Consider the following 72089-nt stretch of genomic DNA (forward strand, 5'->3'; position numbering starts at 1 on the left):
GCAAATGTTTTGTTCTTCAGCCAAACATTCCAAACTTGTTGTTTAGGCTGTTAACCTCAAGGAGCCTATTGCCACAAGATTAGCGCCATCCGATCTCTCGTTAAATCATCAATACGTGCTAAAATCACCCACAGAGCTGATCTCAATTGCAATCATTAATGGCTTTCATATTACTGCTTCCGAAAGCTAATGTCAGTGTTAACTGTCAGGGCAGGATTCAATCCATATCTCAGAAGTATCGCGATAAGATTCGCATTATAGCTCAATTTAAATGTAAAGGAAGTGTTCCCGTGTTTGCAGAGACTGCATTCATGGTAAACGATGCGTATGTCGGCTCAATCGGAAATTACCTTTTAACGCGGATCTTCCACGATTCTTTGGATTGTATCCAGCCCTTAGTCCTACTTTCAACCAAAATAATGTTGTGGTCAATAATAATAGCAGATGGACTGAGAGCATTGTGTGGTAGAAGTACTGTTTTATGCTCCTTGACCCTTGCACTTATTGATTATCATTAATCACTGTGGTTAAAGGTGTGTTATGAGTCACATTTACATAATCGTTTATGGCATGAACTGCTCTTCCACATGCTTGCATAAAAATATATAGACAAATGGGGCTGGTGACCTTTCAGGTCAGGGTTCATCGGTGTGTCTAGTGGGTAATCAATCCCCGGTGGACAGTCCTTCACTGAGGTGATATATTTGGAGAGTTAATGAGGCCTATGATAGACTGGTCATAATTATTTAATGCGGGGTGGAGAATGGTGTTCTCTGCTGTATATATACACTGCTCAAAAAAATAAAGGGAACACTAAAATAACACATCTGAATGAATTAAATATTCTTATTAAATACTTTTTTCTTTACATAGTTGAATGTACTGACAACAAAAATCACACAAAAAGGATCAATGGAAATCAAATTTATCAACCCACGGAGGTCTGGATTTGGAGTCACACTCAAAATTAAAGTGGTGAACCACACTACAGGCTGATCCAACTTCAATGTAAAGTCCTTAAAACAAGTCAAAATGAGGCTCAGGAGTGTGTGTGGCCTCCACGTGCCTGTATGACCTCCCTACAACCCCTGGGCATGCTCCTGATGAGGTGGTGGATGGTCTCCTGAGGGATCCCCTCCCAGACCTGGACTAAAGCATCCGCCAACTCCTGGACAGTCTGTGGTGCAACGTGGCGTTGGTGGATGGAGCGAGACAAGATGTCCCAGATGTGCTCAATTGGATTCAGGTCTGGGGAACGGGCGGGCCAGTCCATAGCATCAATGCCTTGCTCTTGCAGGAACTGCTGACACACTCCAGCCACATGAGGTCTAGCATTGTCTTGCATTAGGAGGAACCCAGGGCCAACCACACCAGCATATGGTCTCACAAGGGGTCTGAGGATCTCATCTCGGTACCTAATGGCAGTCAGGCTACCTCTGGCGAGCACATGGAGGGCTGTGCGGCCCCCCAAAGAAATGCCACCCCACACCATGACTGACCCACCGCCAAACCGGTCATGCTGAAGGATGTTGCAGGCAGCCTAACGTTCTCCACGGCGTCTCCAGACTGTCACGTCTGTCACATGTGCTCAGTGTGAACCTGCTTTCATCTATGAAGAGCACAGGGCGCCAGTGGCGAATTTGCCAATCTTGGTGTTCTCTGGCAAATGCCAAACATCCTGCACGGTGTTGGGCTGTAAGCACAACCCCCACCTGTGGACGTCGGGCCTTCATACCACCCACATGGAGTCTGTTTCTGACCGTTTGAGCAGACACATGCACATGTGGCCTGCTGGAGGTCATTTTGCAGGGCTCTGGCAGTGCTCCTCCTGCTCCTCCTTGCACAAAGGCGGAGGTAGCGGTCCTGCTGCTGGGTTGTTGCCCTCCTACGGCCTCCTCCACGTCTCCTGATGTACTGCCTGTCTCCTGGTAGCGCCTCCATGCTCTGGACACTATGCTGACAGACACAGCAAACCTTCTTGCCACATCTCGCATTGATGTGCCATCCTGGATGAGCTGCACTACCTGAGCCACTTGTGTGGGTTGTAGACTCCGTCTCATGTTACCACTAGAGTGAAAGCACCACCAGCATTCAAAAGTGACCAAAACATCAGCCAGGAAGCATAGGAACTGAGAAGTGGTCTGTGGTCCCCACCTGCAGAACCACTCCTTTATTGGGGGTGTCTTGCTAAATGCCTATAATTTCCACCTGTTGTCTATTCCATTTGCACAACAGCATGTGAAATTTATTGTCAATCAGTGTTGCTTCCTAAGTGGACAGTTTGATTTCACAGAAGTGTGATTGACTTGGAGTTACATTGTGTTGTTTAAGTGTTCCCTTAATTCTTTTGAGCAGTATATATATATATGTCACCCTGACCTGTAGTATCATCTGTAATGATAACTATTTGGCCCTATAAGGAAGCCCAATAAAGGTGTGAGTAAAGAAAAGGGCCAGATTTACTACACTGACAAGGAAGTGTAATAAAGGTTGGCTACTTTGAAGAATCTCAAATGTAAAATATTTAGATTTGTTTAACAATTTTTTGTCACGATCGCTCTAATGATTGGACCAAGGTGCAGCGTGGTAGGCGTACATATTCCTTTAATAAATTAACACCGAACAAAAACAACAAACTACCAAACAAACCGTGAAGCTACTGGTATATACACAGGCAACTAATTGTAGACAAGATCCCACAAATCACAAATGAGGAAATAGCTACCTAAATATGATCCCCAATCGAAGACAACGATAAACAGCTGCCTCTGATTGGGAACTAAATCGGGCCACCATAGAAATACAATTCACCTAGATGACCCACCCTAGTCACTATCACGCCCCGACCAACATAGAGAATAAACAGCTTTCTATGGTCAGGGTGTAAAATTTTTGGTTACTACATGATTCCATATGTGTTTTTTCATAGTTTTGATGACTTCACTATTATTCTACAATGTAGAAAATAGTAAAACCATGGAATGAGTAGGTGTGTCCAAACTTTAGACTGGTACTGTATATATATTTGTTCAATTTCGTGATATCCAATTGGTAGTTACAGTCTTGTGCCATCGCTGCAACTCCTGTACGGACTCGGGAGAGGCGAAGATCGAGAGCTGTGCGTCCTTCCGAAACACGACCCCGCCAAACCGCACTCCTTCTTGACACAATGCTTGCTTAACCCGGAAGCTAGCTGCACCAATATGTCGGAGGAAGCACTATACACCGGGCAACCGGGTCAGCATGCACTGCGCTCAGCCCGCACAGGAGTCACTAGAGCGTGATGGGACAAGGACAACCCAGCTGGCCAAACCCTCCGCGAACCCAGATGACACTGGGCAAATTGTATGCCTCTTCATGGGTCTCCTGGTCGCAGCCAGCTGCGACACAGCCTGGGACAAATGTTAAAACTCTTATAAAAAGGTCCATTAATTATAATCAAATCAAAATAATCAAATTTCCTGTTGCAGCATGATTATTTCCCTGGCTCAAATTGACATCTTATATCTGTACCTCTCAACACAATATCTTGTCCTGACACACACTGTCACGGGATTCTTCTGTTGAAGGAGAGGCGGACCAAAACGCAGCGTGGTTATTGTGATACATCTTTAATGATAAATGAACAATATACAAAACAAGAAATGTGAAAAACAGCCCTATCTGGTGTAACAAACACAGAGACAGGAACAATCACCCACAAACCCCAACACCAAACGGGCTACCTAAATATGGTTCCCAATCAGAGACAATGACTAACACCTGCCTCTGATTGAGAACCATATCAGGCCAAACACAGAAACAGACAAACTAGACACACAACATAGAATGCCCACTCAGATCACACCCTGACCAAACAAAACATAGAAACATACAAAGCAAACTATGGTCAGGGTGTGACACACACGGTCTACCATAATTCAGTGTATGAAAGAAGAGCAAGTGAAAAAGAAACCTACGAGTTATTTTTTCTTCTTCCTACTAAGACCCCTAGACACTACACCATTTAAGGTGCTTTCTAAAGTTGTGCACAAATTTGTACATCCCTGTTAGTGAGAATTTCTCCTTTGTCAAGATAATCCATCCACCTGACAGGTGTAGCATATCATGAAGTTGAATAAACAGCATGATCATTACACAGGTGCATCTTATGCTGGAGATAATGAAAGGCCACACTAAAATGGGCAGTTTTGTCACACAAGACAATGCCACAGATGTCTCAAGTTGAGGGTGAATGCAATTGGCATGCTGACTGAAGGAATGTCTGCTAGAGATGTTTGCAAGATAATTTAAGGATAATTTCTCTACCATAAGCCACATCCAACATCATTTTAGAGAATTTGGCAGTATGTCCAACCGGCCTCACAAACGCGGACCATGTGTAAGCATGCCAGCCTAGGACCTCCACATCCGGCTTCTTCACCTGCGGGATCGTCTGAGGAAACTGGATTTTCACAACTGAATAATTTTTGCACAAAATGTCAGAAACCATCTCAGGGAAGCTCATCTGCTGGTATGCTGGAGGAGCGTGCTCTTCACGGATAAATCCATGTGCAAATACAGTGCATTCGGAATATTCAGACCCCTTCAGTTTTTCCACATTTTGTTACTTTACAGCCTTATTCTAAAATGGATAAAATAAATGTTTTTCCTCATCAATCTACACACAGGAGTCCATAATGACAAAGTGAAAACAGGTTCCTTCTAACGGGACAACGAGCCTAAGCACACAGCCAATACAAAGCAGGAGTGGCTTCGGGACAAGTCTCAATGTCTTTGAGTGGATTGAACATCTCTGGAGACACCTGAAAAAAGCTGTGCAGTGACGCTCACCATTCAACCTGACAGAGCTTGAGAGGATCTGCACAGAAGAATGGGAGAAACTCCCCAAATACAGGTGTGCCAAGCTTGTACCATCATATCCAAGAAGACTCGAGGCTGTAATCGCTGCCAAAGGTGCTTCAACAAAGTAAAAAATATATATTTAATACATTTGCAAACATTTCTATATTTCTAAAGCTGTTTTTTGCTTTGTCATTATGGGGTATTGTGTGTAGATTGAAGAAGATTTATTTTTAAGAATAAGTCTGTAACGTAACAAAAGTTGGAAAGATTAAAGGGGTCTGAATACTTTCCAAATGCACTATGTACATATTTTCTAAAGGTCTCTCTTGATCAAAACATCTGCCCGCTCCTCTGTGAACGTCACACAGAGCTCTAGCTTGGATTCGCGAACTCGTTAGGAACTCACCTTTTATCTCATATTAATCTTGTCCATCTGAAGCTGTGACATAGGGTTCAGCCAGGAGTTGATGTACAGTCGGAAGAGAAAATTAAATGGTAGGAGGGACATCCCAGTTTCAAAATGAGAACTCATTCTCAACTGGCCTACCTGGTTAAATAAAGGTGAAAAAAAAAGTTTCAGTTTTCACATCCTACGTCACACAGGCAGACAAAATATACTATAAAAGCCAGGGCTTTTGCTCAATACAAGCCACTTCGATCTACAGTGTCCACAGATCGTTCAGAACCGGTACCAGAACCACACCGATCCCTAAACAGGTACTTTAAATCTAATAGGATTATTAACAAACACTTAATCAGGCTATCGTCTACAACATTGCAGATGTCAACGGAGGATTGATTACTTCGCAAGTTAGCAAGCCAGCGAGGCAAGGTAAATATCACAAATAGAGCTAGATAAAGCCAGAAGTATAATATACTTGTTGAACATAGCTATAGCCACCAGTCTTGCATGTTTTCATGGTCATCAGTCACTCACTGTTAAGTCTGTCAAGGTCGTGACATCAGCATTAACAATCATTGCTACAGAGCTTGTTATTGCGAGGATGCGAGAGCATCACTCAAACCTGTCAATTGCATGTAAACAAGAAATCTCTATAGATTGAGAGAGAGAAGTGAGAAAGACAGAGAGACACCGTAAGACACAGAGACACAGAGAGAGAGGGAGAGGGGAGCGAGGCAGTAAGAGAAAGAGATTTTATTTTATTAGGATCCTCATTAGCGCACGCCATAACGACAACTAGTCTTCCTGGGGTCCGACTGGCAACTAAAAAGAGATTACAGACAAATTACATTACAATTGACATTTAAAGGCATTTAACATGAACTACATGACCAAAAGTATGTGGACACCTGCTCGTCGAACATTCCAAAATCATGTGCATTAAAAACAACTTCTTAGGGATAGTCATCCCATCAGCGGGACACCTGTCAACAATTTCCGGTGAAATCGTAGAGAGCGCGCAATTCAAATAAATAATCTTAATATTAACATTTATGAACATACAAGTATCTTATGTCGGTTAAAATCTAAAATTCTTGTTAATCTAACTGCATTGTTCGATATACAATAGCCTTTACAGCGAAAGCGATTCTTTGAGGACGGCGCCCCACATCAACATATTATTCAACCAGATTAAATAAATCACTTTCTTTTGAAGATCTTACTCTGTTTGCAATCCCAAGAGTCCCAGCTACAACATGAATGGTCGTTTTGTTAGATAAAATCCTTCTTTATATCCCAAAAAGTCAGTTTAGTTGGTGCCATCGATTTCAGTAATCCACTAGTTCAACATGCAGACAAAGGAATCCAAAAAGCTACTGCTAAACTTTGTTCAAACAAGACAAACTACATTTCCATTTAATCCTCAGATACTCTAAAATGTATATAAACTATAATATTTCATACGGAAGGAAGTATGTTCAAAAGAACATTCTCTTCATCGCGTGCCGACAGACTGATTTTCCACTGTGACTCTGTACCAAAACTCCAAATTCTTCCTCGTTTTGGAAGAAACAAGCCTGAAACCTTGAACAGACTGTTGACATCTAGTGGAAGCCATAGGAATTGCAATCTGGGAGTTATAATTGCATAGAACCCATAGCTTTCCATTATAAGAGCCTGGGACCCCCCTGTTTGGTTTTTCTTTGGATTTTTGCCTGCCTGCTTGTGTTATAATCTCATACATTACTTTAACATTTCTACAAACTTCAAAGTGTTTCCCATCCAATGCTACCAATAATATGCATATCCTGGCTTCTGGACCTGAATAACAGGCAGTTTACTTTGGGCACGTCAGTCAGGCGGAACTTAAGAAAAATAGACCCTAGCCCTAAGAATTAAAAAAAAAAAAAAATTTCAACCCACTACAACACACTCAACCACATTTCTTAATTAATTAATCCGTATGTACATTCACTCGTTATATGCTGATGCAGCACTATACATTGTAAAGTCAACAGCATACATAACTTCTTTCGCTTTTTGAATTACTGAGGGTAAATGATCAGCAAAGATTGAGTAGAGGAGTTGGGAGACGGACAGAGTATTAAAGAGATACAGACGATGCAAAAGGGAAACATGAACACAATTCTCTTGACCGAGGGTAAAATTCACTATCTAGAGCAGGGGTATTCAATGTTATCCAATGAGGTCCGGAGCCTGCTGGTTTTCTTTTCTACCTGATAATGAATTGCACCCACCTGGTGTGCCAAGTCTAAATCAGTCCCTGGGAACAATTAAAACAAGCATTGGAACTGGCTACTAGGCCCAGTCAGGTTTGAGGGATCTAGGGTGTCCAATCCAAAACACACCTTTTGACCAATGATTAAAATGTTATGTTAATTGAGTAGATAATCCTCTAAAAAAATATTATCTCTATCATAATCTGTTCAAAAGTTATTGGAGCTTTTACCCTTGTAGAATGGCCAGAATTAGGGTGATTAACCTCTCTAGGGTATGTGGGACGCTAGCGTCCCATCTGGCCAACATCCAGTGAGGTTGCAGAGCGCCACATTAAATTACAGAAATGCTCATTATATGCATCATTAAAATTCAGAAAACAAAACATATTTTACATAGGTTTAAAGATGAACTTCTTGTTAAACCAACCACAGTGTCATATTTATAAAATGCTTTTCGGCAAAAGCATACCTAGCCCAGAACATAGCCCAGTTGACAAATTATTACACACAGTAACCAGCCAAGCAGAAGCGTTACAAAACTCAGAAATAGAGAAAATGAATCCCTTACCTTTGATGATCTTCATATGGTGGCAATCAGAAGACATTCATTTACTCAATAAATGTTACTTTTGTTCGATGAAGTCTCTTTATATCCAAAAACCTCCGTTTTGTTAGCAAGTTTTTTTTTCAGTAATCCACAGGCTCAAACTCAGTCAAAACAATCAGACAAATTTAAAAAAAATAAAAATTGTATCCGTAAAGTTCATAGAAACATGTCAAACGATGTTTATATTCAATCCTCAGGTTGTTTTTTAGCCTAAATGATCTATAATATTTGAACCGGACAATAACGTCGTCAATATAAAAGGTAAACAAGAAATGCAGATGCGCCTGATAAAGCTCTGCGACACGTTAGGGTCCACTTGTTCAGACTGGTCTTACTCCCTCATTTATAAGAATACAAGCCTGAAACGATTTCTAAAGACTGTTGACATCTAGTGGAAGGCATAGGAACAGCAAATGGAGTCCTAAGTCAATGGATACTGTAAAGGCATTGAATAGAAAACTACAACCTCCCCCAAAAAAACTACTTCCTAATGGATTTTCACCTGCTAAATCAGTTCTGTTATACTCACAGACACTATTTTAACAGTTTTGGAAACTTTAGAGTGTTTTCTATCCAAATGTACCAGTTATATGGATATCATATCTTCTGGGTCCGAGTAGCAGGTTGTTTAATTTGGGCATGCTTTTCATCCAAAATTCCGAATGCTGTCCCCTACCCTAGAGAGGTTTTAAATCAATGGCCAGAATAAGAGGCCAGAATAAAAAGAGGTAGAAAAAAAGCTAAAAATTGCATTGCGTCAGCTAGGCTGGATTTGTGCAAGAATGAACTGATACCTGATAGGCTAATTTTCCAGTTGAACTCGTTATCTTCTCGAATCCGCAGGAGTTTTTTTTCCGCAAGTGATGTTAGAATGTTCTCTCCATTCCAGAATGTGATTGTTATGTAACGGCACATTTAATCCGCAATGCCATCAAACCAAGGCCTGTTTTTATTTATAGGCTGTTTCAAATGATTTTCTAACAAGTTTTCATTTTCTAAGAACAGTTTGAATTGAGTTGTGTTCCGCCTCCTCATTCATTCACATAAAAGTAGTCCTTTTTTACTTTTGCGGACAATACATCTTTTTTTTTTACATTTCTGACCCGGACAAAATTGCCCAAGCACTTCCCAATTGTTTGTGCAGTTCAAGTCTGCAGACAATTGCGCATCTCCCATCAGAACGGGATCTGCACATACGTGTTCACATTTTCCGTCTGTTGCCCGCATCGCAGTCATTGTTGTTTTCATTACTAATAATAACTTTGGAAATGGGTGAGTTTCTATCAAAGTAAGTGCCTTATTACGTTATAATAGTTTCTGTATGTCGTGTTACGTTGTTTCTACTGTAGCTCACTGTATGTATGGGGCATAATATATTTGTGTATATTCCTTATAACCGCAGACACGCGAGGTAACGTTACTATTTTCATAACCTTTATGGTGTTATATTCAATTGTGCTTATGTAGCAAGCTCCATTCTTCTATTAGCTCTGTAAAACAATGCTAATTGCATCAGAGATGTATTAGCTTGTGTTGTAAGGCCAGGGTAGCTTCAAAATACAACTCCCAAGTGGTGCAACTGTCTAAGGCACAGCGTCTCAGTGCTAGAGGCGTCACTACAGACACCCTGGTTCAAATCCAGGCTGTGTTTCTATCAAAGTAAGTGCCTTGTTATGCTATAAAAGCTTCTATATATGAACTGTATGTCCAATTACAAAAAATACCTTGTTCAGAAATCACCTCCTCAGTTAAATGCCAATAAACAATGTTGCCATTGAGGGCAGCAGTGTCGATCAAATGGAAAAAAATATTCTTATAACACTTGGTCATTTTCCGAGTGCATTCCACAAAGCTGTTTATCATGTCCACCTTATCCACTGCCCCCATCTTGAGGCTATTGTCAAGCACGCAGTCTGGTTTGATTTCTCTCTCTCCCGTCAGGTGGTCCACCTTCCCTGTGGCCGACATGCTTGCTGTATGGACAGTGGAGGGGGCATGGACTTCTTGTTTGTCATGCCACTTTACTGCCAGCTGTTGACTGTTCTCCTTGAACTCCACCTCCCCTCTCTGCATCTTCCTGCATCCGAATGCTGGCATCTCCTTCCTGTTCGACCTGACTGTGCTGTTGGAGAGCAGATGCTGGAAGAGTGTGGGACTGCTTTAACAATTGTCCACATACATAGTGTGTCCTTTGGTGAGATGAGGTGCCAGCATGGTCATCACCATGGACCCGGACACCCCAATCCCCTCAATGTTGGATGTCAGTGGTGGACCCTGTGTACGCTATAATGTCCTGGTCTTCATGTCGCACATGACAAAGAACTTGGCCGCAAACCTGTGCCTTTTTTGGAGGGAATATTTTGACGTAAAGCCAGCCTACCTTTCCATAACATCAGGGACTCATCAATGCATAGGTCCTTGTATGGCACAAATACCCGACCAAATGCTGACGTCAGGCTGCTAAGGTTGACGAAATGCAGGCATCACAGCAGAACAAGGAAGCGGTCTTGGGAAAAGAGGGTGGCAAACATAGGATCTGTGCTCCAGTATTCTCTTAGGGAGTTCTTCTTTACTATCCCCATGAGAAGGACTGTCACCAGGAAGGTATACATTTCACTAATTGCGGTTGTCACCCATTTAGCGAGTCCCCCCACCCCCTACTCCTGGCTCTCTCTTCTCCTGTAGCTCCAAGGCATAGTGATTGGTGTCCTCTACTATGTCTCCCACCATCTCCTCTGCCAGAAACAACTTGAAGCACTATGCCTCAGATGGAAATGACTAGGGGCGTTGCACTCCAGACTGGGACTCATCAAACAGCAGGGTCAGGTGGGGTGAAATGGCTGGCAGCCTTCCAGCTACCACAGAACTTCTGTACTTCATCCACTGTCGGTCTGCCTCCATAACCACCAGTATCTTCAAAGGGACCTGGACTTTGTCAGTGGACAAAGAGTCCTCAGATTCAGGGTTCTCAATGGCTACACGTTTGGGGGGGCAGCTCCTCACTGTCAGAATCTGATTCCTGACTTTCAAACTCATTGTCAGAATTAAAAAAATCTCCAGAATTTCCACATTTGTGAGTTGTCTCCTTTTGAAAGACATTCAAATGCTACAGCTTCTCACTAGCTACATATATTAACATACATAAACAACAACACTGAATGGCTCAGAGTGAGAGGTTATGTGATTGACTGTCATCACGTGCCACTTGTATCAATAAATCAATATCAGAAAATTCCGAGTGGTAATTATTTATATATTTACTGTTTGATTCACGTTTTCAAGTTCTATTGACAAATCATGCATTCCGATTTTTGCATAGATTGTAATGGGCACATATTGTGTGTGTAAAATACTTTTTTGAAGGTTGTACTGATTATGATGTGTGGAGCCATGTTTGTTGACATACAATGCATTCTGGGTCTGTCGGACCAAAGATGTTATAACAAAATGAGGTGAGTAAGGGTTCACTCATTTTTTGAGATCTTCCAGAAGTGAATGGTGGGATGTGAAATATGTTAGACAACACACCCCCTTCAACATCAAAATTTGATTTGATTTGATTTGCCATACATACTATAAACAGACCAAATAATCTTGTCTTCTCATATTAGCTTTAGTTTCTGTGAGGAAAAAAAGCATGCCACTGCTCAGAAACTACCCATCTTCAAATTACTTTCGATTTCTATAAAGTGTTTTACTCAATTATTTCGATCAATGGTGAGCTCACCCGTGATGTGATTTAATTATAATAGTAATCGCTATTAGCTAATTCATATTGTTGTTTATGTCAGCCGAGAGTTATAAAAATTACTGCTTGTGTTAAGTCAATCTTTCCTCAGTTAGCGCTAGGACAAATGTGGCCCCCCCAAAAATGGTTTGAATGATTGTGTTATGCTGTAGATACTTATGTGAATGTCTGAACATTGCATCCAAAAATAAACTGCTCACATTCTGGACATATCTTTGTAAGGACTATGTTTGTGCAAAATGTTTCTGAAAAAACAGTGTGGCCAGCTCAAATGCTGATTGTTGCATCACTCGAAACTGGCCATTCTAAATAAGCGTTCTAATCACACTGGTTTGTTCGTACTCTCCAGGGGTCAACTGTAGAAGGATCACACCCGTGTGTTGGTACGTGTGAAAAGGCTAGTATTCATAGCTGACTTTTGAAAAGGCCTTTGATCAAGTACGACTGGAGTTTACATATAAATGCCTGGAATACTTCAATTTTGTGGAATGTCTTTGAAAATGAGGTAAATTATGTATAGTAACCCTAGGTGTAAAATAGTAAATAATGGCAACTTCTCAGAAAGTATTATACTGTCAAGAGGAGTAAAACAAGGTTGTCCGCTATCAGCATTTTAATTTATTATTGCCATTGAAATGTTAGCTGTTAAAATCAGATCCAACAATAATATTAAGGTGTTAGAAATCCAGGGATTACGCTGATGATTCATGTTTCTTTTAAATCCACAATTTGGACCCCTCCACAATCTCAGAGGATCTAGATACTTTTTCTAACCTCTGGATTAAAATCAAATTATGATATGTATTGGATCACAAAAAAAAATAACTTTTACATTACTGTGTAGTTTACCAATAAAATGGTGTGACGGGGATGTGGACGGTATACAGTTGAAGTCGGAAATGTACATACACATTAGGCAAATACATTTAAACTCAGTTTGTCACAAGTCCTGATATTTAATTATAGTAAAAATTCCCTGTTTTAGGTCAGTTAGGAGCACCCCTATCTTGTCACAACACAACTGATTGGCTCAAACGCATGAACTTCTTGGTGACAGGGGGCATTATTTTCATGTCCGGATGAAATGCATGCCCAAATTCAACTGCCTGCTACTCATCCCCAGAAGATAAGATGTGCATACTATTAGTATATGTTGATAGAAAACACTCTGAAGTTTATAAAACTGTTTGAATCATGTCTGTGAGTATAACAGAACTTATTTAGCAGGCGAAACCCCGAGGACAAACCATTCAGATTTCTTTTTTTTGAGGTCACTCTTTTCATTGGTTTTCATTGGGAATCCAGGTTTCTAAGGGACAGTTCCTATCGCTTCCACTGGATGTCATCAGTCTTTAGAAATTGGTTGAGGTTATTCCTTTGTGTAATGAAGAAGTACGGCCATCTTGAACGAGGGTCACTTGAAGTGCACTATTAGATAGAGGCGCGTGACCAGAAAGCTAGCTACAGTTTGTTTACTTCCTGTATTGATCACAGATCATCCCATCTTCAATGTTATCGATTATTTACGTAAAAAAATACCTAAAGTTGTATTACAAAAGTTGTTTGAAATGTTTTGGCAAAGTTTACAGGTAACTTATGAGATATTTTGTAGTCCTGTTGCTCAAGTTGGAACAGTGTTTTTCTGGATAAAACGCGCCATATAAATTGACATTTTGGATATATAGACGGAATTAATCGAACAAAAGGACCATTTGTGATGTTTATGGGAGATATTGGAGTGCCAACAAAAGAAACTTGTCAAAGGTAAGACATTAATTATATTTTTATTAATGTGTTTTGTGTCGCGCCTGCAGGGTTGAAATATGGTTTCTCTCTTTGTTTACGGAGGTGGTATCCTCAGATAATAGCATCGTTTGCTTTTTTCCCTCTGGTTTTTGGCCAGGTGGGACTCTAGCCACATATCCCAGAGAGGTTAGACTTATCTCAGAAATTGCAGCCCAAATAAATGCTTCACCGAGTTCAAGTAACAGACACATCTCAACATCAACTGTTCAGAGGAGACTGCGTGAATCAGGCCTTCATGGTCGAATTGCTACAAAGAAACCACTACAAAAGTATACCAATAAGAATAAGACACTTGCTTGGGCCAAGAAACATGAGCAATGGACATTAGACCGGTTTGAAATCTGTCCTTTGTTCTGATGAGTCCAAATTTGAGATTTTTGGTTCTCACTGCTGTGTTTTTGTGAGATGCAGTGTAGGTGAACAGATGATCTCCACATGTGTGGTTCCCACCATGTAGCATGAAGGAAGAGGTGTGATACCCAATACACCTCCAGGCTGTATAAAGGCTATTTGACCAAGAGGGAGAGTGATGGAGTGCTGCATCAGATGACCTGGCCTCCACAATCACCCGACCTCAACCCAATAGAGATGGTTTGGGATGAGTTGGACCACAGAGTGAAGGAAAAGCAGCCAACAAGTGCTCAGCACATGTGGGAACTCCTTCAAGACTTTTGGAAAAGCATTCCATTGATTTTTTTAAACACTTTTTTGGTTACAACATGATTCTTTGGTTAAGCATATTTGATTTCATAGTTTTGATGCCTTCACTATTATTCTACAATGTAGAAAATATTACAAATAAAGAAAAACTTTGAATGAGTAGGTGTGTCCAAACTTTTGACGGGTACTGTATCTGAACATCGACTGTACATCAATCACTTGCTTCACATACTGTATGCACAAATTGTCACTATTATCTTGGAATGTATGGGGGACCCATCTCAAAGCTGCATCATTATGTTAAATAATAGAAGAGCCGGCACGACCGCCTGGGCTGTTAATGGTTCTGAGCTGAAAGCACACAGCTGCAAGGCATTCTGGGATTGATGAGGTGCGTGGATACCTGTGAAAAGTTTAGTGACATGGTAACAAAGCGATTCTGCTTATGCAGCACATCTGAAGGTTACTAAACTCTTGGTATGTGTGTGTGTGTGTGTGTGTGTGTGTGTGTGTGTGTGTGTGTGTGTGTGTGTGTGTGTGTAGTGTGGACAAAGTGATAGTCACTTAGGAGAGAGGGAATCACTCTGGTGGAAGTGGTCTGACAGTTTGTGTTAGCAATCCTACCCTTGAGAAAATGAATTTGGTTATTGGTTGGTCCAATTTAGCCAGCTAGCCCAGTAGCTAACTGGCTAAACCAGCATGGCATTGATCCACTTAGGATGGACAGAGAGATGCACACGAGATGCCTGTCACTTCTTTATTCCATTGTAGTTTAAGGAATTGCTACTTTTATAAACCTCTGGGTTCACAGAAAACAATGAATTGGTCCTCTACAACAGACACACAGTGCCAGGATACTTCACAGAGAGATATAGCTTTCTCCCAAGGATGGTAAACTGCAAATTGTCCAATAGAAACTCAGTGAATGTAGTATTCAGTATTCATAGAGGTAGAGGTACACATAAAAGCTTTATTATCCTGGCTCATCTTCATATCATACTTCGCAAATTTGTAACATATTTGTCACATTAGTTCTTAGTTATTTTGTTATGTCTTTGTTTTAGTATGGTCAGGGCGTGAGTTGGGTGGGTAGTCTGTTCCTTTTTCGATGTTGTGGTTTTGTGTTTGGCCTGGTATGGTTCTCAATCAGAGGCAGGTGTCGTTCGTTGTCTCTGATTGAGAATCATACTTAGGTAGCCTTTTCCCACCTGTGTTTTGTGGGTGATTATTTTTGTCACGCCCTGGTCGAAGTATTTTGTGTTTATCTTCATGTATTGGGTCAGGCCAGAGTGTGGCATGGGGTTTTTGTATTGTGGTGTGTTTTGTCTTGGGGTTTTGGTGTTGGTATTGGGATTGTAGCTTAGTGGGGTATCTAGCAAAGTCTATGGCTGTCTGGAGTGGTTCTCAATCAGAGGCAGGTGTTTATCGTTGTCTCTGATTGGGAACCATATTTAGGCAGCCATATTCTTTGAGTTTGTCGTGGGTGATTGTCCTTAGTGTCCTCTGTGTTAGTTTGCACCAGTTTAGGCTGTTTCGGTTTTCACATTACGTTTATTGTTTTTGTAAAGTTCGTGTTTGTTTATTATTAAATAAACATGGATTGCAATAGCCACGCTGCATTTTGGTCCGATCCTTGCTACACCTCCTCGTCCGAGGAGGAGATACAAGAAAGCCGTTACAATTTTCTGTTCTGTGTTTTTCTTCACCGTTCAGGACTGTTCATTTTGTCGTTTTATTGTTTTTGTTCAGTGTTCAGTATTCTTATTAAAACAATATGGATACTTACCACGCTGTGCATTGGTCCTCCTCTTCTTCCACCCACGACGAGCGTTACAATATTGTATGAATTGCAATTGGAAACATATTGTACGAATTGCAAATCATAACATATCATACGAAATGGATGATGGACATCCACAAATGAATACATACCATATGAAACGTAATCTACAGTGGAAGTCGGAAGTTTACATACACTTAGGTTGGAGTCATTAAAACTAGTTTTTCAACCACTCCACAAAATTGCTTACAAACTATAGTTTTGGCTACTTTGTGCATGACACAAGTAATTTTTCCAACCATTGATAGACTGTTTAGGTTCACGTTACGTTTGTTGTTTTGTTCGTTTTTTCTTCTTCATTAAATAAGTATCTAACTTACCACGCTGCATTTTGGTCCGACTCTCTTTCAACGGAAGAAAGCCGTAACAGTACCCATGTATGTATTTCAAGGCCTACATTCAAACTCAGTGCCTCTTCGCTCAACATTTAGGGAAAATCAAAATAAATTGTAGACCTCCACAAGTCTGGTTCATCCTTGGGAGCAATTTCCAAACGCCTGAAGGTACCGCGTTCATCTGTATAAACAATAGTACGCAAGTATAAACACCATGGGACCACGCAGCTGTCATACAGGAAGGAGACAAATTCTGTCTCCTAGAGATGAACGTACTTTTGTGCGAAAAGTGCAAATCAATCCCAGAACAAGAGCAAAGGACTGTGTGAAGTTGCTGGAGGAAACGGGTACAAAAGTATCTATATCCACAGTAAAATAAGTCCTGTATCGACATAACCTGAAAGGCCGCTCAGCAAGGAAGAAGCCACTGCTCCAAAACCACCATAAAAAAGCCAGACTACTGTTTGCAACTCTACATGGGGACAAAGATTGTACTTTTTGGAGAAATGTACTCTAGTCTGATGAAACAAAAATAGAACTGTTTGGCCATTATGACCACCATTTCAGAAAATAGATGACATCATGAGGTAGGACAATTATGTGGATATATTGAAGCAACATCTCAAGACATCAGTCAGGAAGTTAAAATTTGGTCACAAATGGGTCTTCCAAATGGACAACAACCCCAAGCAAACTTCCAAAGTTGTGGAAAAATGGCTTAAGGACAACAAAGTCAAGGTATTGGAGCGAGCAAGGAGCTCTAAAAACCGGACTCAGTTACACGAGCTCAGGAATGGGCCAACATTCACCCAACTTATTGTGGGAAGCTTGTAGAAGGCCACCCGGAACATTTGACGCAAGTTAAACAATTTAAAGGCAATGCTACCAAATACTAATTGAGTGTATGTAAACTTCTGACCCACTGGAAATGTGATGAAAGAAATAAAAGCTGAAATAAATCACTCTACTATTATTCTGACATTTCACATTCTTAAAATAAAGTGGTGATCCTAACTGACCTAAGACAGGGAATTTTTACTAGGATTAAATGTCAGGAATTGTGAAAAACTGCGTTAAATGTATTTGGCTAAGGTGTATGTAAACTTCCGACGTCAACTGTATATGTTCATACTTATCAGGGAGAATGGGAACCAGGTGTGCGTAACGAGACAATCCGGGTTTGGTGGTAATCAATCCAGCTCAGTGACACCTAGAAGGCCATAGACCTCCAGAGCTTGTGAACGGAATGAGCAGCAGTACCGGGGAGATCCGTGACAGTGTCAACCACACACATGACTCTATCCATCACACTCAGGATGTGTGTGCATTATTTTTTTATATTTTTTTATTTATGTCATATTGATGGTGATTTCCTGTTTACTGTGGGTGTTTGGCTGTGTAACTGTCCTCAGTGTATAAATCATGCTTTCTCTATTCTGGCGCCAGATTGTCATTAGGCTCTACCCTGCCTCACCCATCCACTACACACAAACGCCCACACACAGTCTGGGAGACATATGGTGTCACAATGCTCCACCAAATGCTCCAATAGGTTTAACTTGGATCCAAGGCCTAGTGGTGCACTTTGACCTCCCTACTGTGTGCGTCCGCTTTTGGAGCAACTACCCCTACACCCACCCACCGGATTAAACTAACTGGACTGCTGAACAGAAAAGGACAGGTTAGAAGCAGAGCCAATCAGAGTGTGAAATCCACTAGCTACCCTAGTCACTCCAAACCATTATAGCATCATACAGCAGTATACTGTTGTACTTAACCAATAAAAGCCATACACCGGTAGGTGGCTTTGTAACTAATCCTCTGGCCCATCATGAAATGGAATGATGGAAATAATCATAAATAATGGATTTCTCCCTTCCAAGTTCTGCTAAGTTATCCAATCAGCTTGCTCTTCATTACAGATAAGCAAAACCTGGTGAGCCTTTTCAATCATCAATGGAAATAACTTCTATAAGATGTTTATGGCACATTTCTGATTGGCATTATGGAATTTAAATTTTTTAACTACTATACTCACCAATGATAGAGTAGACCACAAATGAATATGGTGTGGATAATGTTGTTCAGAAACTAAAATCCTGCAATATGAATATTCATAACAATTAGAATTTGGGAGACATACCTCAGTTTCCCCTCAGTCATTAGTGAAATGTAATAGAACATGTTGTATGATGCTGACTAAGGCTAAAACAGTCCCAATTAAAGCCTCCCTGCATCTCCACTTCAGCATGAATTACCCATGATGTCCATCAGAGGGTCACACCCCCAGGCAGAGGGGCAGATGGGAAGAGAGAATTATGTCAGCGCCCGATAGGTCGACAGTTGGAGGAAGAATGGCACTTGGTCTGCTGATGAATGTTCTTATAGTATACAATAGACGGTTGGTATGAGACTTTGGCCCAGTCGAGAGACAAGGCCATATGATAAAGTGAGACTCCCATCTCTGGCTATGTGTGTTGCCAGTACAGTAATCACTGTTTAATGCTATCTGTGTTCTGGTATGTGATTAATGCAGCAATCAGGCACAGTATGCTATCTTGAGAGGACCACCACCTTGTACTATGCACACACTATATTGGTATAGAGCCAGTGTATGGGGATGTTATGTAGTGTAGTTTAGTTGTGTTGTGCTGCTGTGTATCTTAGGAAGGCAAGACCTTGAGTGTGGAGCGAAGCGGCTGGGACTAGAGAAGGGAGTAGTTGTGAGAAATAATGTCATTAGATCCCTGCCACTGTAGACACAGAGGTAATGTGGAGACATGGGTTGGATATTGAGATGAGCTGTGGGGAGCTGACACATTTCATAATTCTCCTCACTTTAGATTAAGTGTTGTCTTCTATACGCAAATGAGCTGTGGGCCCACACAAACTAAGAGGCAGAAAGATACAGTAGAATATGGGTTGGGCCTTCGCAAATGCAATTGCCACTGACTGATTTGATTTGTGGTAGTAAACGTCCGCCATCCATCCAACCAACCATCTAGTAGCTAAATTCAGTGGACAACTCAACGTATGTACACCACCGATCAAAAGTTTTAGAACACCTACTCATTCAAGGGTTTTTCTTTATTTTTACTGTTTTCTACATTGTAGAATAATAGTGAAGACATCAATACTTTGCAATAACACATATGGAATCATGTAGTAAACAAAAAAGTATTTTATATATATATTTTATTTTTGAGATTCTTCAAATAGCCACCCTTTGCCTTGATGACAGCTTTGCATGATCATTACACATGTGTACCTGGGGACAATAAAAGGCCACTCTAAAATGTGCAGTTGTCACACAACACAATGCCACAGATGTCTCACATTTTGAAGGAGCGTGCAATCTGCATGTTGACTGCATGAATGTCCACCAGAGCTGTATCCAGTTAATCAAATGTTAATTTCTCTACCATAAGCTGCCTCCAACGTCATTTTACAGAATTTGGAAGTACGTCCAACTGGCCTCACAATCGCAGACCACGTGTAACCACGCCAGTCTAGGACCTCCACATGTGGCTTCTTCACCTGTGGGATCATCTGAGACCAGCTACCAGCAAATCTGATGAAACTGTGGGTTTGCACAACCATCAGAAACGTCTCAGGGAATGTGCATGCTCATCGTCCTCACCAGGGTTTTGATCTGACTGCAGTTGGGCGTCCTAACCAACTTCAATGGGCAAATGCTCACCTTTGATGGCCACTTGCACGCTGGAGAAGTGTCCTCTTCATGGATTAATTCTGGTTTCAACTGTACCGGGCAGGTGGCAGAAAGCGTGTGTACTGCAGCGTTGTGTCGGTGGGAGGTTTGCTGATGTCAAGGTTGTGAACAGAGTTCATCATGGTGGCGGTGGGGTTATGGTATGGGCAGGCATAAGCTACAGACAACAAACACAATTTGATTTTATCGATGTCAATTTGAATGCACAGAGATCCCATGAGGAGATCCTGAGGCCCTTTGACGTGCCATTCATCTGTTGCCATCATCTCATGTTTCAGTATGATAGCGCACGGCCCCATGTCGCAAGGATCTGTACACAATTCGTGGAAGCTCAAAATGTCCCAGTTCTTCTATGGCCTGCATACTCACCAGACATGTCACCTATTGAACATGTTTGGGATGCTCTGGATAAACAAGTACGACAGCGTGTTCCAGTTCCCGCCAATATCCAGCAACTTCGCACAGCCATGGAAGAGGAGTGGGACAACATTACACAGGCCACAATCAACAGCCTGATCAACCGTAGTATGCGAAGGAGATGTGTCACGCTGCATTTGGCAAATGGTGGTCACACCAGATACTGTCTGGTATTCTGATCCACGCCCCTACCTTTTTAAAAAGGTATCTGTGACCAAACAGATGCATATCTGTATTCCCCGTCATATAAAATCCATAGTTTAGGGCCTAATGATTTCCCTATGTGAATTGTAACTCAGTAAAATCTTTGAAATTGATGCATGTTGCGTTTCTATTTTTATACAGTGTATTATCTGCTATCTACCGTTCAATCGAGTACAGAATGACAGAGACAGAATACAATATGGAATTTTACTGAATAGTTTTGGGTAGCCTCATCACTGAAGAATGCTCCTCAGAGCCAGATGCTGATGACAGACTGGCATCGAACTGGTTTCACCACCATTGTATTTGTCACATGCGCCGAATACAACAGGTGTAGACCTTACCGTGAAATGCTTACTTACAAGACCTTACCAACAATGCAGTTTTAAGAAAATGATTTACTGAATAATCTAAAGTATATAAAAAAGGGCAATAATAACAATAACGAGGATATATACATGGGTACCGGTACCGAATCATGTGTGGGGTTACCGGTTAGTCGAGGTGATTGAGGGAATATGTACGTGTGGGTAGGGGTAAATAGATGATAGATAATAAACAATGAGTAACAGAAGCGTAAAAAGAAGGGTGGGGGTGTCAATGCAAAAAGTCCAGGTAGCCATTTAATTAGCTGTTCAGCAGTCTTATGGCTTAAGGCTAGGCGTCCCGCTAGCGGGACAACTTCTGGTGAAGCTGGAGGGCGCGCAATTCAAATAAATAATCATAAAAATTATGGATATTAAACATTTATGTACATACAAGTGTCTTATATCGGTTAAAAGCTTAAATTCGTGTTCATCTAACTGCACTGTCCGATTTACAGTAGGCTTTACAGCGAAAGCATAACATGCGACTGTTTGAGGACGGCGCCCCACATAAAAATATTTTTCCACTGGCACAGGTTTCATAAATTCACAAATAGCGATAAAAAATGTTCACTTACTTTAAAAAAATCTTCCTCTGATTTGTCATCCAAAGGGTCCCAGCTACAACATGTAGTGTCATCTTATTAGATAAAATCCATGTTTATATCCCAAAAAGTCAGTTTAGTTGGCGCCATCGATTTGAGTAATCCACTCGATCAACATGCAGAGAAAGGAATCCAAAAAGCTACCGCTAAACTTTGTTAAAACAAGTCAAAATAACCTAAAATGTAATTAAACTATAATATTTCCTACAGAAAGAAGTATGTTCAATAGGAAAACAATATTAGCAGCTGTGTGTTCTCTTCATCTCATGCTGATTTCCAAGTCTGTGTTCCTGTATCAAAACTCATTCTTCCTCGTTTGGGAAGAAACAGGCCTGAAACCTTGACAAAGACTGCTGACATCCAATGGAAGCCATAGGAATTGCATACTTGGAGCTAGATGACATTTTTCACTTCAGTTCAATTGGAAAGGCATTGGCTCTCAAAAAAACATTCTGGTTGGTTTTTCTTTGGATTTTCTCCCTCCATATCTATTGTGTTATAGTCCCTACATTATTTTAATATTTCTATAAACTTCAGATTGTTTTCTTTCCAATGGTACCATTTATATGCATATCCTGGCTTCAGGGCCTAAGCAACTGGCAGTTTACTCTGGGCATGTCAGTCAGGCAGAAAATGAGAAAAATAGACCCTATACTGAATAAGTTTTAAGGGTAGAAGCTGTTAAGAAGCTTTTTGGACCTAGACTTGGAGCTCCGGTACCGCTTCCCGTGCGGTAGCAGGGAGACAGTCTATGACTAGGGTGGCTGGAGTCTTTGGCAATTTCTAGTGCCTTCCTCTGACAGCGCCTGCTATAGAGGTCCTGAATGGCAGGAAGCTTGGCCCCAGGGATGTACTGGGCTGTACACAATACCCTTTGTAACGCCTTGTCGGAAGCCAAACAGTTGCCATACCAGGTGGTGTAACCAGTCAGGATGCTCTCGATGGTGCAGCTGTGGAACTTTGAGGATCTGAGCACTCATGCCAAATCTTTCAGTCTCCTGATTGGGAATAGGTGTTGTTCTGCCCTCTTCACGACTGTCTTTGTGTGTTAGGACCATGGTCGTTTGATTGTGATGTCATAACTCTCCTGTGACGATCTGAAGGATCAGGTTACAGTGGGTCCGCTCTACAGCGTGCTCTCACTCATAGGGGGGAGAGCGGGAAGTCGGCTGTTTTATGGCAGTCATAAAATACGCTGCCTCTATGTTCTGTAGTGTTCATGATTGGAATGTAAACTGTGGAACACAGAAACCCTTGGACATCAACAGTTTGAATAATTAAACAATATTTATATTTTTGAGAATGTGGGAGTGGTCCGTGGAGGACAGGAAACACACAACTATATCTCTCAAAGTGTAAATTTCCCAGCTGTCAGGTTTACATCTAAATATTGTGTAAAATATGTAATTACATATGGAACTATTTGTGAAAAGATTAAATGTGATGTTAGCTTTCTAAATGAGAGTATGGATTTTCATATAAAGTTTAACCAGTCAGTGGCCACACCCCCGTGAGCCCAGATATCACATTAGGCATCATAGAAAAAGGGGCGGTTCTACAGAGTATAAAACCCACTTCCTACAAAATGTACATTGGCAGAGAACACCGGGACGGAGTCCCCACGTTGGAATGGCTACGATTCTATAGGACATCAGACCAGAAAATATGGAGCTGATGCTACATGTTGAAATGGTTAAGAACTACAACTCCATAGGCCACGGAGACCATACAGCGTGTAGCGTTGGCTACACGGCTGGAAATGGTTAAACTCAGACTATCGCTCACGACAGAATAAGAGCAAATCTTAGACGTATTTATACTAGTCTGCAGCTGGAAATTAAGTCTGGTACGAGAATACAAACAACCGCGGAAGCATCTATTTTATGCAATGAACATCTGTACGCCTGACGTGTCCATTACAACAGACACTCTCCAGAGCCACTGAGAAAGCGACAACTATGAAAGACATTGTGACTTCTGAGGAAGTTAACCAGAGACTCTGATGAACTGACTCTTCAGCAGACGGACCGGCGATTCCAACAGAAAAGACAACTGCGACATACGGGCGTAAATATATACATTGCAATTATTTTCGAATGAGCGGCCGTTCATGTGCAAAGGATTAGCATTTCAATGAATATAATTATCATCTGAGTGTAGTGAATCCATTTTGTCTCTCCCGCTCTTTATCCGTCCCCACCCCTTTCCATTGTCTACCAAGCCGTCATACCGGTTTAGCAATAACTATATTGTTTGTTCATGTATGTCTGTGATTTGATTAGTTAGTTAGTATTCATGATTCATGATTTAGGCTAGGGTTCGCGCAGATGCCCAAGGGTTTGCAACGTTCAGTAATGAGAACTGATGAGGTAATAATAATACATTAATACAAGACTGTACTCGATAAGATATAAAAATATCTGAAGTCGATTTTGAAATAGAAACTCTATAAATATTTTCCCTGACTTCCTAGTTAAAGTTTAATCACGTAACAATAATGACAGAGAATTTATTTGATAAAATAACAGTCTGCACATTTAATGATAGTCACAGACACAACAGTGATGTGGACACAAAGGAAATTAAAGCTCTCAACCTGCTGCACTATGGCCCGTCAGGAAGTCCAGGATCCAGTTGCAGAGGGAGGTGTTTAGTCCCAGGGTCTTTAGCTTAGTCATGAGCTTTAAGGACACTATGGTGTTGAGCGCTGAGCTGTAGTCAAAAACTGCATTCTCACATAGGTGTTCCTTTAGTCTAGGTGGGAAAGGGCAGTGTTGAGTGCAATAGAGATTGAGTCATTTGTGAATATGTTGGGGTGTAATGCAAATTGGAGTGGATCTAGGGTTTCTGGGATGATGGTGTTGGTGTGAGCCTTTCAAAGCACTTCATGGCCACAAACATGAGTGCTACGTGTCGGTAATCATTTGGGCAGGTATCCTTGGTGTTGTTGGGCACAGGGACTAAGATGGTCTGCTTGAAACATGTAGGTTTTACAGAATAAACTACGGTTTGCAGCTGCACATGGGGACAAAGATTGAACTTTTTGGAGAAATGTCCTCTGGTCTGACATAACAAAAATAGAACTGTTTGGTCATAATGACCATCGTTATGTTTTGAGGAAAAAGGGGGAGGCTTGCAAGAACACCATCCCAACCATGAAGCACAGGGGTGGCAATTCATTTTGTAGGGTTGCTTTGCTGCAGGAGGGACTGGTGCATTTCACAAAATAGATGGCATCATGATGTAGGAAAATTTTTGATATATTGAAGTAACATCTCAAGACATCAGTCAGGAAGTTAAAGCTTGGTCGCAAATGGGTCTTCCAAATGGACAATGACCCCAAGCATATTTCCAAAGTTGTGACAAAATGGCTTAAGGACAACAAAGTCTTGGTATTGGAGTGTGCATCATAAAGCCCTGACCCCAATACTATAGAACATTTGTGGGCAGAGCTGAAAAAGCATGTGGGAGTAAGGAGGCCTACAAACCTGACTCAGTAACACCAGCATTGTCAGGAGGAATGAACCAAAATTCCCTCAACTTATTGTGGGAAGCTTGTGGAAGGCTACCCGAAACGCTTGACCCAAGTTAAACAATTTAAAGGCAATGCTACTCAATACTAATTGTGTGTATTTAAACTTCTGACCCACTGGGAATGTGGTGAAAGAAGTAAAAGCTGAAATAAATCATTCTCTCTGCTCTGATTCTGACATTTCACATTCTTAAAATAAAGTGGTAATCCTAATTGACGAAAGACAGGGAATTTTTACTAGGATTAAATGTCAGGAATTGTGAAAAACTGAGTTTAAATGTATTTGGCTAAGGTGTATGTAAACGTCTGACTTCAACTGCATATATAGTGTCTAATGTGTATATTATATTACAGGACGCATTTGAAAAAGAGACCTACGTCTCAAAATGTTTTCCCTGTTCAAAATAAAGTTCAATGAAAGTAATATATATATATATATTTACCTGCTATGCGTATGAGTGAGATGGGAAACGATGTGTATTATTTGACTTTACTAGATGAATGGAAAGTAAAGATCTATTCAGACCAGCCGTACTGATTGAACTTTCATAAACTATGCTGATCAAAAATATAAACGCAACATGTAACAATTTCAAAGCTTTCACCTGATTACAGTCCATATTATGAAATAAGTCGATTGAAATAAATGAATTAGGCTCTAATCTTTGGATTTCACATGACTGGGCAGTGGTGCAGCCATGGGTGGCCCTGGTAGGGCATAGGCCCACCCACTGGGGTGCCAAGTCCAGGCAATTAGAATGGGTTTTCCCCACAAAAGGGATTTATTAGAGACAAAAATAATCCTCAGCTCTGGTGGCCAATTGCCAATTGCACACTCCCTAAATACTTACTAAATACTTAAGACATCTTTGGCATTGTGTTGTGTGACAAAACTGCACATGTTAAAGTAGCCTTTTATTGTCCCCAGCACAAGGTGCACCTGTGTAATTATTATGCTCATTAATCACCTTCTTGATATGCCACACCTGTCAGGTGGATGGATTATTTGGGAAAGCAGAAATGCTCACTAACAGAGATATAAATTGTGTGCACAACATTTTTGTGCCTATGAATAATTTCGGGGATTTTTTTTTTGCTTATGAAACATTGGACCAACACTTTACATGTTGTGTTCATATTTTTGTTCCATGTACATTATATCCTATAAGGTCATTATTGTCACTTTGATTGGGCTTTCAGGAGCTCATCAGCCAATTTAAATAGAATGAAGGAGAAATATAACATATGCTCTTTAGAGCCATGCTCAGACAAGACAGTGTAGCCCTGTGAAGAGGAGAGGTGAAAGTCTATTACCACTAGCTACAGCCAGAGGGGGAGAATATGACAGCACCTGTCTCCTCTCCTCTCAGACTTCTTGACCTGTTCTGGGAGAACACAGCCTGGCAAATGTCACATCTCTTCATCCAAACCCCCACACCCCTCTCCCCCAGTGGATGGCCCAGACTGGTGAGACGTGCTGGGGGAGATGAGGTGGCGAGAGCTCTGGATGCCTCTGGAGAAGAGGGGGACCTTGTTGTCAGTACTTAGAGTAGAATGAGAGTCTGTATTTAGCATTACTGAAAGGCAGTGTTTGAGTGCTTCACATTTTAGCTGTGTGCTTTACTTTTTCTGTCTGATCATTGTTGACTGTATCAACTGAATTTCGACCTTCAGCTACACCTCGAATCACATCGGTTGATGCACTACCTCCTTCAGGAGATCAGCCCACTCATTGTCATTACATTTTTTCTTCTGTTAACCACACTGAATGGAGTCCACAGAGAACCAAAGGTATGTTAATCTAGCCCCACCTTGACAACATCCGGTGAAATTGCAGAGTGCAAAATTCGAAATACAAAAATCATAATATTTATCATACAAGTGCCTTACATCGTTTAAAAGCTTCACTTCTTGTTAATCCAGCCACTTTGTCAGATTTTGAAAAGTCTTTACGGCGATAGCATACCATGCGATTATTAGAGAACAGCGCCCCGCATACACCAGCATTAAAAACATTGTCCAAACCAGCAGAGGCGTCACAGAAATCAGAAATAGCGATAGAATAAATCACTTACCTTTGAAGATCGTCCTCTGTTTGCAATCCCAAGGGTCCCAGCTGAACAGCAAATGGTCGTTTTGTTCAATAAAGTCCTTCTTTATATCCCAAAAAAGTCAGTTTAGTTGGAGCATTTGATTCAGTAATCCACCCATTCAACACGCAGACAAAGAAATCCCAAAGGTTACCAATAAACTTCATCCAAACAAGTCAAACTACATCTAATCAATTCTCAGGTACCCTAATATGTAAATAAATGATACAATTTAAGACGGAATGTAGTATGTTCAATAGCGGAGATAAATAACAAAGTGCGCGCCCTCATCCATGCGCGCCACAAGACTACAGTCCAAAATGAGAGCCGTCTTGAAAAACTACAACTACTAACTCATTTTTCAAAAAGCAAGCCTGAAACACTTTCTAAAGACTGTTGACATCTAGTGGAAGCCATAGGAACTGCAATCTGGGAGGACTTCCTTTGAAAATCCCATAGACAAGCATTTGAATGGGTGGTGACAACAACAACAAAAAATGATCCTCGGGTTTTTGCCTGCCATATAAGTTCTGTTATACTCACAGACATTATTTTAATAGTTTTAGAAACTTGTTTTAAAAAGTGTTTTCTATCCAATGCTAGCAATTATATGCATATCCTAGCTTCTGGGCCTGAGTAACAGGCAGTTTATTTTGGGCACGTCAGTCATCTGAACTTCCGAATACTACCCCCTAGCCTTAAGAAATTTTAATAACCCTTTTAAATGTTTTAAATAACCCTTTTATATATTTTATATTTGAGATACTTCAAAGTAGACACCCTTTGCCTTGATGAAACTTCCAGAAGAACAACCATCTCTGCATCACTCCACCAATCAGGCCATTATGGTAGAGTGGCCAGATGGAAGCCACTCATTAAAAGGCACATGACAGCTCACTTGGAGTTTGTCAAAGGCACCTAAAGGACTCTTAGACCATGAGAAACAAGATTCTCTTGCCTGATGAAACCACGATTAAACTCTTTGGCCTGAATGCCAAGAATCACGTCTGGAGGAAACCTGGCACCATCCCTACGGGCTGTTTTGTTCCATTTGCTTCCATTTAAGAAACATTTTAACAGAATCGGTGGAATGAATACACCCCTGATTACCCCCAAACACTGTTCACTTTCATAGCAGTCACAAACAAAGAGCATAATCTCTTTGTTCGTTGTATAATTTAATCTCGCATCTAAGCGCTATTTTGTGACCAGGCAAAAAAGCCTTTCCAAGCTAAACCTTCATATCATAACTACTAACCGCTATACACAGTCTACTGTACATCGTTGTCAGCATATTAGCTAAGATCATAGTCAACATAGCGACTAGAACAAACACGTTAGTTAATACGCTAAAATCAAGCACTACAGTGTACAGCAAGCAGTTTAGCAGTTTCACCGATGGGCCTCGGTAGCAATAAATTAATAAAACTAAAAGCTTACCTTGACTTGGAAGAGTTCCAGTATTGAATAGCCAATGGATGCACATTCTAGCCCGGCAATTGCGAGGAGCTGGAATAGAGTGCACCGGGCTATGAATGCGAACTGGAGATCACTGCGTAACACGGTATCTGACCAGTCACATGCTCCCCACTTTAAGCACAAGGAGTTGGCTCAGGTCTCCAACCTGACTCAGCCAAACTCTCCGTGTGCCCCCTCCCAAAATATTGTTTTGGGGTTGCCTCTCGTGCTTGCCTCGTTTGTATAATTCATCGTAATGTCGCTGTTCCGCTTTCGCTGTCTTGATTTCTTCCTTCCGACTGCGATTACTCCCCCGCCTGCGTCCAGGGTCCTGATCCATCCAGAATTTATTCCCAGGTCCATTCCTCCTGAACACGCTGCTTGGTCCTTTGTTGGTGGGATATTCTGTCACTTTCGTTATAAAGATGAGACCAAGGCACAACGTGAGTAGCGTTCCACATGTTTTTAATTAAACCAAAACTCAGCAAAACAAACAAGCACAAACGAACCGTGAAGCTATACGAATAGTGCAGACAGGCAACTAAACATAGAACAAGATCCCACAAACACCAAAGGGAAATGGCTACCTAAATTTGATCTCCAATCAGAGACAACGATAAACAGCTGTCTCTGATTGGGAACCATATCAGGCCAACATAGAATTACAAAAACCCCTAGACCTACAAAACCCTAGACATACAAAAACCCTAGACATACAAAACCCCTAGACATACAAAACCCCGAGGGAATATACAAACCCTAGACAATACAAAACTAGCGTACCCACCCTAGTCACACACTGACCTAACCAAAATATAAAGAAAACAGAGATATATCAGGTCAGGGCGTGACATTTGGACAATGTTTTTTATGCTGGTGTATGCGGGGCGCTGTCCTCAGATATTCGCTATTTGTGATTTTGTGACGCCTGTGCTGGTTGAAAAAATAGTTTGGTGTGGGGCGCTGCCCTCAGATAATCGCATGATATGCTTTCACCTTAAAGCCTTTTTAAAATCTGACAATGCGGTTGGAATAACAAGAAGTTAGGATTTTAAATTATGTATTTTCATGAACGTTTAATATTACTATTTTTTTATTTTGAATTTCGTGCTCTGCAATTTCACTGGATGTTGTCGTAGGTGTCCTGCTAGCGGTTTTAAGTGCATGAGGGTGATAGTTTGTAGTGTGATTTCCTTTACAGTCCCCTGAGGTACTTGAGGTACTGAGGTAACCGTATTATAATCCAGGGGAACAAATTTCACTGGGACCGGGGATGGGGGGTGATGTCCCCCCCACAATCTGAATTTGCATTTTTGTCCCCCCCAGTTTTATCATTGCAATGTGATTCAAAAAGAGGCACTATGTGGATGCCTCCAAGTGGTCGGGTAGATGTTTGAAGAGTTCAGCCAGCTGTATTCAGGACCGCGTGGACAGAGAGCGTTCTGACAGGCTGTGTGAAGTCAAAGCTTCTAGAAGGCTGGCTGAACCAGCACGGGAGAGTTGAGCATAGTTCAGTGTTTATGTGTTGCGCTCTTTCACCGAGTTGTAAAAGCAAGCAGAGCAGAAACTGGCTACTATTTAGTTGACTGATGTAGCTGGCAAGGTAACTGATGTTTAACTCAACAGAAAAAAAACATTGGAAAACGAAACCATTGGTCAAACGATTAAGTATTGTTATTCTGACATTTTTTCAGTGCAATGTAAAGTTATTGATCTGTCAGTTTCCCCAGCTAATTCCCTATTTTTCTCACTGACACGGTAATAAACAGCTCTAACGTTATAGGCTTCACTGTCATGGTGGACAGTGACAGTAGAGGTCTGCGTTGGACCGCCCACACGTTGGCTTTCTGTCCGACTCCACCCGCAACAACAAGAACTGGTCCCAAACCTAACCGCAGTCCCGCAATAGTATTTTAGGCGTATGTGACGCAGCTAATTTGCCAGCCATGGTCCCAGCAATATCAAATGCAATATCAAATGCGCAAAAATAACTTAACAAATAGGTTCAATTACAGAGATTCTCACGTGGCCCTTATATTGCATTACTGGGCTATATCAGCCAATATCCTAGATGTAGTTTGAAGAGAATAAAGTTGGAGCAACTTGCACTTTCTCTTGAGCTATTTTATAGCCTACATTTAAGAGTGGGAAGATTTTCAGATGAAGAAACAGGGGCTATCAATATTTAGTCCTATTTCTAGGCAATGTAGTAAACTATAGCTTAATCATAGGCCTATTTATGAAGTACATTTCCTTGTAAAGATAACTGCCACGTGCTTCTCCGCCCCTGCATAGGCTATAGCCTACTCTATCTTCTTCAGGATTGGTGGGTCCCCTGCGGGATGTTTGGGTAAACATAGGCTAATGCGATTAGCATGAGTATATAAGTAACATGAACATTTCCCAGGACAGACATATCTCAAATCAAATCAAATCAAATTTATTTGTCACATACACATGGTTAGCAGATGTTAATGCAAGTGTAGCGAAATGCTTGTGCTTCTAGTTCCGACAATGCAGTAATAACCAACGAGTAATCTAACTAACAATTCCAAAACTACCACCTTATACACAAGTGTAAAGGGATAAAGACTATGTACATAAAGATATATGAATGAGTGATGGTACAGAGCGGCATAGGCAAGATGCAGTAGATGGTATCGAGTACAGTATATACATATGAGATGAGTATGTAAACAAAGTGGCATAGTTTAAAGTGGTTAGTGATACATGTATTACATAAAGATGCAGTAGATGATATAGAGTACAGTATATACGTAGACATATGAGATGAATAATGTAGGATATGTAAACATTATATTAAGTAGCATTGTTTAAAGTGGCTAGTGATATATTTTACATCAATTCCCATCAATTCCCGATATTAAAGTGGCTGGAGTTGAGTCAGTGTGTTGGCAGCAGCCACTCAATGTTAGTGGTGGCTGTTTAACAGTCTGATGGCCTTGAGATAGAAGCTGTTTTTCAGTCTCTCGGTCCCAGCTTTGATGCACCTGTACTGACCTCGCCTTCTGGATGATAGCGGGGTGAACAGGCAGTGGCTCGGGTGGTTGTGGTCCTTGATGATCTTTATGGCCATCCTGTGACATCGGGTGGTGTAGGTGTCCTGGAGGGCAGGTAGTTTGCCCCCGGTGATGCGTTGTGCAGACCTCACTACACTCTGGAGAGCCTTACGGTTGTGGGCGGAGCAGTTGCCGTACCAGGCGGTGATACAGCCCGACAGGATGCTCTCGATTGTGCATCTGTAGAAGTTTGTGAGTGCTTTTGGTGACAAGCCAAATGTCTTCAGGCTCCTGAGGTTGAAGAGGCGCTGCTGCGCCTTCTTCACGATGCTGTCTGTGTGGGTGGACCAATTCAGTTTGTCTGTGATGTGTATGCCGAGGAACTTAAAACTACCCTCTCCACTACTGTTCCATCGATGTGGATAGGGGGGGGGTCCCCTCTGCTGTTTCCTGAAGTCCACAATCATCTCCTTAGTTTTGTTGACGTTGAGTGTGAGGTTATTTTCCTGACACCACACTCCGAGGGCCCTCACCTCCTCCCTGTAGGCCGTCTCGTCGTTGTTGGTAATCAAGCCTACCACTGTTGTGTCGTCTGCAAACTTGATGATTGAGTTGGAGGCGTGCGTGGCCACGCAGTCGTGGGTGAACAGGGAGTACAGGAGAGGGCTCAGAACGCACCCTTGTGGGGCCCCAGTGTTGAGGATCAGCGGGTTGGAGATGTTGTTACCTAGCCTCACCACCGGGGGGCGGCCCGTCAGGAAGTCCAGTACCCAGTTGCACAGGACGGGGTCGAGACCCAGGGTTTGATGATGAGTTTGGAGGGTACTATGGTGTTAAATGCTGAGCTGTAGTCGATGAACAGCATTCTCACATAGGTAATTCCTCTTGTCCAGATGGGTTAGGGCAGTGTGCAGTGTGGTTGAGATTGCATCGTCTGTGGACCTATTTGGGCGGTAAGCAAATTGGAGTGGGTCTAAGGTGTCAGGTAGGGTGGAGGTGATATGGTCCTTGACTAGTCTCTCAAAGCACTTCATGATGACGGAAGTGAGTGCTACGGGGCGGTAGTCGTTCAGTTACCTTAGCTTTCTTGGGAGCAGGAAGAATGGTAGCCCTCTTGAAGCATGTGGGAACAGCAGACTGGGATAGGGATTCATTGAATATGTCCGTAAACACACCAGCCAGCTGGTCTGCGCATGCTCTGAGGGCGCGGCTGGGGATGTCGTCTGGGCCTGCAACCTTGCGAGGGTTAACACATTTAAATGTTTTACTCACCTCGGCTGCAGTGAAGGAGAGTCCGCATGTTTTGGTTGCGGGCCGTGTCAGTGGCACTGTATTGTCCTCAAAGCGGGCAAAAAAGTTATTTAGTCTGCCTGGGAGCAAGACATCCTGGTCCGTGACTGGGCTGGTTTTCTTTTTTTAATCCGTGATTGACTGTAGACCCTGCCACATACCTCTTGTGTCTGAGCCGTTGAATTGCGATTATACTTTGTCTCTATATTGACGTTTAGCTTGTTTGATTGCCTTGCGGAGGGAATAGCTACACTGTTTGTATTCGGTCATGTTTCCGGTCACCTTGCCCTGATTAAAAGCAGTGGTTCACGCTTTCAGTTTCACACGAATGCTGCCATCAATCCACGGTTTCTGGTTTGGGAATGTTTTAATCGTTGCTATGTGAACGACATCTTCAACGCACGTTCTAATGAACTCGCTCACCGAATCAGCGTATTCGTCAATGTTGTTGTTTGACGCAATACGAAACATGTCCCAGTCCACGTGATGGAAGCAGTCTTGGAGTGTGGAATGTATGCAGGGAGCAACAAAATGGAATCGTGGTTAGCTTTTCCGAAAGGAGAGCGGGGGAGGGCCTTATATGCATCGCGGAAGTTAGAATAGCAATGATCCAAGGTTTTGCCAGCCCTGGTTGTGCAATCGATATGCTGATACAATTTAGGGAGTCTTGTTTTCAGATTAGCCTTGTTAAAATCCCCAGCTACAATGAATGCAGCCTCAGGATATGTGGATTCCAGTTTGCAAAGAGTCAAATAAAGTTCGTTCAGAGCCATCGATGTGTCTGCTTGGGGGGGAATATATACGGCTGTGATTATAATCGAAGAGAATTCCCTTGGTAGATAATGCGGTCGCCATTTGATTGTGAGGAATTCTAAATCAGGTGAACAGAAGGACTTGAGTTCCTGTATGTTGTTGTGACCACACCACGTCTCGTTAACCATAAAGCATACGCCCCCGCCCCTCTTCTTACCAGAAAGATGTTTGTTTCTGTCGGCGCGATGTGTGGAGAAACCAGCTGGCTGCACCGACTCCGATAGCGTCTCTCCAGTGAGCCATGTTTCTGTGAAGCAAAGAACGTTACAGTCTCTGATGTCCCTCTGGAATGCTACCCTTGCTCGGATTTCATCAACCTTGTTGTCAAGAGATTGGACATTGGCGAGAAGTATGCTAGGGAGTGGTGCGCGATGTGCCCGTCTCCGGAGTCTGACCAGAAGCCCGCTTCGTTTCCCTCTTTTATGAAGTCGTTTTTTTGGGTCGGCGGCTGGGATCCATTCCGTTGTCCTGGGTGAAAGGCAGAACACAGGATCCGCTTCGCGAAAGTCATATTCTTGGTCGTACTGATGGTGAGTTGACGCTGCTCTTATATTCAGTAGTTCTTCTCGACTGTATGTAATGAAACCTAAGATGACCTGGGGTACCAATGTAAGAAATAACACGTAAAAAAAAAAAAAAACTGCATAGTTTCCTAGGAACGCAAAGTGAGGCGGCCATCTCTGTCGGGGCCGGAAGTTACTCTGATATTGGCAGAAAGATTAAATCTGTGTTAATCTAACTGTACTGTCCAATTTACAGTAGCTATTACAGAGAAATAATACCATGCTATTGTTTGAAGAGAGTGCACAGTTTTGAACATGAAAGGTTATTAATAAACAAATTAGTTACATTTGGGCAGTCTTGATACAACATTTTGAACAGAAATGCAATGGTTCATTGGATCAGTCTAAATATATACACTTTAGTGTATATATTTATACACTAAATATATACAATATATACACAAAATCAAAATTGCACCTGGGTTGGAATAATACATTATGGCCTTTCTCTTGCATTTCAAAGATGATGGTACAATTATTATTATTATTTTTTAAACAGTTGGTTTTGTCTTTATTATCTTTTACCAGCTCTAATGTGTTATATTCTCCTAAATTCATTTCACATTTCCATGAACTTCAAAGTGTTTCCTTTCAAATGATACCAAGAATATGCATTTCCTTGCTTCAGGGCATGAGCTATAGGCAGTCATTTTAGGCAAAAATTGAACTGGAAGCAGCAACACTTGCTACATTTTGCATTGCCCTATATGATATAGCCTACCTTTTAGGAGGATGATTTGCAGGCAGAGACAAATAAATGGGTAATCAATACTTGAAAATGAAAAGGCACAATGCTCGATCACCATAGTTGCCCAACCTACGTATGTGCACGTTGTCTTTTCATTTTCAATGATAATTTAAAAAAAAATCATATTTCATCTCACGTTGGTTCAGCACCCTCCACTTCTTTCCATTATCAATCTTTATTTATAGACACTGTAGTAAACTACAGTCTAATCATATTTATTTCATATTCAAGTTAACTGCCATGTGATTCTCCGCCCATGTAGGCAGCCTACTCTATTTCAATAATACCACACATGCTAGGCACACTTGAACTCTCATACCCAACTAGATTAGGTAGGCTACTGAAGTTGAAGTAGCGAATTCTGAGTGTGTGAAGAAATCGAAAAATATGTACTTTTAATAGAATAGGTATGCTAACGCATACAAGGCAGAAAGAGGACCATTTCCATATAATCTGTGGGACAACAAAAATACTTTCATCCCGAAGTCATTTGTCTGACTGACAGCTCCCGCCCGAGCATGATCTCTGTCGGAGATCAGCCCTCAAGTGCAGTTAGTACACAACGCTGTACTGAACCTGTCTTAGCAGGATCAAATCATGACAGGGGTCCAGCAGAGTCAGACTTCAAGGGAAGAACATTCTATGAAGCTCAGTTGAATTTTGCAGTATATTAACACTATCAGTGAATCTTATAAAGTTCTATCTTGAAATTGATGGGTAGAGCTAGAGTACAGCAGTTTAAGCTTAATGCTACAGTCTGGGATCTGGGAATAATGGTCATTTTAATTATTGAACCATTGATTCTATTCTTGGATAATATCATGTATAAATATACACCAAGGTAATTCTTTGTCATGCCTCATTTTAGGAGGATCAGATATTGATGGGTCTCAGCAGGGTCAGGCAGCCAGGGAAGAGCAGTCTGTGATGAAGGTGTGGTGAATTTTTGCAGATACAACACTTTATGCTCTCTCGCTTTTTTAAGGCAGTCTGACAAACCTCCAAAGTTGATTTCGAAACTGTTTCAAGAGTTGAAAGAGGCTTTTCCCGATGACAAAAAACATATACAACAAAAATGTGAGGAAGACCTGGTTGAAGCTATTGATGATGAAGAATGGATACAGATATGCTTGAACGCCCAGTTCTATACATACCATCGCAGACATATATTACTGCAGTTTAAGACTATACATAGAAAACACTATATGCCAGTGGGACTGAATTATATGGTATTCCCCTGATGGTGTACAACACTAAAGGGGGTATATTTGCGTATGTTATGGTCTTGTGAAGGCTGGCTGAATTCTGGCAAAGAGTATGTATTTTATCTCAGCATGGCTACAGATTCTCCCTTCTCCCTGTTTTTGTTTGCTTAGAAATGTTGATACTGGAGACTGTTATCTGAACAAACTGTGTAACCAAGAATTTATAGCGGCTAAGAAATGCATTGCCATTAATTGGAAGGTTAGTTATCCTCCTACAATGTAAAGTTATGTATCACCAGATTTGATTTATTACAAGATTAAGGGTATACTGGGCAACTTTCATTAGGTCTGGATGCCTTATGGAATAAAGTATGACTAAAGGAGTCTGTACTGAAAACATGCCCAGGTTAGGGAGGATCAACCTATTTAGGCAAGCCCTAGCTGTTGGGCTGCTCAGTCCTGGCACTGGGGGGTTTGCCGTCCGGTGGGTTGTCACTCTGGCCTTGGCCAAACACACCAAAATCAACAATGAAGGTTTCACTTAGATCCTAAAGCTGAGTGGGATGTGTTGGGTTGGGGCGCTGCAGGGTGGTGGACCCCTAGTGATAGGATGGGGCGATCCAGCTATATTGTGTGCAAGTAAGAAGAGCTCTACATTACTGTGAGTACTACGAGATCAATTAAATTGAAGATTTACTGCTTCTGTGTGTTCATGTACACTACTGTTCAAAAGATTGGGGTCACTTAGGAATGTCCTTGTTTTTGAAAGAAAAGCACATTTTTGTCCATTTATAATAACATCACATTGATCAGAAATACAGTGTAGACATGGTTAATGTTGTAAATGACTACTATAGCTGGAAATGGAAGATATTTTATGGAATATCTACATATGCGCACAGAGGACCATTATCAGCAAACATCACTCCTGTGTTCCAATGGCAAGTTGTGTTACCGAATCCAAGTTTATCATTTTAAAATGCTAATTGATCATCAGAAAACCCTTTTGCAATTATGTTAGCACAGCTGAAAACTGTAGTTCTGATTAAAGAAGAATAAAACTGGCCATCTTTAGACTAGTTGAGTATCTGGAGCATCAGCATTTGTGGGTTTGATTACAGGCTGAAAATGGCCAGAAACAAAGTCCTTTCTTCTGAAACTCATCAGTCTATTCTTGTTCTGAGAAATGAAGGCTATTCAATGCGAAAAAATTCCCAAGAAACTGAAGATCTCATACAACACTGTGAATTACTCTCTTCACAGAACAGTGCAAACTGTCTCTAACCAGAATAGAAAGAGGAGTGGGAGGCCCCGGTGCACAACTGAGAAAGAGGACGAGTACGTTAGACTGTCTAGTTTGAGAAACTGACGCCTCACAAGTCCTCAACAGGCTGCTTCATTAAATAGTACCTGCAAAACACCAGTCTCAATGTCAATAGTGAAGATGCGACTCCGTGATGCTGGCTTTTGTTTCTGACTCTCGTTCTGTCACAACTCCCGCAGACACACATAGGCTCTGGCATTTGCAACCATTTTCCTTACTCACTCACTTACTCACTTAACTTTTCCATTCGCACAAAACACAATGCCAACACACCCATACTCCCCCCACATATAGTATACACCAGTATACATACCCACATACTGTGCCTTCTATGTCCTCTGTTTGTAGCATTTTTATTTCTTCAATTTTATTGGTCATATACACATGGTTAGCAGATGTTAATGCGAGTGTAGCAAAATGCTTGTGCTTCTAGTTCTAACAGTGCAGTAATATCTAACAAGTAATCTAACAATGACTACCTTATACACACAATGTAAGGGGATGGAATAAGAATATGTACATATAAATATATGGATGCGCGACGGCTGTGCGGCATAGGCAAGATGCAATAGATGGTATAAAATACAGTATATACATATGAGATGAGTAATGTAGGATATGTAAACATTATTAAAGTGACATTATTTAGTGACTAGTGATTCCTTTTTTAAATCAATTTATTAAAGTGGCCTGGCAGCAGCCTCTCTGTGTTAGTAATGGCTGTTTAACAGTGATGACCTTTAATAGTGATGGCCAGATAGAATCTGTTTTTCAGTCTCTCGGTCCCAGTTTTGATGCGCCTGTACTGACCTCAAATTCTGGATGATAGCGGGGTGAACAGGCAGTGGCTCGGGTGATTGTTGTCCTTGATGATCTTTTTGGCCTTCCTGTGACATCGGGTGCTGTAGGTGTCCTGGAGGGCAGGTAGTTTGACCCTGGTGATGCGTTGTGCAGGCCGCACTACCCTCTGGAGAGCCTTGCGGTTGAGGGCGGTGCATTTGCCGTACCAGGCGGTGATACAGCCCGACAGGATGCTCTTGATTGTGTATCTGTAAAGGTTTGTGAGGGTTTTATGTGACAAGCCAAATTTCTTCAGCCTCCTGAATTTGAAGAGGCTCTGTTGCACCTTCTTCACCATGCTGTCTGCGTGGATGGACCATTTCAGTTTTTCTGTGATGTGTATGCCGAGGAACTTAAAATTTTCCACCTTCTCCACTACTGTCCCGTCAATGTGGATAGGGGGGCTGCTCCCTCTGATGTTTCCTGAAGTCCACGATCATCTCCTTTGTTTTGTTGATGTTGAGTGAGAGGTTATTTTCCTGACACCACACTCCGAGGACCCTCACCTCCATCCCCGTTGGCTGTCTCGTCGTTGTTGGAAATCAAGCATACCACTTTAGTGTCGGCTGCAAACTTGTTGATTGATTTGGAGGCATGCATGACCACCCAGTCATGGGTGAACAGGGAGTACAGGAAAGGGCTGAGAACACACCCTTGTGGGGAGTTTTGAGGATCATCGGGGTGGAGATGTTGTTTCCTACCTTCACCACCTGTGGGAGCGGCCCGTCAGAAAGTCCACGACCCAGTTGCACAGGCCGGGGGGACCTATTGTCTCAAGCTTAATGATGAGTTTGTAGGGTACTATGTTGTTGAATGCTGAGCTATAGTCAATGAACAGTATTCCTCTTGTCCAGATGGGATAGGGCAGTGTGCATTGTGATGGAAATTGCATCATCTGTGGACCTATTGGTTAGTAAGCAAATTGGAGTGGGTCTAGGGTGTCAGGTAGGGTGGATGTGACATGATCCTTGACTAGTCTCTCAAAGCCCTTCATGATGACAGGAGTGAGTGCTATGGGGCGATAGTCATTTAGTTCAGTTACCTTAGCTTTCTTGGAAACAGCAACAATGGTGGCCATCTTGAAGCATGTGGGCACAGTAGACTGGGATAGGGATTGATTGAATATGTCCGTAAACACACCAGCCAGCTGGTCTGCGCATGCTCTGAGGACGAGGCTAGAGACCCCGTCTGGGCCGGCAGCCTTGCAAGGGTTAACACCTTTAAGTGTTTTACTCACTTTGGCCATGGAGAAGGAGAGCGGGCCATGTAGAGGGTCTTTTGTATTGTACTCAAAGCGTGCAAAGAAGTTGTTTTATTTGTTTGGGAGCAAAATGTCAATGTTCGCAATGGGGCTGATTTTCTTTTTGTAATCCGTGATTGTCTGTAGACCCTGCCACACATGTCTCGTGTTTGAGCCGTTGAATTGTGACTACTTTGTCTCTATACTGATGCTTTGCTTGTTTGATTGCCTTGTAGAAGGAGTAACTACACTGTTTGTATTCAGTCATGTTTCCCTTCGACTTGCCATGATTAAATGCAGTGGTTCATTCTTTCAGTTTTGTGTGAATGCTGCCATTAATTCACAGTTTCTGGTTGGGAAGGTTTTAATATTTCACAGTTGGTACAACATCCCCAATGCACTTCCAAATAAACTCACTCACCGAGTAAGCGTATAAGTCAACGTTATTGTCTGAGGCTACCCGGAACATATCCCAGTCCACGTGTTCAAAGCAATCTTGAGGCAAGAAGATGGGGTCCTGGTCAAATTTGCCAAAAGGAGGGTGGCGGAAGGCCTTGTATGCATTGTGGAAGTTAGAGTAGCAGTAGTCCAGTGGTTTGCTCAAGAGGGTACAACAATCAATGGTGCTTACCGGGAGGTGGTAGAATTTAGGTAGCCTTTAGGTAGAATTTAGGTAGCCTTGTTCTCAAATTAGCTTTGTTAAAATCCCAAGCTACAAATCAAATCAAAAACACAAATCAAATGTTATTTGTCAAATACACATGGTTAACAGATGTTAATGCCAGTGTAGCGAAATGCTTGTGCTTCTAGTTCCGACAATGCAGTAATAACGAACAAGTAATCTAACTAACAATTCCAAAAAACTACTGTCTTATACACAGTGTAAGGGGATAAAGAATATGTACATAAGGATATATGAATGAGTGATGGTACAGAGCAGCATAGGCAAGATACAGTAGATGATATCGAGTACAGTATATACATATGAGATGAGTATGTAAACCAAGTGGCATAGTTAAAGTGGCTAGTGATACATGTATTACATAAGGATGCAGTCGATGATATAGAGTACAGTATCTACGTATGCATATGAGATGAATAATGTAGGGTAAGTAACATTATATAAGGTAGCATTGTTTAAAGTGGCTAGTGATATATTTACATCATTTCCCAGCAATTCCCATTATTAAAGTGGCTGGAGTAGAGTCAGTGTCATTGACAGTGTGTTGGCAGTAGCCACTCAATGTTAGTGGTGGCTGTTTAACAGTCTGATGGCCTTGAGATAGAAGCTGTTTTTCAGTCTCTCTGTCCCAGCTTTGATGCACATGTACTGACCTCGCCTTCTGGATGACAGCGGGGTGAACAGGCAGTGGCTCGGGTGGTTGATGTCCTTGATGATCTTTATGGCCTTCCTGTAGCATCGGGTGGTGTAGGTGTCCTGGAGGGCAGGTAGTTTGCCCCCGGTGATGCGCAGACCTCACTACCCTCTGGAGAGCCTTACGGTTGAGGGTGGTGCAGTTGCCATACCAGGCGGTGATACAGCCCGCCAGGATGCTCTCGATTGTGCATCTGTAGAAGTTTGTGAGTGCTTTTGGTGACAAGCCGAATTTCTTCAGCCTCCTGAGGTTGAAGAGGCGCTGCTGCGCCTTCCTCACGATGCTGTCTGTGTGAGTGGACCAATTCAGTTTGTCTGTGATGTGTATGCCGAGGAACTTAAAACTTGCTACCCTCTCCACTACTGTTCCATCGATGTGGATGGGCGGGGTGTTCCCTCTGCTGTTTCCTGAAGTCCACAATCATCTCCTTAGTTTTGTTGACGTTGAGTGTGAGGTTATTTTCCTGACACCACACTCCGAGGGCCCTCACCTCCTCCCTGTAGGCCGTCTCGTCGTTGTTGGTAATCAAGCCTACCACTGTTGTGTCGTCCGCAAACTTGATGATTGAGTTGGAGGCGTGCGTGGCTACGCAGTCGTGGGTGAACAGGGAGTACAGGAGAGGGCTCAGAACGCACCCTTGTGGGGCCCCAGTGTTGAGGATCAGCGGGGAGGAGATGTTGTTGCCTACCCTCACCACCTGGGGGCGGCCCGTCAGGAAGTCCAGTACCCAGTTGCACAGGGCGGGGTCGAGACCCAGGGTCTCGAGCTTGATGACGAGCTTGGAGGGTACTATGGTGTTGAATGCCGAGCTGTAGTCGATGAACAGCATTCTCACATAGGTATTCCTCTTGTCCAGATGGGTTAGGGCAGTGTGCAGTGTGGTTGAGATCGTCTGTGGACCTATTTGGGCGGTAAGCAAATTGAAGTGGGTCTAGGGTGTCAGGTAGGGTGGAGGTGATATGGTCCTTGACTAGTCTCTCAAAGCACTTCATGATGACGGATGTGAGTGCTACGGGCGGTAGTCGTTTAGCTCAGTTACCTTAGCTTTCTTGGGAACAGGAACAATGGTGGCCCTCTTGAAGCATGTGGGAACAGCAGACTGGTATAGGGATTGATTGAATATGTCCGTAAACACACCGGCCAGCTGGTCTGCACATGCTCTGAGGGCGCGGCTGGGGATGCCGTCTGGGCCTGCAGCCTTGCGAGGGTTAACACGTTTAAATGTCTTACTCACTTCGGCTGCAGTGAAGGAGAGACCGCATGTTTTCGTTGCAGGCCGTGTCCGTGGCACTGTATTGTCCTCAAAGCGGGCAAAAAAGTTATTTAGTCTGCCTGGGAGCAAGACATCCTGGTCCGTGACTGGGCTGGGTTTCTTCCTGTAGTCCGTGATTGACTGTAGACCCTGCCACATGCCTCTTGTGTCTGAGCCGTTGAATTGAGATTCTACTTTGTCTCTGTACTGGAGTTTAGCTTGTTTGATAGCCTTGCGGAGGGAATAGCTGCACTGATTGTATTCAGTCATGTTACCAGACACCTTGCCCTGATTAAAAGCAGTGGTTCGCGCCTTCAGTTTCAATAAATGCAGCCCCAAGATATATGGTTTACAGTTTACATAGAGTCCAGTGAAGTTCTTTCAGGGCCATTGAGGGATCTGCTTGGGGGGGATATACACGGCTGTATATTCAAAGTGAATTCTCTTGGCGGTCGGTATTTCATTGTAATGAATTATAGGTCAGGTGAACAAAAAAGTACTTGAGTTCCAGTATGTTGTTATGATTAAACCATGTTTCATTAATCATGAGGGATACACCCCCGCCCTTCTTCTTTCCAGAGAGATATTTTTGTTTCTGTTGGCGCGACGCATGGAAAACCTGGTTGCTGTACCAACTCTGACAACATATCCCGAGTGAGCCATGTTTCCATGAAACAGAGAATGTTACAATCTCTATCTCTCTGGAAGGCAACTCATTCCCTAATTTCGTCCACCTTGTTGTCAAGAGACCGGACATTGAGTAATATTCTCGGAAGCGGTGGATGGTGTGCTCGCCTTCTAAGTCTGACCAGGAGGCCGCTCTGTCTGCCTCTCCTGCGGTGACAACGTTGTTTTGGGTCGGCCTCTGGGATTAGATCCAATGTCCAGGGTGGAGGTCCGAACAAAGGATCCGCTTCGGGAAATTCGTATTCCTGGTCGTAATGTTGGTAGGTTTACGTCGTTCAGTAGTTCTTTCTGGCTGTATGTAATAAAACTTTAAGATTTTCTGGGCTAACAATGTAAGAAATAATACATAGAAAACCAAATTACTGCATAGTTTCCTAAGAACGTGAACCGAGAAGACCATCTCTGTCGACGCCGTCTTGGCATTGATTACTGCCTAATTAAGAGCATTGGGTACTTTTTTGTTCCAGTTATTATTTCATACATTTTTTATATAATACTATAGATAAAAAATTTAAAACAAATTATTTTACAACATTCCCTAACTTGAATAGGATAGTGTATTTGTATTTTTTTTGAATTAATTGTTCTATGTTTGGGGCGGCAGGTAGCCTAGTGGTTAGGGCGTTGGGCCAGTAACCGAATGGTTGCTTGATCGAATCCCCAAGCTGACAAGGTAAAAATCTGTCGTTCTGCCCCTGAACAAGGCAGTTAACCCACTGTTCCTAGGCCATCATTGTAAATAAGAATTTGTTCTTAACTGACTTTCCTAGTTATAATAACAGTTACATTTAAAAAAAAAATATTTCCAATTTTGAAATTACAATCCCTACCATTGATAGTGTTGGATGTTCCATTTTATTTAGAATAGCTATGGAGTGGTGTTGATGTCTCGGTTATCAATGTATAACTTGACGACTGCGAGAGCTACGTCTCCCTTTTAGTCTATTCTCTTTGAAAAGGGGGTACAGTACTTTGCACAGTTCTGCGATTTCCTTTGGGAACTGATCATTCATGCCTATTTTAATGCTGGCGAGTCTTTTGTCCAGGCTTTCAACCACTATTTTATCTTTAAAGGATGCCCATTTGGCAACGATTGGGCACTCGTATCGCTGTCCTCTCTGTCCAAAATGATGTACACGTTCAAGTTAAATTTAGTCAACAGTATCACCTGGGATCTGCAGCACTTTAACCATGAATTCTTCACCACGCTCTCTGCATCTTCACCCTCATCCTCTATAATCCCGGTAAGCACCAGTTTACAACCTTTATGGCACTTGCCGCAATGCCAGAATTATTAATTAATTTGTTTTGCCTCATGTAGGCCTACTGCTTGCTTGGCAGATGTTTGTATGTAGGCTAGGCTTACTTTAGTTTAGGCTTTTGCTTTTAATTTAAATACATATTTTAGATTTATCCGTGAATCTTGATGGCATTGCTTGCTTATGTGAGTGTAATTGCTATAGATATTGCATTTTGCGTTATTTGATGGGTGTGTACAGTACATTGTAGAATAATAGTGAAGACATCAAACTATGAAATAACACATATGGCATCATGTAGCAACCAAAAAAGTGTAAAACATATCAAAATATATTGTATATTTGAGGTTTGACACCCTTTGGCTTGATGACAACATTGCACACTCTTGGCATTCTCTCAACCAGCTTTATAAGGTAGCCACCTGGAATGCATTTCCATTAACAGGCGTGCCTTGTTAAAAGTTAATTTTAACATCCCATCCGAAAGATGGCTACACAGGGCAATGTGGGTTGAATCCCTGAGCCAACTAGGGGAAAAATGTCAATGTGCCCTTGAGCAAGGCACTTAACCCTAATTGCTCCTGTAAGTTGCTCTGTATAAGAGCATCTGCTAAATGACTAAAATGTCATTATAAATTGGATGGTTCGAATGATGATTGACTGACAGCCGTGTTATATCAGACCGTAACTGCTCTAATTATATTGGTAACAGGGCTGTATCCAAGCACTCCGCATTGCGTCGTGCTTAGACCAGCCCTTAGCCGTGGTATATTGGCCATATACCACACCCCTCGGGCTTTATTGTGACCTCGCTCTCTGTAACCGATGGGCAGTACATTAGACCTTTAAACAGCAGACCACCATAGTTCCCTTGCCCAATAACGCCAAGGTAACCTGCCTAAATGACTTTCCACGACAGGACGACAATGTCAGCAAGATAAAGGAGCGGATCGTGGACTACAGGAAAAGGAGGGATGAGCACACCCCCATCCACAATGATAGGGCTGCAGAGGAGCAGTTCAAGAGCTCCAAGTTCCTTGGTGTCCACATCACCAAGGATTTAATTTTTTTATCTTAATTTAACTATGCAAGTCAGTTAAGAACAAATTGTTATTTTCAATGGTGGCCTAGGAACAGTGGGTTAACTGCCTGTTCAGGGGCAGAACGACAGATTTGTACCTTGTCAGCTCGGGATATGAACTTGCAACCTTTCGGTTACTAGTCCAACGCGCTAACCACTAGGCTACCCTGCCGCCCCATTAACATGGTCCACACACACGACAGCAACTCTATCCACTCAGGAGGCTAAAAAGATATGGAATGGGCCCTCAGAACCTTTAAAAGTTCTACAGCTACACCATTGAGAGAATCTTGACAGGCTGCATCACTGTTTGATACAGCAACTGCCAGGCACTACAGATGGTAGTGAGTATGGCCCAGTACATCAATGGGGCAGAGCTCCCTGCCATCCAGGACCTATATACCAGGGGGTGTCAGGAGAAGGCCCAACACATTTTGTTTCTATTTCTTTCTCTGCATTTTTGGGAAGAGCCCGTAAATAAGCATTTCACTGTTGTTTATGAAACATGACACGACACAAGAACACACGCACACAAACACATGCACACACCTTTGTACTCATCATATGTTCTTTATTTTACTCTTCCTATTCTGATGTCTAGTCACTTTAACCTGCCTTTATGTACATATCTACCTCAAATACCTTGTACCCCTGCACATTGATCTTGACTTGTCTTTAAGCCATTTTTGCCACAACTTTGGAAGTTTGCTTGGGGTTGTTGTCCATTTGGAAGACCCATTTGCGATCAAGCTTTAACTTCCTGACTGATGTCTTGAGACGTTGCTTCAATATATCCACATGATTTTCCTACCTCATTATGCCATCTATTTTGTGAAGCGCACCAATCCCTCCTGCAGCAAAGCAACCCACAACATGATGCTGCCACCCCCGTGCTTCACGGTTGGGATGGTGTTCTTCGGCTTGCAAGCGTTCCCCTTTTTCCTCCAAACATAGCCATGGTCATTATGGCCAAACAGTTCTATTTTTGTTTCATCAGACCAGATGACATTTCTCCAAAAAGTACAATCTCTGTCCCCATGTGCTGTTGCAAACCGTAGTCTGGCTTTTATATGGCGGTATTGGAGCAGTGGCTTCTTCCTTGCTGAATGGCCTTTCAGGTTATATCGAGATAGGAGTCGTTTTACTGTGGATATAGATACTTTTGTACCTGTTTCCTCCAGCATCTTCACAAGGTCCTTTGCTGTTGTTCTAGGATTGATTTGCATTTTTCGCACCAAAGTACATTCATCTCTAGGAGACAGAACGCATCTCCTTCCTGGGCGGTATGATGGCTGCATGGTCCCATGGTGTTTATACTATTGTTTGTACAGATGCACATGGTACCTTCAGACGTTTGGAAATTGCTCCCAAGGATGAACCAGACCATTTTGAGCCTGTCATCGAACCCACTCAATTTTGAGCCTGTAATCAAATACTCAACTAGTCTCAAGAAGGCCAGTTGTATTGCTTCTTTAATCAGAACAACAGTTTTCATCTGTGCTAACATAATTGCAAAAGGGTTTTCTAATGATCAATTATCCTTTTAAGCTAACACAACTTGTCATTGGAACACAGGAGTGATGGATGCTAATAATAGGCCTCTCTACCCCTTTGTAGATATTCCATTAAAAAATCAGCCGTTTCCAGCTAAAATAGTCATTTACAACATTAACAATGTCTACACTGTATTTCTGATCAATTTGATGTTATTTTAATGGACAAAAAGTTAGCTTTTCTTTCAAAAACAAGGACATTTATAAGTGACCCCAAACTTTTGAACGGTAGTGTATATCTGATCAAAATCAGGTTGTCCTCAAGGGTCCGTGGTTTCGTCTCTAACCCTGTTTATACCTGGTGCTAATTTGCATCCTGTGTCCACGTTCTGATTGTGCCAACATTTCCAGGCAGGTGCAGATGAATAAAAAAGGCATTGTCACGTGATTTTGATCAGATATAGGTTTATTAAAATAAACAGGGTTAGAGACACAACCACTGGCCCTTGAGGAAAATCACACCTCCACTATATCCGTAGTCAGAGGGGAAGTAACAAAGCTGTGGGGAATCTCCCCATCCACACACAGTGGATCAGACCTGTCCACTGCCAATGCGGCTCTATGGAAGGCCTTCTGTTGTCCCAGAGTGCGCGTTTCCATAGTGACCTGGTCATAGTCATGATGTGATTGCATCACATCTAGCCATCTACCTTGGGACATGGTACCATTAGGGAGAGAGACAGGGAGGCAGAGTAAAGAAAGGAATTGAGAGAGAGAAGGAGAAAGAGAGAGGGATTAGCTCAGTTTAAAGGTGCGGTGTTTTACCCTTTATACTAAGCTTAGTGTGCACACACACACACACTGTTACATATTTACAAACACAGTGCTGTTTGTGCCAGGAACTGAGTGCAATGACAAACATCATTGATTTTCCTCTACCCCAAGATGAGGTTAAAAAATCACTTCAATACGAACATAAAAATGACGACTCCATTTAGGCTCAGAGATACTGTGAACTTAAGGACATCCAGGAGACAAGGGGACACTTAGCAATGCCTCTGAACTGTCATACAACAGTCTTGTTATACCACATACTGTCCTCCTGAACAGCAAAGTTCACAGGTGACGTGGATTCAATCTTGGTTCTTGGATCAGAGTCAGGTAGTTGGGAGAGAGATGGTATGAATGTTCTGTGCGTGCATGCATGCTCTCTCTGTGTGTGTCGGTTTTGACCTGGGCATCTGTGTAGGCCAATATGAATCCGTATTAGTGTGCAGTATGTTTGTGTAGGTACAGCAATTTCTGTTAAAGATTCCCCTGCTCTACAAACCCCTCTCCCTTCTCTTCTGGAGAGCTGTCAGAACAAAGTGATGTCCATCCATCTCCATGTGTCTCTCAGAGTGCCTCCTGAGACTGACTCACCAATCATTGGGTGGACGGACATGCAACATGGGACAGTGATAGAGAGTGATGGAAAGAGAGAGAGAGAGCTTGATCATGCAGAGAGCTAAAACTTTTAAAATTGGGTATTAAGATGACGTCATGGATTGACAACCAGGGAATCACACAACTGAGACGAGATATGTGAGAGAGGTGCGAGAGACAGAGCAGGAAGGGAGATGAGCTTTTCATAAAGGGTCCTACTGCCATCTTCTGATCACAGAGTGATAACACCATGTAGACTTATAAGACCAGTGGACCGGTTCTGTACATCTTTCTCTTGATTTCCACAAACCTCACAATGTGTTCATATTCCTTGGCTATCATAGTGAACAAGTTTTGGCACATTTTTATGGCAGAAAAGTTTGAACAGTGTCCATATCTAAAGATAGTTGAAAGAAGATCAGATTAGCAGAATATAACAGATAAAAAATTAGAGACATCATCTAAAATAGAAGTGATGCAATATAATGACTTATTTGTACGGAGAAGAAAGAGAGGAAATGAGGGAAGGAAGCCACTTCATACAATTTAGATGCACCCTGTCACTGCTCACACAGAGCCCTCTGGTGGTGAAAGAGTAGACTGGCATGCTATACAAGCCTGACTGATCCCTGTCTCTCACATATGGATTTACTTAGCTCAGTTAGATACTATAGTATTCAATCGCTGTGTCATTGAAAATGTGTCTGTAAAAATTCTAATGCTAAAGAAAATAAAAAAGCTAATAGCCGTGATTTAGCACCACTGAAGTGGACAGCTCCGGAATCGGAATACCGAAGTTCAGCACCCCATGAGCATGGACAGCAATCATCTCACTGGTGCAGTGACATCACATCTCCCTGGTAGAATCCCTGGTTGAAGATACATGGAAGGTTTGAAGCCGTGAAACTTGGAAAGAGAAGTATTCCCTAGGAATTGTTTGCTAGCCCACTAATATAATGTTACGCGTAATGTTCCCCTGATGTTTGAATGTCCAGTTTAATTTTAATTAAGGGAACATTCTATGTATATTAGCAAAAACCTCCTGAGACCCTATTTATCATGTTTCGGCATTAGAGTTAGGAGAATATTACCGAAATGTCAAACAATGCTTACCCAGAACATGGTTCTCGGATATAAGATATTAATGTTCTACACATGTATCATGTGTACAGTTTTCTAAAGGTTTGAAGAATATTCCATCAATGTCACACCAAAATTACTCAGACCAGGGATCTACACAATTCCGATTTTTTTTAAACTCTCCCATTCAACTCATGAGTTGAAATTCAAATTGAACTAGCCAAATTGAGTTTGAGTGACAGGAAGTAGAATTTAAGTCAGCGAAATTCAAAGGCATTTCACTCAGTCATAGAACATGAGAGTTTCATTGACTCTGGCAGGTCACACTTCTCGAAACCAAAGAATAAATCATTTTTCACAGAAAAAGTATTCATATGCTCTTTTAACATTATTGCTTAGAATTACCAACAAAGGGCCCCCCGAGTGGCGCAGCGGTTTAAAACACTGCATCGCAGTGATAAAGGCGTTACTACAGACTTAGGTTCATAGGACGGTGCGCAATTGGCCCAGCGTCGTCCGGGTTAGGGGAGGGTTTGGCCAGGGGGCTTTACTTGGCTCATCGTGCTCTACCTACTCTCCTTGTGGCGGGTCGGGTGCCTGTAGGTTGAACAGTGACTGACACATTTGTGCGGCTGGCTTCCGGGTTAAGCTGGCCGGTGTGAAGGAGCAAGGTTAGGGGGGGTGGTCATTTTACGGTGGATGTATGACTCCACCTTTGCCTCTCCTGAGCCAGTTGGAAATTGGAGAGAAAAAGGGCGGTAAAAAAATAAAAAAAGATGAGCTCATTACATTTCCACCAGCCATTTGGTGTTTTCCCCAAATAGATTATTTCGAGTGATTCATGAAAATAACTTTACATAAAAGGTTTTGTTTTCCTTGATCATTCATTTTAAGAGTTTGTCCTGAAAATCAATTGGTAAGTGTTACCTGAACTTAACCCTTGTGTTGTCTTAAGGGTCAAAAATTACCCGCCAATATGTTTAACAGCAGAGAAAACCACCTAAATTATATTTTTTCAACTTGGGATTTGATGACTTTTCCGAGAGTGACCCCAACATGAGAAAAAGTGAAACATCGCCTATGCTCATAATTCAATATAAGCTGTACTCCACCAATGTACAAATATTGTTTTAGGGTCATTTTTCACCCGGCAGTTATAAAATAATTTGGTCACCACAAAAAAACACAAAGACACACACAATGAGAAATAGAGATTGTGTGCTACTCATTGAACTCAGCCAGCAGCTACTGAAGAGGACGATCAACATGGGTGGCACAGTTAGAAAGAACAAGACTGAGCTGCCCCCTGCACTCCTCGCAACAAGGGGGAGAGAGGCCTTCATTAAAGTTTGAAACAAGATCAACCCTACCTGGATGCCTGATAAGCGGAACAAGAGGAGGGTGTTCCTGGAGCAGCTGAGAAAGGCAATTGTAACCCCACACATTCAAAGAATGGAGCCCCCCCCCGCACAGCAACCTCTGCAATGGTGAAAGCTGTTCAGGGGGCTGAATCTTGTCCTGATCCACCTGAGGGTGAAGCTGGGGCAGGCAAGAGGAGGAGATACCAATGCTGCCCTCTAAAGAAGGACTGTAAAACAAATACTATGTGCTGCACACGTGAGAAATGCATCTGCAAAGTCCATGCACACACACTTGCATACTGTCCAACATGTGCTAATTAGAGTTGATTGATTTATGTTAGCAACGTTTTTGTTTTGTTCCTATCTTATTTCATTCTTGTTAATTGTTGTTGTTTAATACACCTTGTGGGTGGGGGCAATGTTTAAAAAAATGGAAGAAGACTTTGAGGTTGAATTCCTCATTGTACAGTATATAAGAATATATCACTACGTTGCCAAAAAAGTTCAAGACTGTTATTGTTTATCTTCAATAAAATGCTTTCAAAACTACTTTCTGCACATTTCTCTTACTTTCTAAGGCTATACATGCATTGTGAAGAGGGAAAACCCAGATATTCACAAAGTTTGTGATGAATGACAGGTTGTTTCTTCATGCAAAATAGATTTTAGGTGTAAAATTAAATTAAGCTGCTTTATTTTAGGGTTTTAGTGAAGGCGGGTCATTTTTTACCCTTAGGACAAGGGGAGTATACAGAATGTTAAGACTACACACGGGTTAAAATGTTTTGTTGACCCAAATTTAGCTCCTACTTAGGCAAATATTAAGTTAGGGACATCCACACACACACAATGCTTTTCAACATACAGTGCCGTCGGAAGGTATTCAGACCCCTTGACTTTTTCCACATTTTGTTACATTACAGCCTTATTCTAAGATGTATTGAATTGTTTTTTCCCCTCATTAATCTACACACAATACCCCATAATAACAAAGCAAAAACAGGTTTTTCAATTTTTTTTGCTAATGTATTAAAAATTAAAAACTGAAATATCACATTTACATAAGTATTTAGACTCTTTACTCAGCAATTACAGCATCAAGTCTTCTTGGGTATGATGCTACAAGCTTAGCACACCTGTATTTGGGGAGTTTCTCCCATTCTTCTCTGCAGATCCTCTCAAGCTCTGTCAGGTTGGATGGGGAGCATTGCTGGACAGCTATTTTCCAGTCTCTCCAGACATGTTCGACGAAGTTCAAGTCCGGGCTCTGGATAGGCCACTCAAGGACATTCAGAGACTTGTCCCAAAGCCACTCCTGCATTGTCTTGGCTGTTTGCTTGGGGGAGTTTCCTGTTGGAAGGTGAACCTTCGCCCCCAGTCTGAGATCCTGAGCGCTCTGGAGCAGGTTTTCATCAAGGATCTATCTGTGTTTTTGCTCCATTCATCTTTGCCTCGATCCTGACTATTCTCCCAGTGCCTGCCACTGAAAAACATTCCCATAGCATGATGCTGCCACCACCATGCTTCACCGTAGGGATGGTGCCAGGTTTCCTCCAGAAGTGACACTTGACATTCAGGCCAAAGAGTTCAATCTTCGTTTCATCAGACCGGAGAATCTTGTTTCTCATGGTCTGAGAGTCTTTATGTGCCTTTTGGCAAACTCCAAGTGGGCTGTCATGTGCCTTTTACTGAGGAGTGGCTTCCATCTGGTCACTCTACCATAAAGGCCTGATTGGTGGAGTGCTGCAGAGATGGTTGTCCTTCTGGAAGTTTCTCCCATCTCCACAGAGGAACTCTAAAGCTCTGTCAGAGGGACCACCAAGTTCTTGGTCGCCTCCCTGACCAATGCCCTTCTCTCTCAATTGCTCAGTTTGGCCGGGCGCCCAGCTCTCGGAAGAGCCTTGATGGTTCCAAACATCTTCCATTTAAGAATGATGGAGGCCACTGTGTTCTTGGGGACCTTAAATGCTGCAGAAATGTTTTGGTACCCTTCCCCAGATCTGTGCCTCGACACAATCCTGTCTCGGAGCTCTACGGACAATTCCTTCGACCTCATGGCTTGGGCTTTTGCTCTGACATGCACTGTCAACTGTGGGACCTTATGGACAGGTGTGTGCCTTTCCAAATCATGTCTAATCAATTGAATTTACCACTGGTGGACTCCAATCAAGTTTGAGAAACATCTCAATGATGATCAATGGAAACAGGATGCCCCTGAGCTCAATTTTGAATCTCATAGCAAAGGTTCTGAATACTTACAAATAAGGTATTTCAGTTTTACTTTTTGAATACATTTCCAAACACTTCTAAAAAACTATTTTCACTTTGTCTTTATGGGGTATTGTGTGTAGATTGCTGAGGAAATGTTTTTATTTAATCCATTTTACGTAACAAAATGTGGAAAAAGTCAAAGGGTCTGAATACTTTCCCAAGGCACTGTACATATTTGACACACTTTGACATACATGATGACATTGTGCATGTTCATTTATACAGTAATTATTAATCAACATGTTCTTACCTGGGACTTGAACTCACAGTTGGTTTACGGCATCCCGATCTTCCTGCTACACCACAATGTCTGTTTCAGTCATTAGTTAATCTGACTATTATTTCCTCATTCATTTGATTTACTTATTTAGTTATTTTTGGTTTTAATGTATAGTTGTCTCATGGTGGTAGGGCATAATAATCTGTTTTAATGTTACTCCTTAAGCACTATAATAAATAAAATACTTTGATACTTTTTCCACCACTGGTTCCAATGAAACATGTCTAGAACATTAATATGGAATATTCTGAGAACATGGCAACCATGTTTGGGCAAATTCTGTTTGATATTAAAAACCAGTTGAATGATAGTGCAATCTAGATTTCCGCCTAAATAGAGATACCCCAAACATAATTATTTTTCATGTGATGTTCATAAGCAATAACTGGTAAGGTTGTATAGTTTTGGATTGATCTGGAACTTCCCTTTCTGGAAAAAATAGTTATAGATTACTGAGGTGTACTCACTCGTTAGAACTTCAACTTTAAGCACAATATGATTTTGTACATCTGTGACCAAGAGAAAGTGCTCTTAGTTACATTCTATGAAGGTATTTAATATATTTTCATGTTGTGAGCTCTAAATCCTGCTCAGAATATCACAGCGAGAAGAAACTAGTATTGTTGCATCCGCTAGATTATCCAGTTTCAAATGCACTATTGCAAAAGCAGCTGTGAATTTCACAAACGCAGGAAATCATTCCTTTGTCTGGATAGGCAAGAAAATGTGACACATTTGTATTTGTATTTGTATTTATTAGCAGCTACTCTTCCTGGGGTCCAGCAAAATTAAGGCAGTTTATACAATTTGAAAACATTTTAAAATCCATTCACAATTTCACAACACATTGTGTGCCCCCAGGCCCCTTACTCCACCACTACCACATATGTGTGTGTGTGTGTGTGTGTCCGCTGTTCCATAAGTCGTTTTTTAATCTGTTTTTATGTAATTTTATTGCTTGCGTCTGTTACTTTCCTGAATTTACCCAAAGTAAACTCCCTGTTACTCAGGCCCAGAAGCCAGGATATGCATATAATTGGTAGCATCGGATAGAAAACACTTTGACGTTTCTAAAACTGTTAAAATAATGTCTGAGACTATAACATCATTGATGTGGCAGGCGAACATCCGAAGAAAAACCAACCAGAATATTCTTTTGAGGTCCCAGGCTCTTATAATGGAAACCTATTGTTCCTATGTAATTCTGTCTCCCAGATTGCAATTCCCATGGCTTCCTCTAGATGTCAGCAGTATTTATTTAAGGTTTAAGGCTTGTTTTATGAAAAAACATCAAGAATTTTGAGTTTTGGTTTGGAGAGCACCAGAACAATATCAGTCAAACAATCAGTTTTTGATTCCTTTGTCTGCGTGTCAAACGAGTGGATTACTGAAATCGATGGTGCCAACTAAGCTGACATTTTGGGATTTAAAGAAGGATTTTATCTAACAAAACAACAATTCTTGTTGTAACTGAGACCCTTTGGATTGCGAACAGAGGAAGAGCTTCAAAAGTAAGCGATTTATTTAATCGCTATTTGTGATTTTATGAAGCCTGTGCTGGTTGAACAATATGTTGATGTGGGGCACCGCCCTCAGACAATCGCATGGTATGCTTTCTCCGTAAAGCCTATTGTAAAGTGGACAATGCAGTTAGAATAACAATAATTTAAACTTTTAAATTATATAAGATACTTGTATGTTTATGAATGTTTAATATTCCGATTATTATTTATTTATTTGAATTGCGCACCCTCCAATTTCGCTAGCGGGACCCTATCCCTAAGAAGATTTAAAATACATTCAGAACACACTGTGTGCCCTCAGGTCCCTACTCCACCACTACCACATACAGTATCTACATTACTAAATCCATGTGTATGTTATTGTATGTATGTGTGTGTGTGTGTGTGTGTGTGTGTGTGTGTGTGTGTGTGTGTGTGTGTGTCTGTGTGAATGTTTGTGTTGATTCACAGTCCCTGCTGTTCCATAAGATGTTTTTTTATCTGTTTTTTAAATCTAATTTTACTGCTTGCGTCAGTTACTTGATGTGGAATAGTTCCTTGTAGTCATGGCTATATGTAGTACTGTGTGCCACCCATAGTCTGTTCTGGACTTGGGTTCTAGACACACTGACAACTCGGTGCATTCAACAAGAACCTCTCACAAATAAAAGTAGTGATGAAGTCAATCTCTCCTCCACTTTCAGCCAGGAGAGATTGACATGCATATTATTAATATTAGCTCGCTGTGTACTTCCAAGGGCCAGCCGTGCTGCCCTGGTCTGAGCCAATTGCAATTTTCCTGTCCTTTTTTGTGGCACCTGACCACAAGACTGAACAGGAGTCAAGGTACGATAAAACTAGGGCCTGTAGGACCTGCCCTGTTGATAGTGTTGTTAAGAAGGCAGAGCATCGCCTTAGCTACTACTGCAACAATATGTTTTGACCATGACAGTTTACAATCTAGTGTTACTCCAAGCAGTTTAGTCATCTCAACGTGCTCAATGTCCACATTATTTACTTACAAGATTACATTGAAGTTTAGGGTTTAGGGAGTGTTTTGTTACAAATAAAATGCGTTTAGTTTTTAGAAATATTTATGGCTAACTTATTCCTTGCCACCCACTCTGAAACTAACTGCAGCTCTTTGTTGAGTGTTGCAGTCATTTCAGTCGCTGTAGTAGCTGACATGTATAGTGTTGAGTCATCCGCATACATTGAAACTCTGGCTTTACTCAAAGTCAGTGGCATGTCGTTAGTAAAACATTTAAAAAGCAAAGGGCCTAAACAGCTACCCTGGGGAATTCCTGATTCTACCTGGATTATATTTGATAGGCTTCCATTAAGGAACACCCTCTGTGTTCTGTCAGACAAGTAACTCTTTATCCACATTAGAGCAGGGGGTGTAAAGCTATAACACATACGTTTTTAGAGCAGTAGACTATGATCAATAATGTCAAAAGCTGTACTGAAGTCTATTGAAAAGTGTGGTCTGAAACCTGACACTTCAAGTCAGCTTAGCTGGGAGAGTGGGAGCAGAGAGCAGAGAGATGGGGCTTTCTTGCACTATTAGATACGGGAACCTACAACGTTTACAGACCGCTTTGGCCAAAATGTTAGTTGGAACCGGTCCAGAACCGCTCAATGTCCCCAAAATAGTGGACTTAACATCTAAAAGGTTTTAAGAGAATGTTTTTTTGAAACAGTTCTTGCACATCAGTGAAACATTCCTATGAAAATGCTAATGACCTAATGAGACTCTTAAGGGAATGTTCTCTAAAGTTGTGGGAATGTTTGATGTTAGCTGGGCTCTCCCCTTCCTCTGTTTCCTCGTGGGACTTTGATTACCTGGCCTGTTGTGTGTCTCTGACTATGGAAGGTAATTTATGTAGCCAATCTAGCGTTCATTTGTCAACCATCACTCTTCATTTTGACGCCTGCAGGACAAATACACTCAGGTCTCTGGGGCCTTGACATATGTTGTTTTGTTATTTTGATTGCAATTAGCGGATGTGTCGGCATAATAACAAATGATGGAACGGGGCCATGGCAATTCGGCCATCTAACCGAAAGACTGGAGGGTGACAGAAAGAAGAGATGGAGAAAGACAGACAGAGAGAGAGATTCAGAGATGTAGAAAGAGAGCGACACGGGCAGAGACACAGAGAGTGAAGGGGAAACGAGAGCAAAACATCTAGACAAAGGAGGACTAAAATTCTACCTGCTTCCACAACATATTCCTTCACACTCACAAACTGCTGTGTTTTCTCTCTCATTCACACTACCTGGTCCATAACAACACACCACCTATTCGCTCACACATACTCTCAGCTCCACAGCATGTCCCTTACAGGAGACGTTTGCCCTCTCTCCAGGTGTGTCCTCTTCCAATCATCTCTCCTGGCTCACTTGACCAGCTGCTGCAGGCAGGCTTGAAAATGAGTCCAGTGGGGACCACCCCCACCTTCCTAGACACACACACACGTACACACCCAATCTCCTTATTACTCGCCCCAGATTGCCCATCGTCTGCCCAGATGCCTGTATCCTCCCTCTGCCCCCTAAACACAGAATTATTGCGATTAGAGTGTGATTGACAGCACTGGTTATTAATTCTAATCTTGGGCACATATGTGGGGTGGTGGGCAGAGGGCAGGCGGCTGTGTGTGCCAAGCGGATGCCACTTGGAGGCTAATTCACTTTGACATGCTATCAGAGCACGGTCACATCCACTCCCCTGAAGCTGGCACTGCCTATAGGAAACACTAACTTTCTCCAAGAGTAGAGGAGAGAAACATTGTCTCAAATGGGCCTCAAATGCACAAATCACTTAGCAACCCTCTTTCAGACACACACAGATTACTCTATCTTTAAATCAGGGTCACGGAGTATTCCTAGGAGGTCAAACAAATATACTTTGTAAGAAAAGTATACACCTCACATGGGCCCACCCATAACCAAGGCCATACTCTTGACATGGTTATTACCAAGGGGCAGTCTATTGACATATCCTCTCTTGCTGATGTTGCTTTACCTGATCACCAATGTGTATTTTTTACTACCTTGATGCCCATAGCACAGGATAATACTGAATGCATTATTAAGAAATGCTATCTTACCTCTGAAGTTGCTAGAGATTTTATTGAGTGTATGAACAATACTCCATCACATATTCTACCTTCCTCTTGTGATGATTTAGTTAATAACTTTAATAGCCAATTAAGGGCAACCATTGATGCCAGTGAGGTTGAAATAGGCCACATCCAAACAAAGTGAGTGATGAGTGAGGAAACTAATTAATTAAAGAGAAATTGCAGAAAGGCAGAGTGGAAGTCGAGAAAGTCAAAGTTGCAGGTCCATAATGATATTCTGAGAGAGCAACTTGGCATATATAACAGAGCAATTAGACATGCCAGACGGGCTCCTTTTCCTAACCTGATCACTAATAATCTGAATAATTTGAGAGTGCTCTTCTCAACCATTGATGGCCTGATAAATCCTATCCCAGCAAACCTATGTGAACATTCCTCCACATCTTAATGTGATGAGTTTGCAGCATATTTCAGACATAGGATAACAAACATTAAGCTGGGTATCAGTCAAGCAAGAGCTAATGAGAAGTTCGATGATATGTGCCCTAGCCTACCACCCACAGGCTCTATGGATATATTTTCTCTTGTTGACACAGATATGCTCAGGAAATGGATATCACAACTTAAACTTCCTACCTGCCTTCTCAATCCTATCCCCACCACCTTCAAAACTGTTTTTAATTGCATATCTGAAGAAACGCAAGCTATTGTAAATCACACTTTCCCCACTGCACTAAAAACTGTTATGGTGAAACCCCTTCTGAAGAAAAGTAGTAGCTCTAAGTAGTAGTAGCTCTAAGCAATTTTCGGACAATGTCCAACCTTACATTCTTAAACAAAATAATGGAGAAATTGGTTTTAAACAGGTAAATTATTTTTTTAAGTGCCAACTGTATTTATGAAAAATTCCAATCTGGTTTTCGTGCCCACCATAGCACAGAGGCAGCCTTAGTTAAAACCTGTCTAGGACACAGGTTCCGCAAACAAAACACCACCCCCCCAACATTCCGCTGACAAGGCAGCGTGGGAAATTCTAAAATATTCTTTAGAAATATTTAACCTTCACATATTTACAAGTCCAATACAGCAAATGAAAGATAAACATCTTGTTAATCTACCCTTCATGTCCGATTTATAAAAAATATTTTACAGCGAAAACACAACATTTATTTATGTTAGATCACCAACAAATCCCCAAAAAACACAGTCATTTTTCCCAGCCAAAGATAGTCACAAAAGCAGAATTAGAGAAAAGAATTAATCACTAACCTTTGATAATCTTCATCAGATGACACTCATATGACATCATGTTACACGATAATAGGCATATTTATATCCACAAATCTCGGTTTACATTGGCGCCATGTTCAGAAATGCCTCCAAAATATCCAAAGTATTTACAGAGAGCTACGTCAGATAACAGAAATACTCATCATATACTTTGACGAAAGATACATGTTTTCCATATAATTGAAGATACACTGGTTCTTAATGCAACCGCTGTGTCAGATTTTTTAAAATCGTTACAAAAAAGCATACCATGCAATAATCTGGGACGGATCAAATGTAAATATATATCTCCGCCATGCTGGAGTCAACAGAAATATGATGATCTTTCATGAGAATGCAGTGCAAGGAATCCTAGTTCCGCAATAAATCGATGTTTTGTTCCATAATGTCTATTACTAGTGTCCAATTAGCTACTTTTGCTAGCACGTTTAGTTCACATGTATAAAAAACTGGCACTGGTCCGAAAACTTAAAAAAGTTATATTCCAGGTCGAATAAACTGGTCAAACTAAGTAGAGAATCAATCTTCAGGATGTTATTATCATATATATCCAATAACGTTCCAACCGGAGCATTCGTTTTTGTCTACAGGGTAATGGAACACAAGGCGATATAATGACTACTGCACGTAACCAGGAACTGGCATTCTGCCAGACCAGTGACTCAAACAGCTGCCATCCGGTCCCACATCACACTAGGGGCTTCATTTAATGTTTTACTGACTGTTGACATCTAGTGGAAGGCGTAGGAAGTGCGAACAGATCCATATCTTATTTGGATGTGAATAGGCGATGAGTTGAAAATCAACCAGCCCCAGAATTTCCACTTCCTGTTTGGAAGTTTGCCTGCCCTATGAGTTCTGTTATACTCACAGACATAATTCAAACAGTTTTAGAAACTTAAGAGTGTTTTCTATCCAATAGTAATAATAATATTAGCATCTGGGACAGAGTAGGAGGCAGTTCACTATGGGCACACAATTCATCCAAAGTGAAAATTCTATCCCTAAAAGGTTTTAAACTGGTAAATGATCTTAGAACCAACACTGATTCCAAACAGCTCTCTGTCCTTGTTCTCTTGGATTTATGTGCTGCATTTGACAGTGTTGATCACGATGTCCTTCTGGAAAGACTGGAGAGGCGGGTTGGCCTCTCCAATCCAGTTCTAAATTGGTTTGGGACCTTTTTATCTGGGCAAGAGTTTGTCACCCTTGGTGAACATAACTCACAGGAAATACATATCACATGTGGCACAAGGTTCGATTTTGGATATGGTATTGTTCAGTTTATATATTTTAGCCCTTGGCAGCACTATGAGAAAGCACATAATTGATTTTCACTGCTATCGAGACGATACACAACTTCACATTTCTGTGTCACCAGAGGATATTAGCTCCACTCATAAATTAATAGATTGTATTACCGATTTAAATACTTGGATGGTTAACAACTTCCTCCAGATAAAGATCGATATATTTATTGTTGGAGCCAAAGCACAGAGAGAGAATCTGGCCAATTAAGATAAAACACCAGGTAAAAATCCTATCCGCACGAAGTAGGGGTCCTAGCACTCCCTGAAAAATCGTATTTAAACAAATATATTTCTGAACTCAACAACAAAATAATTGTCAATTTTTCCCTTTCAAAGATAATACGTAAAAATCCAAATAACTTCACAGATCTTCATTGTTGTCACGATCGTCGTATGGAGGGGACCAAAGCGCAGCGTGGTGTGAATACATTCTTCTTTATTTAATGAAGAACACGAAGAACACGAAGAACACTAAAACAAAAAACAACCAAAACGATTAAGACAAACGTGACCACTATATAAACACTGTGCTAACATGCAACTTAACATAGACAATAACCCACGAAATACCCAAAGAAGATGGCTGCCTAAATATGGTTCCCAATCAGAGACAACGATAAACACCTGCCTCTAACCAATCTAGGCAACCATAGACCAACATAACACCTAGATGAAAACAACCCCATAAATCTACATAAACCCCTAGACAGTACAAACACCATAGAATAAGACAAAAACACATATATAACCCATGTCACACCCTGATCTAACCAAAATATTAAGAAAACAAAGAATACTAAGGTCAGGGCGCGACAGTACCCCCCCACAAAGATGCGGACTCCGGCCGCAAAACCTAATCTAAAGGAGAGGGTCCGGGTGGGCCTCTTTCAAGGCGGCGGCTCGGGTGCTGGACATGGACGCCGCTCCACCATAGTCTTAGTCCGCTTTTGTGGCCTCCTAGGAACAGCGACCCTCGCCGCCAACCTAGGACTGGCAACCCTACTAAAGGGCCCCACTAGACTGAGGGGCAGCTCCGGACTGAGGGGCAGCTCCGGACTGAGGGGCAGCTCAGGACTGAAGGGTAGCTCAGGACTGAGGGGTAGCTCAGGACTGAGGGGTAGCTCAGGACTGAAGGGTAGCTCCTGGCTGGCTGACGGCTCTGGCAGCTCCTGGCTGGCTGACGGCTCTGGCAGCTCCTGGCTGACTGACGGCTCTGGCAGCTCCTGGCTGGCTGATGGCTCTGGCAGCTCCTTGCTGGCGGCTCTGGCAGCTCCTGGCTGGCTGACGGCTCTGGCAGGTCCTGGCTGACTGACGGCTCTGGCAGGTCCTGGCTGACTGACCGCTCAGGACAGACTGGCGGCTCTGGCGGCTCAGGACAGACTGGTAGCTCTGGCGGCTCAGGACAGACTGCCGGCTCTGGCGGCTCAGGACAGACTGGCGGCACTGGCGGCTCAGGACAGACTGGCGGCTCTGGCGGCTCAGGACAGACTGGCGGCTCTGGCGGCTCAGGACAGACTGGCGGCTCTGGCGGCTCAGGACAGACTGGCGGCTCTGGCGGCTCAGGACAGACGGGCAACTCTGGCGGCTCAGGGACGGGAGACTCTGGCAGCTCAGGACAGACGGGAGACTCTGGCGGCTCAGGACAGACGGGAGACTCTGGCGGCTCAGGACAGACGGGAGACTCTGGCGGCTCAGGACAGACGGGAGACTCTGGCGGCTCAGGACAGACGGGAGACTCTGGCGGCTCAGGACAGACGGGAGACTCTGGCGGCTCAGGAGAGACGGGAGACTCTGGCGGCTCAGGAGAGACGGGAGACTCTGGCGGCTCAGGAGAGACGGGAGACCCTGGCGGCTCAGGACAGACGGGAGACTCTGGCAGCTCAGGACAGACGGGAGACTCTGGTGGCTCAGGACAGACGGGAGACTCTGGCGGGTCAGGACAGACGGGAGACTCTTCATTGATGAGTCACAGTTTTGTCTCACCAGGGATGATGGTCAGATTCAAGTTTATGTCAGTGTTCTGCCATGGCCAGCGAAGAGCCCGGATCTCAATCCCATTGAGCACGTCTGGGACCTGTTGGATCGGAGGGTGAGGGCTAGGGCCATCCCCCCGCAGAAATGTCCGGGAACTTGCAGGTGCCTTGGTGGAAGAGTGGGGTAACATCTCACAGAAAGAACTGGCTAATCTGGTGCAGTCCATGAGGAGGAGATGCACTGCAGTACTTAATGCAGCTAGTGGCCACACCAGATATTGACTGTTACTTTTGATTTTGACCCCCCGCCCCCTTTGTACAGGGACACATTATTCCATTTCTGTTAGTCACATGTCTGTGGAAATTGTTCAGTTTATGTCTTAGTTGCTGAATCTCGTTATGTTCATACAAATATTTACACATGTTATGTTTGCTGAAAATAAACGCAGTTGACAGTGAGAGGACATTTGTTTTTTTGCTGAGTTTATGTTGTTTTAACAAAAGTAGTGCACTGGGCCTTTAATAATGCTGTGTTAGCGGACCGATGTAGACCTCTGCAGCGCGAGCAAAAAAAAAAGACGTAGAACGCCCACCCTAAAATGACTTTCCGTGGCTATGAAACCTACCTGTTATTTTTGATTATGAACTCAATTTCGAGTCACACATTAGGAATGTAGCCAAAATAGCTTTTTACCACCTGAGGAACATTGCCAAGGAGCAGTAGGTTCTCTCTCAGGCTGATACAGAGAGACTCATCCGTGCTTTTATTACAAGCAGGCTTGCCTACTGTAATGCTCTCCTGTTTGGTCTACCCAAGAAAGTCATTGGTCAACTGCAAAACATACAGAATGCTGCAGCACGGGTACTGACCAAGACCAGAAGGAGAACACACATTACAACGGTTTTAAGGTCTATGCACTGGCTGCCTGTGAATTTTAGAATTACTTGTAAGTGTCACGCCCTGACCATAGTAAGCTGTTTATTTTCTGTGTTGGTTGGGGCGTGATAGTGACTTGGGTGGGTCATCTAGGTGAAATGTATTTCTATGGTGGCCTGATATGGTTCCCAACCAGAGGCAGCTGTTTATCGTTGTCTCTGATTGGGGATCATATTTAGGTTGACATTTCCCCATTGGTATTCGTGGGATCTTGTCTATATTTAGCTGCCTGAGTGCACACCAGTAGGGTCACGTTTAGTTTGTGCTGTATAGTTTCGTTTTGGTGAGTTTCAGTTTATTAAAATATGTGGAACTCTACTCACGCTGCGCCTTGGTCTATTCATTACGACGAGCGTGACAGTAAGAGTCTTCTATTGGTGTTTTAATTATGCACCCCAATACAGATATCCTTATGTTCCCAGTAGGTCCCTCAGTTCCTCTGGTACTGGCCTTTTAACTATCCCAATGCCTAGGACTAAGAGGCATGGAAAGGCAGCCTTTAGTTATTATGCCCCCAGCCTCTGGAATAGCCTGCCAGACTGGACATATTTAAAAGAGATATTAAAATAGATATTTTTAGCTTTGCTTTTCCTAAGGGTGCTTTTCAGTCATTCCATTTTTATTGAGCACACATTACAAATGTGTCGAAAAATAAAAACAAACAAACCATGTAAAATAGGTAGTGTAGAGATATACGGTCAGATATTCAGAAGGAGGCAGAAGGTTTGGGTGCATCAATGTTGATATTTACGCTTATAAAAAATATTGCCATTTTGAAACTGCAGTAAAAGTGCAGAAACTGCCTGTCGTCGAATGTGGTATTTTGGACATAACAATTGCATAGTGACTGCAGTGTACTGCACTCTGTGATCATACGCTAAGGGTATTTACAGTGTTCAAGTAGTGGTATCCGGTAAAGATATTTACAAAGCCAAACTGGACGAATTGACTTACTGGTGATAAAAATTTAAAAAAACTTGGGCCTCAAGCAGCTTTACCCTGCGCTACCTAGTTGCCTCCCCAGAAGATTTTTCAAAACAGAACTGAATTGCCACCTAAACTGGGCCACACACAACACACACAACTGGCTAATACACACAAATGTAATTATGTAAAAGAATCACATGACATCATACTCAAACATTCAAATATACAAAAATGTCATAGCTATCAATCTATGAGACTTTGATCTATGATACACCGGTCCACAGAGGGAATCAAAGTATCTTTGGATTCAGACTTAATTCTTCTCCATTTTCTAACCCCCCAAATCATTTTTGATAATTTATTCTCAGCCAGCAGATAAGCTCCCTTCTAACCAACATCCCCCTTCTATACTTTTGAACACTGGGCTATGTGATATATGTGATAGCTGATTAATGACATTGTGGAGATAGTCTACTTTGTAAAACTTCCACTTTGATGTTTGTGGGTCATTGAGATTCATAACACATGTATTTATCTAAGGTGGCGCTAACAAAATCAGGTAGTTAGCTAGCTAACACTTGTTGACAGCTAACATTACTGGCAAACATTAGCTGCTGCAGGCCAAAACAAATCTCTGTCAACGTAACTAGCTAAGCTTACCTTCACTGACTCGCGCCACCTCCTCTGTTCATTCCTTGACACTGAAGTTGTCGATGATGGTCGGTCAGTAACCCTCACACTGTAACCCTCGAAGTTGAAGATGGAGGGGCAAGCGGAGGGCTTCAAAATAGAGATGTTTCTATGTTACATGCACATGTTTAGTATTAGTGGATTGAATTCATATCGTTGCTTGTGTTCCCATCCCCCTTAAATGAAAACTCTTCATGACTCAGGATAATAAAGAGACTTTGACTTGTCCAATGGCCATCAAGGACAGGAGACAAGGCAAGCGAGGTAGTTTACTACTGAGACCCAGGACAAGCTTGGTTTACAGTTCATTGAAGAAGTACATTTCCTTTTCCAATAGGGGGCACCAAAACACCATACCTCTCTATGGGCAGGTAAGTACTGACTCTTTAGTGGCATCAGGGTTTGGTATGCAACTACCAAGGACATTTGGTCTTTTAGTTCTTCATCCAAGTTCTCTTCCTCTCTTTCTGTTTATCCTGTCTTCCATAGGGCCAGATCCTGAATTGCCCTGTGTGTGTGTGTGTGTGTGTGTGTGTGTGTGTGTGTGTGTGTGTGTGTGTGTGTGTGTGTGTGTGTGTGTGTGTGTGTGTGTGTGTGTGTGTGTGTGTGTGTGCGTTAACGTGTTTAACTATACTTGTGGGGACCAAATATTACCACAAGAATAGTAAACTAATAGAAATTTGACCAACTGGGGACATTTTGTTGATCCCCACAAGGTCAAATGCAAATTTATAGGGGGTTTAGGGTTAAGGTTAGAATTAGTGTTAGGGTTAGAATTAGGTTAAGGGTTAGGAGCTAGGGTAGGGTTAAGGTTATGTTTTTGTGTTAGGGTTAGGGTAAGGGTATGGGTTCGTGTTAAGTTTAAGGGTTAGGGAAAACAGGATTTTGAATGGGACTGAATTGTGTGTCCCCACAAGGTTAGTTGTACAAGACTGTGTGTGTGTGTATGTGACACATTGCTCTGTTGTGTCCAATTAAAACATCAGACGGAAGAACTACAACGAACTACTTCCCTGTCGTATAAAATCAATCACAAGTGTGCACACACACACACACAGACACATGCACACAGACACAGACAGACACTCACACACAAGGACGGGTAAGGGTGCTAGTATAAAGGATCTGTCAGTGTGAGAGGGAACTGTGAGCAGGCGATGGCTTCAGCGTGTCTCTGGTAATGGGCTAAAAGGACTAGGAACATCAAAACGAGGCCTGGTGAAGGAGCTCAATTCAACTTGTCAGCATGACTATTCATTGGGCGGGAGAGGCGGCGCGCTTTAATTTCTCCATCTCGTCCCTTTGAGTGAGTGTGTGTATTTCTTTGTTTGTATGTGTGAAAATGTGTCTGTGTGTGAATTCATCAACATCAATGAGAGAGAGACAGAGAGAGAGAGAAAGACAGAAACTCACCCCCTCCACTTCCATCTCTCTATATATCACCATCTTTCACCATCCTCTCTCCCTCTCTCTTGTTGACACAGTGGCAGAGAGGAGTGTGGGTATAATCATGGGGAGAGGATCTTCATATTCAGAGACTCGTAAATCTTCTATAAACTGTTCACTGCCGAGTCACTCCTTTAACCACTGACCCCTCACTCACCTGGAGAGGGGTCTCCCTCCCTGCAGACAAGGGCACCCTAATAGCCTTCCCCTCACCTCACTCACTCCATCTCTCCCCCTCTCTGGCTACCCATCACTTTTTCTCTCCAACATTTCTCCCTTTAATTCATTCACACCTCTCCCCTATCATCTCTCTCTTTTTTGTTTTACATTTTACCCCTTTTTCTCCCCAATTGGTAGTTACAGTCTTGTCCCATCTCTGCAACTCCCATACGGACTTGGAGAGGCGAAGGTCGAGAGCCATGCATCCTCTGGAACACGACCCTGTCAAGCCGCACTGCTTCTTGACACACTGCTCGCTTAGCCCGGAAGCCAGCCACGCCAATGTGTCAGAGGAAACACCATCCAACTGGTGACCGTATCAGCGTGCATGCGCCAGGCCGCCACAGGAGTCGCTAGAGCGCGATGGGACAAACCCTCCCCTAACCCGGACGATGCTGGGCCAATTGTGTACCACCTCATGGGTCTCCCTGTAACGGCTGACTGCGACAAAGCCAGGGATCGAACCCGGATCTGTAGTGACTCCTCTAGCACTGCAATGCCTTAGACTGCTGCGCCACTCGGGAGGCCCCTCTCTCCCATTTTGCCTCTCAATCAGGCTTTTCCTTGTTGGGTTCTCTTATTTCCTTTTGTTCCCACATAATCCTAACTACACTGCCCATAGTGGTATTTTCAGTGCAATGCATATTTGATGGTTGTTCTACAGGGGCTGTTTAAACTAGGGGTCTCTAGTTAACAGTTAAGGAAACAGTTAATAATGGTAAAGTCAAATAAGTGAATACTCCAGACTTAGTCATACAGTAGAAGGAGAGAAAGATTGAGAGAGGGGAGATGTTAAAAGAAGAGAGAGAGAGTTGTATGAGAGCTGAGGTGTTGGAGTGGCTCTTGATCATCATTAATAGCCGAGGTGCATTATACTGTAGATTCTGGTCATAAATAGTGTTTCGGAAGTGAGGCAGGCGCTTTAACAGCTCTCTCTGGCGACATGTCACCGTTTAACGACAGTCACAACCCTGGGTGAAAGCACTGCTCCTATCCATAATTAACACACAATAATAAGCATGCACACACACACATAAACACACACACACACGCACACACACAAAGCTTTGCTTGTACGGCCAGTGTAGCAGCCACCACCCTCTAGCTACTGATCCCTCAGGGCTTGAAACGAGGGAGGGTTCCTTTCTTTCTCTCTCTCCATCACAGTTCACATCTGGCTGTGTCATCCTGTGCTGACAGAAAAGCCCTGTCGGCCCTCACATCAGGACAGGTGACAAAGATCAATCTATTTCTCTCTTTCTCTCTCTCTTTCTCGCTCTCTCTCTCTCTCTCTCTCTCTCTCTCTCTCTCTCACACTCTCTCTCTCCAATTAGCTAACGAGGCGAAGAAGCCAGACACGAGCAAAGGATTGATGGAGGGGAGCAACTTCTCCCAGCAGGCAGTGCTTACTCATGAGTTTCCATATTTTCTTTGCCTTTATCCAGGAGAACGTTACAGAGGTGAAAGAAGACAGAGAGGGAGAGAAAGAGAGAGGTGGAGAAGTCCTAGGGCAACCTTGAGAGGAGAGGAACATTTTGATTGCGCAAGAATTTCAAAAAGGGTTACATATGTCATTACACATGTTAGGAGACATCTAGTCATGTCAGCCATAACATGACACGGACTGCCAGTTCCCACACCAGCAGAAATGTTCAGGGTAGTAGAAGATGTCGTCGCAATTGACCTTTGTTGTTTGTGTACTGTGTGTTTAGTTTCAGTGGTGATAGTGTATTTAATTTGTCTTGCAACCACATGGGAAAGAAACTGACTGAAGAAACAGAATGTGCCTTAAAATCTAAGTGTAATTACCTTTACTTAGCGAGGACACTGTGTGGATGCGTTGACTGGCCCATGGTTGGTGTCAAGACGCTGACATTCACGCTGACATTTAGGAGGAATCTATAAATGTCCACCATCAGGAAAGGTGACGTGCTATCCTGTCACTGAAGGCAGGGTCGTGAACCTTGACCCTGAGGGCAGAAGTGATCTAGAACGGAAGTGTGTGCGGCAGCAATGTCGAACGATGTGTGTGTGTGTGTGTGTATTACAGTCAGGTCACCTTGGTGTTCTGGTAGAAGTGGGTCAGGATCAGAATACCTCTCTTCCCATCTGTGCCACTGGAATACCATCCAACCTCCTCTACTGCAGAGGAAACCCAGGAGAAGAGAGGAGAGGAGAGGAGAGGGAGAGAGGGAGGGAGAGGGGAGAGGAGAGGAGAGGAGGAGAGAGGAGAGGAGAGGAGGAGGAGAGGAGAGGAGAGGAGAGGAGAGGAGAGGAGAGGAGAGGAGAGGAGAGGAGAGAAGAGAGGAGGTAGAAAGAAGAGAGACGGTCAAAGGGGAAAAGGAGAGTAGGATGTTAGGAAGTCAAGATCATGGCCGGAAAGAAATGCAGCCTTGGTCCCTGAGGAGAAGCTGCCTGTGTCTATGAGTCAGTGTGTATCTGGTGACTTTAGACCCATCAGCTGTCTGTGTCTATGTGTCAGTGTGTATCTGGTGACTTTAGACCCATCAGCTGTCTGTGTCTATGAGTCAGTGTGTATCTGGTGACTTTAGACCCATCAGCTGCCTGTGTCTATGAGTCAGTGTGTATCTGGTGACTTTAGACCCATCAGCTGTCTGTGTCTATGTGTCAGTGTGTATCTGGTGACTTTAGACCCATCAGCTGTCTGTGTCTATGAGTCAGTGTCAGTATCTGGTGACTTTAGACCCATCAGCTGCCTGTGTCTGGTGAGCTGCCTGTGTCTATGAGTCAGTGTGTAGACCCATCAGCTGTCTGTGTCTATGAGTCAGTGTGTATCTGGTGACTTTAGACCCATCAGCTGCCTGTGTCTATGAGTCAGTGTGTATCTGGTGACTTTAGACCCATCCTGCCTGTGTCTATGAGTCAGTGTGTATCTCAGCTGCCTGTGTCTATGAGTCAGTGTGTATCTGGTGACTTTAGACCCATCAGCTGCCTGTGTCTATGAGTCAGTGTGTATCTGTGTGACTTTAGACCCATCAGCTGTGACTGTGTCTATGAGTCAGTGTGTATCTGGTGACTTTAGACCCATCAGCTGCCTGTGTCTATGAGTCAGTGTGTATCTGGTGACTTTAGACCCATCAGCTGTCTGTGTCTATGAGTCAGTGTGTATCTGGTGACTTTAGACCCATCAGCTGCCTGTGTCTATGAGTCAGTGTGTATCTGGTGACTTTAGACCCATCAGCTGTCTGTGTCTATGAGTCAGTGTGTATCTGGTGACTTTAGACCCATCAGACTTTAGACCCATCAGCTGCCTGTGTCTATGAGTCAGTGTGTATCTGGTGACTTTAGACCCATCAGCTGCCTGTGTCTATGAGTCAGTGTGTATCTGGTGACTTTAGACCCATCAGCTGCCTGTGTCTATGAGTCAGTGTGTATCTGGTGACTTTAGACCCATCAGCTGTCTGAACGTAGATATTAAAGCTGTGTGCTCTCAACTGTAATGGATTACCTGGCCAGGCTGTCTCCCAACCCGGCCCTGTTTGACTAGACCCTGTACACACACACACACACACAAACACACACACACACAAATGTGAGTAGATAGCGAGAGGCTGCCAAAAGTCTCCAGGACCTCTGGAGGGGCAGATTAATATCCACACTGACTGATGGTAAAAATGTCAAGGAACGACGTATACACACATACAAACACACACACACACTGTCTGAACCGCCAGCGGGCCAGCGGGGCCAGAGAGCAACCTTCTGCCAAGTGACACACACATGTAGCTGACCAACTGCCAACACACACACGCACGCACACACACACTCACACACCTGCAGCCAGCACACACACAACTTTACCCCTCAACAATGCAATTTGACCCCCCCTAAGGCAGTGCATGATGATTGCAGTCATTTTTCCCTGTCACCCCACAACTGGTCACACTATCAGTCACATTGTATGATGTGTTGGCTATGGCTGAATTCATCATGTCTGCTGATACTATTATAATCATTATATATGAAATAACAAAATTCAAACAGACATGCACATTTGCCTGTCTAACATGGTACAGTCTTTTTAAATAGGGTTAAGGAATACAACAATTTGACCAAAGGTCTACATTGCTGCCCACTAATGGGCGAAAGTGCATAAAGATGGCGGAATTCAGATATGACGTCATTGTTTTAGCACCACCCACTGAGTTCTTAAACTCTGCCTCGCAATATGGTTCAATGTGCCAATAAATCAACACAATCTACTTCAAATGGTTGGCGTCTTCAAGCTAAAAGTGGGATCATGTATATTCTGCTACAGAAAAAAGTGTAATGGAGAGCAATGTACAATACGGAGGAATTTGTGGTAAGTGCATGGGTTCCACCATCTTTATGCACCTTCAACTACCTGCCCCGTTCAGTCCAATGGGCTGTGAACTCCATCCCTGGCTCCACAACCCACCCCTGTAACCACTTCCCCCAACCATACCACCCAATCCCTTCCCCCCTACCGGCCCATCCCCCAGCCTTTCCCCTTATTTACCAGAGGAATGCGGCGGAGTGACAGTTTAGGCCTGATGGATGGCTGTGCCAGCGGAGGGGAGATAAACAGGCAGCTGATAGATCTGCTGCCGGCCCGGTGAAGACATCACACCGCACGCTTCAGCCTGTCGCCAGACAGCTCCGAGCCACGGGTGTCCAAAGGGCGGCCATTTTGTGTCCATGTGTGCCAGCGCTGGGTCCTAATCGCTCCCTGCATCTCTAGTTGAAAAGGCCCCAACTAATGAACCAGTTTCACAAGCCCAGAGAAGCTGATTATGATTGGAGAGGTCCTACTGAGCTGGTACTGGTCCAAGTGCCCCTCTCATATGCTCTCTCTCAACCCTCCCTTCCCGTTTTATGCCCAAATAAAAATATTTGGTTTTGTAGTTGCCTCTAATTGTCAGTAGAGAGCACTGTTAGCCTGCTCTTGAGGTCTGGCTGAAGAGGATGTGTTCAAAGATCAGTGATGAGTACTGCGAAAGCGTTAGTACTTACATGTTGTCACCGAGTCAGAGAAAGATACAGAGGGAAGGATGCGTCTTAAATTTGTCTCCATAAAATGTGGGGTTGTCTTCTCTCGTCTCGGGCTTGAATTAAGCCAATTCATTTTTTGGGGGACAAATTTCCCTGCCAGTATCTTGAGCAACTCTGGTGTTTTATTTGGATTGAGTGCTGTTTTGGCCGATGTAAAAAAACGTAACCCGAAGAATGGC

This window comes from Oncorhynchus tshawytscha, linkage group LG01, assembly GCF_018296145.1.
Source record: "Oncorhynchus tshawytscha isolate Ot180627B linkage group LG01, Otsh_v2.0, whole genome shotgun sequence".
Classification (NCBI taxonomy): domain Eukaryota; kingdom Metazoa; phylum Chordata; class Actinopteri; order Salmoniformes; family Salmonidae; genus Oncorhynchus; species Oncorhynchus tshawytscha.